Here is a 66,534-nt window from a genome sequence, read left to right as displayed (position 1 = left end):
ACTCCCCCCCACCCCCTGAAAATCGACTGACCCAAAAGTCGATTTAGTCGACTAAAGTGTAGCTAAATCGGAGCAGCATCGCAAGAAAGAGCAAGAGCGAGAGCAGCAGCGCGAGCAACAAAAATAGCAAGAGCAGACCAGGCAGGGGACCAAGAGCAAGAGCAGAGCAGCAGCGCGAGCGAGAGCTAAAACAGCAGCAGCTCCTACTGATGTGGACGTCGCCGCCGAGTGAGAGACGCCCTGGAGGAAGTGGCCGGCGACGCCGCCGTGGATGGAGCCGCGCCGTGTCGGCTCGTGACCGTGCGCCGGCAGCACCGTAAGATCGAATCAAGAAGAAAATGTGGTGATTAGTGTACAACCTCTTTGGTGGCGCCGATTAGGCCGCAGCTTCATCCGAGGAAATGGTGATGATGATGCTCTTCCAGTGGTGCAGGTGAAGACGGCGGTGTGGGAATGGAGGTGGCGTGAAAGACGAGGGAACATTGGGGCAGCTCCTTGGAGGTGGAGGACGGGGTGGCTAAACCGGCGGGACGATGAGATCGATGACGGATCCTCATCCGGTACGGTGGATGAGGGACGTCGAGGTGTTGCTGTGGACGACGTCGTCGGGGAAGAGGCTCCGGCTGGGTGGCGGACAGAGCAGGGTGTGGGGTTTCATCGCATGTTTTCGCGGCCTCGGTGTACGAATGGGTGGGCGGATGGGATGGCAGTGGGGAACCATGGCTTAGAGACGCGCTTGTCCGAAATGTGGGGTAAGTTATGAAAGTAGCCCCCACCGATTTGAGGTGGTTCTTTCGGTTAAGGGGTACCACGGGCATTTCGCGTGTCGGGATTTCACAGGAGGTGGGAGTTTCACGCGCATTGTAATTTCAGAATAGCAAGGCGCGAGTTGAGATGGAGGGAGTTGTCGGAGCACAACGAGACAACGATATATCTTAAATATTTCGTTCTAACAAGGCGCGGGTTGAAATTTTCGGACAAGCCTAATGTGTACTGTACCAAATCAATGCGCACTACAAATGTCATTCAAAACTTTGAATTCATGTTATGTTCAATCAAAATATTTTGCTATGTGTATAATGCATGCAACCTACTACTCAAATGAATGTTTTAGTGCATTCCAAACATATATACTACCGCTTCAATATGAACTAAATTTGAATTCGTTTCTCTAGTTCAATAAGATCTGCAGTAATGATTGTTGTGAAGTCAAAGCATTTGAATTCGTTTCTCTGTTTTAATAAGATCTACAATCATCATTATTGTCAACTTAAACCATCGTTTGTGTATTATCTTCACAGCACACCACATGATTAGTCTCGAGTTACATATGAACCATGTGTACTATGTGAACTCGAACTAGATTTTTTGAATCCACTTTATTTTGATTTCAAATCACATTACATTTCTAGCTCTAGCTAGATCTTCATAATCTAAACTGAAGGAAATATGCCCTAGAGGCAATAATAAAGTTATTATTTATTTCCTTATAATCATGATAAATGTTTATTATTCATGCTAGAATTGTATTTACCGGAAACATAATACATGTGTGAATACATAGACAAACAGAGTGTCACTAGTATGCCTCTACTTGACTAGCTCGTTAATCAAAGATGGTTAAGTTTCCTAACCATGAACAATGAGTTGTTATTTGATTAACGAGGTCACATCATTAGTAGAATGATCTGATTGACATGACCCATTCCATTAGCTTAGCACCCGATCGTTTAGTATGTTGCTATTGCTTTCTTCATGACTTATACATGTTCCTATGACTATGAGATTATGCAACTCCCGTTTACCGGAGGAACACTTTGGGTACTACCAAACGTCACAAGTAACTGGGTGATTATAAAGGAGTACTACAGGTGTCTCCAATGGTCGATGTTGGGTTGGCGTATTTCGAGATTAGGATTTGTCACTCCGATTGTCGGAGAGGTATCTCTGGGCCCTCTCGGTAATACACATCACATAAGCCTTGCAAGCATTACAACTAATATGTTAGTTGTGAGATGATGTATTACGGAACGAGTAAAGAGACTTGCCGGTAACGAGATTGAACTAGGTATTGGATACCGACGATCGAATCTCGGGCAAGTAACATACCGATGACAAAGGGAACAACGTATGTTGTTATGCGGTCTGACCGATAAAGATCTTCGTAGAATATGTAGGAGCCAATATGGGCATCCAGGTCCCGCTATTGGTTATTGACCGGAGACGTGTCTCGGTCATGTCTACATTGTTCTCGAACCCGTAGGGTCCGCACGCTTAAGGTTACTATGACAGTTATATTATGAGTTTATGCATTTTGATGTACCGAAGGTTGTTCGGAGTCCCGGATGTGATCACGGACATGACGAGGAGTCTCTAAATGGTCGAGACGTAAAGATTGATATATTGGAAGCCTATATTTGGATATCGGAAGTGTTCCGGGTGAAATCGGGATTTTACCGGAATACCGGGAGGGTTACCGGAACCCCCCGGGAGCTATTTGGGCCATAGTGGGCCTTAGTGGAAAGGAGAAAGGGGCAGCCCAAGGGGGCTGCGCGCCTCCCCCCTTCCCCTAGTCCTATTAGGACTAGGAGAGGTGGCCGGCCACCCCTCTCCCTCTTTCCCCCTTGGGAATCCTAGTTGGAATAGGATTGGAGGGGAGTCCTACTCCCGGTAGGAGTAGGACTCCTCCTGCGCCACCTCCTCCTGGCCGGCGCCTCCTCCCCCCCTTGGCTCCTTTATATACAGAGGCAGGGGCACCTCTAAACACACAAGTTGACACAAGTTGATCCACGTGATCGATTCCTTAGCCGTGTGCGGTGCCCCCTGCCACCATATTCCTCGATAATACTGTAGCGGAGTTTAGGCGAAGCCCTGCTGCTGTAGTTCATCAAGATCGTCACCACGCCGTTGTGCTGATGAAACTCTTCCCCGACACTTTGCTGGATCGGAGTCCGGGGATCGTCATCGAGCTGAACATGTGCTCGAACTCGGAGGTGCCGTAGTTTCGGTGCTTGATCGGTTGGATCGTGAAGACGTACGACTACTTCCTCTACGTCGTGTCATCGCTTCCGCAGTCGGTCTGCGTTGGGTACGTAGACAATACTCTCCCCTCGTTGCTATGCATCACATGATCTTGCGTGTGCGTAGGAAATTTTTTGAAATTACTACGAAACCCAACAGTGGCATCCGAGCCTAGGTTATTGATGTTGATGTTATATGCACGAGTAGAACACAAGTGAGTTGTGGACGATACAAGTCATACTGCCTACCAACATGTCATACTTTGGTTCGGCGGTATTGTTGGACGAGACGACCCAGACCAACCTTACGCGTACGCTTACGCGAGACCGGTTCCCTCGACGTGCTTTGCACAGAGATGGCTTGCGGGCGACTGTCTCTCCAACTTTAGTTGAACCAAGTATGGCTACGCCCGGTCCTTGCGAAGGTTAAAACGGAGTCTATTTGACAAACTATCGTTGTGGTTTTGATGCGTAGGTGAGATTGGTTCTTACTTAAGCCCGTAGCAGCCACGTAAAACATGCAACAACAAAGTAGAGGACGTCTAACTTGTCTTTGCAGGGCATGTTGTGATGTGATATGGTCAAGGCATGATGCTGAATTTTATTGTATGAGATGATCATGTTTTGTAACCGAGTTATCGGCAACTGGCAGGAGCCATATGGTTGTCGCTTTATTGTATGCAATGCAATCGCGATGTAATGCTTTACTTTATTACTAAACGGTAGTGATAGTCGTGGAAGCATAAGATTGGCGAGACGACAACGATGCTATGATGGAGATCAAGGTGTCGCGCCGGTGACGATGGTGATCATGACGGTGCTTCGGAGATGGAGATCACAGGCACAAGATGATGATGGCCATATCATATCACTTATATTGATTGCATGTGATGTTTATCTTTTATGCATCTTATCTTGCTTTGATTGACGGTAGCATTATAAGATGATCTCTCACTAAATTATCAAGAAGTGTTCTCCCTGAGTATGCACCGTTGCCAAAGTTCGTCGTGCCCAGACACCACGTGATGATCGGGTGTGATAAGCTCTACGTCCATCTACAACGGGTGCAAGCCAGTTTTTGCACACGCAGAATACTCAGGTTAAACTTGACGAGCCTAGCATATGCAGATATGGCCTCGGAACACGGAGACCGAAAGGTCGAGCGTGAATCATATAGTAGATATGATCAACATAACGATGTTCACCATTGAAAACTACTCCATCTCACGTGATGATCGGTTATGGTTTAGTTGATTTGGATCACGTAATCACTTAGAGGATTAGAGGGATGTCTATCTAAGTGGGAGTTCTTAAATAATATGATTAATTGAACTTAAATTTATCATGAACTTAGTACCTGATAGTATCTTGCTTGTTTATGTTGATTGTAGATAGATGGCTCGTGCTGTTGTTCCGTTAAATTTTAATGCGTTCCTTGAGAAAGCAAAGTTGAAAGATGATGGTAGCAATTACACGGACTGGGTCCGTAACTTGAGGATTATCCTCATTGCTGCACAGAAGAATTACGTCCTGGAAGCACCGCTGGGTGCCAGGCCTGCTGCTGGAGCAACGCCAGATGTTATGAACGTCTGGCAGAGCAAAGCTGATGACTACTCGATAGTTCAGTGTGCCATGCTTTACGGCTTAGAATCGGGACTTCAACGACGTTTTGAACGTCATGGAGCATATGAGATGTTCCAGGAGTTGAAGTTAATATTTCAAGCAAATGCCCGGATTGAGAGATATGAAGTCTCCAATAAGTTCTATAGCTGCAAGATGGAGGAGAACAGTTCTGTCAGTGAGCATATACTCAAAATGTCTGGGTATAATAATCACTTGATTCAATTGGGAGTTAATCTTCCGGATGATTGCGTCATCGACAGAATTCTCCAATCACTGCCACCAAGCTACAAGAGCTTCGTAATGAACTATAATATGCAAGGGATGAACAAGACTATTCCCGAGCTCTTCGCAATGCTGAAAGCTGCGGAGGTAGAAATCAAGAAGGAGCATCAAGTGTTGATGGTTAACAAGACCACTAGTTTCAAGAAAAAGGGCAAAGGGAAGAAAAAGGGGAACTTCAAGAAGAACGGCAAACAAGTTGCTGCTCAAGAGAAGAAACCTAAGTCTGGACCTAAGCCTGAAACTGAGTGCTTCTACTGCAAGCAGACTGGTCACTGGAAGCGGAACTGCCCCAAGTATTTGGCGGATAAGAAGGATGGCAAGGTGAACAAAGGTATATGTGATATACATGTTATTGATGTGTACCTTACTAGAGCTCGCAGTAGCACCTGGGTATTTGATACTGGTTCTGTTGCTAATATTTGCAACTCGAAACAGGGACTACAGAATAAGCGGGCACTGGCAAAGGACGAGGTGACGATGCGCGTGGGAAACGGTTCCAAAGTCGATGTGATCGCAGTCGGCACGCTACCTCTACATCTACCTTCGGGATTAATATTAGACCTAAGTAATTGTTATTTGGTGCCAGCGTTGAGCATGAACATTATATCTGGATCTTGTTTAATGCGAGACGGTTATTCATTTAAATCAGAGAATAATGGTTGTTCTATTTATATGAGTAATATCTTTTATGGTCATGCACCCTTGAAGAGTGGTCTATTTTTATTGAATCTCGATAGTAGTAATACACATATTCATAATGTTGAAGCCAAAAGATGCAGAGTTGATAATGAAAGTGCAACTTATTTGTGGCACTGTCGTTTAGGTCATATCGGTATAAAGCGCATGAAGAAACTCCATACCGATGGACTTTTGGAACCACTTGATTATGAATCACTTGGTACTTGCGGACCGTGCCTCTTGGGCAAGATGACTAAAACACCGTTCTCCGGTACTATGGAGAGAGCAACAGATTTGTTGGAAATCATACATACCGATGTATGTGGCCCGATGAATATTGAGGCTCGTGGCGGATATCGTTATTTTCTCACCTTCACAGATGATTTAAGCAGATATGGGTATATTTACTTAATGAAACATAAGTCTGAAACATTTGAAAAGTTCAAAGAATTTCAGAGTGAAGTTGAAAATCATCGTAACAAGAAAATAAAGTTTCTACGATCTGATCGTGGAGGAGAATATTTGAGTTACGAGTTTGGCGTACATTTGAAAAACTGTGGAATAGTTTCGCAACTCACGCCACCCAGAACACCACAGCGTAATGGTGTGTCCGAACGTCGTAATCGTACTTTACTAGATATGGTGCGATCTATGATGTCTCTTACTGATTTACCGCTATCATTTTGGGGATATGCTTTAGAGACGGCCGCATTCACGTTAAATAGGGCACCATCAAAATCCGTTGAGACGACGCCTTATGAACTGTGGTTTGGCAAGAAACCAAAGTTGTCGTTTCTTAAAGTTTGGGGCTGCGATGCTTATGTGAAAAAGCTTCAACCTGATAAGCTCGAACCCAAATCGGAGAAATGTGTCTTCATAGGATACCCAAAGGAAACTGTTGGGTACACCTTCTATCACAGATCCGAAGGCAAAACATTCGTTGCTAAGAATGGATCATTTCTAGAGAAGGAGTTTCTCTCGAAAGAAGTGAGTGGGAGGAAAGTAGAACTTGACGAGGTAACTGTACCTGCTCCTTACTGGAAAGTAGTTCATCACAGAAAACTGTTTCAGTGACACCTACACCAGTTAGTGAGGAAGCCAATGATAATGATCATGAAACTTCAGATCAAGATACTACTGAACCGCGTAGATCAACCAGAGTAAGATCCGCACCAGAGTGGTACGGTAATCCTGTTCTGGAGGTCATGCTACTAGATCATGATGAACCTACGAACTATGAAGAAGCGATGGTGAGCCCAGATTCCGTAAAGTGGCTTGAAGCCATGAAATCTGAGATGGGATCCATGTATGAGAACAAAGTATGGACTTTGGTTGACTTGCCCGATGATCGGCAAGCAATTGAGAATAAATGGATTTTTAAGAAGAAGACTGACGCTGATGGTAATGTTACTGTCTACAAAGCTCGACTTGTCGCAAAAGGTTTTCGGCAAGTTCAAGGAATTGACTACGATGAGACCTTCTCACCCGTAGCGATGCTTAAGTCCGTCCGAATCATGTTAGCAATTGCCGCATTTTATGATTATGAAATTTGGCAAATGGATGTCAAAACTGCATTCCTAAATGGATTTCTGGAAGAAGAGTTGTATATGATGCAACCAGAAGGTTTTGTCGATCCAAAGGGAGCTAACAAAGTGTGCAAGCTCCAGCGATCCATTTATGGACTGGTGCAAGCCTCTCGGAGTTGGAATAAACGTTTTGATAGTGTGATCAAAGCATTTGGTTTTATACAGACTTTCGGAGAAGCCTGTATTTACAAGAAAGTGAGTGGAGCTCTGTAGCATTTCTGATATTATATGTGGATGACATATTACTGATTGGAAATGATATAGAATTTCTGGATAGCATAAAGGGATACTTGAATAAAAGTTTTTCAATGAAAGACCTCGGTGAGGCTGCTTACATATTAGGCATTAAGATCTATAGAGATAGATAAAGACGCTTAATTGGACTTTCACAAAGCACATACCTTGACAAAATTTTGAAGAAATTCAAAATGGATCAAGCAAAGAAAGGGTTCTTGCCTGTGTTACAAGGTGTGAAATTGAGTAAGACTCAATGCCCGACCACTGCAGAAGATAGAGAGAATATGAAAGATGTTCCCTATGCATCAGCCATAGGCTCTATCATGTATGCAATGCTGTGTACCAGACCTGATGTGTGCCTTGCTATAAGTTTAGCAGGGAGGTACCAAAGTAATCCAGGAATGGATCACTGGACAGCGGTCAAGAACATCCTGAAATACCTGAAAAGGACTAAGGATATGTTTCTCGTATATGGAAGTGACAAAGAGCTCATCGTAAAAGGTTACGTTGATGCAAGCTTTGACACTGATCCGGACGATTCTAAATCGCAAACCGGATACGTGTTTACATTAAACGGTGGAGCTGTCAGTTGGTGCAGTTCTAAACAAAGCGTTGTAGCGGGATCTACATGTGAAGCGGAATACATAGCTGCTTCGGAAGCAGCAAATGAAGGAGTCTGGATGAAGGAGTTCATATCCGATCTAGGTGTCATACCTAGTGCATCGGGTCCAATGAAAATCTTTTGTGACAATACTGGTGCAATTGCCTTGGCAAAGGAATCCAGATTTCACAAAAGGACCAAACACATCAAGAGAGGCTTCAACTCCATCCGGGATCTAGTCCAGGTGGGAGACATAGAGATTTGCAAGATACATACGGATCTGAATGTTGCAGATCCGTTGACTAAGCCTCTTCCACGAGCAAAACATGATCAGCACCAAAGCTCCATGGGTGTAAGATTCATTACAGTGTAATCTAGATTATTGACTCTAGTGCAAGTGGGAGACTGAAGGAAATATGCCCTAGAGGCAATAATAAAGTTATTATTTATTTCCTTATAATCATGATAAATGTTTATTATTCATGCTAGAATTGTATTTACCGGAAACATAATACATGTGTGAATACATAGACAAACAGAGTGTCACTAGTATGCCTCTACTTGACTAGCTCGTTAATCAAAGATGGTTAAGTTTCCTAACCATGAACAATGAGTTGTTATTTGATTAACGAGGTCACATCATTAGTAGAATGATCTGATTGACATGACCCATTCCATTAGCTTAGCACCCGATCGTTTAGTATGTTGCTATTGCTTTCTTCATGACTTATACATGTTCCTATGACTATGAGATTATGCAACTCCCGTTTACCGGAGGAACACTTTGGGTACTACCAAACGTCACAACGTAACTGGGTGATTATAAAGGAGTACTACAGGTGTCTCCAATGGTCGATGTTGGGTTGGCGTATTTCGAGATTAGGATTTGTCACTCCGATTGTCAGAGAGGTATCTCTGGGCCCTCTCGGTAATACACATCACATAAGCCTTGCAAGCATTACAACTAATATGTTAGTTGTGAGATGATGTATTACGGAACGAGTAAAGAGACTTGCCGGTAACGAGATTGAACTAGGTATTGGATACCGACGATCGAATCTCGGGCAAGTAACATACCGATGACAAAGGGAACAACGTATGTTGTTATGCGGTCTGACCGATAAAGATCTTCATAGAATATGTAGGAGCCAATATGGGCATCCAGGTCCCGCTATTGGTTATTGACCGGAGACGTGTCTCGGTCATGTCTACATTGTTCTCGAACCCGTAGGGTCCGCACGCTTAAGGTTACGATGACAGTTATATTATGAGTTTATGCATTTTGATGTACCGAAGGTTGTTCGGAGTCCCGGATGTGATCACGGACATGACGAGGAGTCTCGAAATGGTCGAGACATAAAGATTGATATATTGGAAGCCTATATTTGGATATCGGAAGTGTTCCGGGTGAAATCGGGATTTTACCGGAATACCGGGAGGGTTACCGGAACCCCCCGGGAGCTATTTGGGCCATAGTGGGCCTTAGTGGAAAGGAGAAAGGGGCAGCCCAAGGGGGCTGCGCGCCTCCCCCCTTCCCCTAGTCCTATTAGGACTAGGAGAGGTGGCCGGCCACCCCTCTCCCTCTTTCCCCCTTGGGAATCCTAGTTGGAATAGGATTGGAGGGGAGTCCTACTCCCGGTAGGAGTAGGACTCCTCCTGCGCCACCTCCTCCTGGCCGGCGCCTCCTCCCCCCCTTGGCTCCTTTATATACAGAGGCAGGGGCACCTCTAAACACACAAGTTGACACAAGTTGATCCACGTGATCGATTCCTTAGCCGTGTGCGGTGCCCCCTGCCACCATATTCCTCGATAATACTGTAGCAGAGTTTAGGCGAAGCCCTACTGCTGTAGTTCATCAAGATCGTCACCACGCCGTTGTGCTGACGAAACTCTTCCCCGACACTTTGCTGGATCGGAGTCCGGGGATCGTCATCGAGCTGAACGTGTGCTCGAACTCGGAGGTGCCGTAGTTTCGGTGCTTGATCGGTTGGATCGTGAAGACGTACGACTACTTCCTCTACGTCGTGTCATCGCTTCCGCAGTCGGTCTGCGTTGGGTACGTAGACAATACTCTCCCCTCGTTGCTATGCATCACATGATCTTGCGTGTGCGTAGGAAAATTTTTGAAATTACTACGAAACCCAACATAAACCATGTCTCATATGTATAATATGTTTATCACATTATGTATGGTGCCCGCCCCCTATGCCTATAAGTATTTAGATGTGAGTTGCAAACACCACACATTACCACAAATTCAAATAAAATGTGAAAATGTTCGATATATAGTATTGTTTAGATTGCTCGATATTTAGTTGTAAGCTGCAAACGCCACACATTATCACAAATTCAAATAAAATGTGAGATTGTTTGATGTATAGTATGGTTTAGATTGTTCGGCATTTAGCTATAGTTGCAAACGCCATGCGTCATCACATTATGGTATAACATGTGCACATCACGTGTATCACCGCTATATTCATGCATGCAATGTAGAAAACACTATGATCTCCTATTCAAATATATGAATCCGCTTTCATATCAAATTATGATCTTTGTTGGTCTCTTACACCCACACAATCCTCTAACCTTTGTAGATACCACTAACTTTCTCTCGTGCATGCACACGCCCTCCTCGCCCTCCCCCTCCCTCGGCATTCTATCCACCGGGCACATTCATTTTTTTTCTTTAGGTCGTTCTCCCAGAGTCTCCACAACTCCTTTCCGACACACACCGATCGATAAACCTCTCCAGCGATGCCTGCCTACAACATAGACACACACCTTAAATCTCCTCCTTTATGTGTCCTTGCCTCGTGTCTCTCATATGATCAGACACACGTGTAAACTCTCGCCCCTCTTTTCATCGATCTCACAACCGCACACTCCTCCCCCTATCTAGCTTGTGGTTGGGCCTCTCGCACCACCTCCTAGCTCCATTCTCTCTGTCTATCCGTCTCATTGGTCCTTATTTGCCTCTAACAAATGGACGTACACCGACCGATCTCTTACTATACATATAGCTAGCTAGGTCCTTATAACTCGTTTTTACCCACACGTCGACCGATCTACCTCATTAGTTGTGTCTCTCCCTTCCTCCAACAAACAACAATTGATCTACCGATCTAGTTAGGTTTGCTTACCAAACAAATGGTTCCCCTTCATCATCAATGGATGCGTCCCGACAGATCTACCATGCACAGGCACACACAGAAACACATCCCCACTCTTATTGATAACATTGCAGCTCCACCCTCAGTTTGTCTAGTAGGCCTCTCCCAACATCTCCGAGAAGCAACTCCATCACCCATCCAGCACTCTACCCCTCTTCCTCCCTCTCCCTCCCTCTCTCTCTCCTCTCTCTCTCTCTCTCTCTGTCCCATCGTATTTCCCGTCCTTCAGTTATGTATGGATGTCGACCGATCTCCCTCAAAACATAGCTGGGTCTCTCCTTCTCAACACATATACGAGTCGTTCTACCTCTATAGTTAGGCCTCTTCCTACCCCTCCCCCCACCCCCTCCCCCCACACACATCGATACATCGAGCGCTCTAGTCATGTCTCCCTGCCACACACAAACTTGACATGTGCCCTCTAACGTTCCGGTAGGCCAGTCACCCTATATCTTTGACTTGCACACACACACAATTTTGATGGCTCTCTTCATCGATCTCGCACCCACCCACTTGATCCTCTCTTCGACTCTATCGATAGCTATGACCCCTCCCTCTCTTCTCGTGGATTGCCCGACCCTCTATGTATGATATGGATAGGCCTCCATTTCACACACATTGCATGCAAAATTTTGTTTGAGATGTCATTGACACATATTCCCACAAATAATTCACGAAATCAACCCCCCACCCCACCCCCACCCCCACCCCAAAACAAAAAACACTCACGAACGCGGTTTGTATCTCTCACACACACCCACGTAGGTGGGGGACGTGCACGAAGAGAAGAGGTGCATGCACGGTGCACATACTCCCGTCTCTTTCTGTAACGCACCAGATACAACTTTCCATATTCGTAACTCCAAGTCTTGCCTTTTCCGGAGATGCGATGTGTTATTTTCATCCGTGTTTGGGTTTTTTTTTGTTTTGCATTTTGTTCATGTCTTGCATTTCATCATCGCATCATTCGCATGGCATCGGCACTCCGTTGCCGTCATGTTTTAAACTCGTAGTCGTTCGTAGTTGCCGCATTTCCCCCTTGCCTTTGTTGACCAATCGAGTCTAACCGGGTTTTCGATTCCCTCTTGTCAGGCCATTTGATCCCTCCACTCTTTACTCAAACCCCTCGCGTGCGTCCGAAACTTCTCCCGGACCCGACCCGGGTTGTCATGACCAATGGGTCCGGATCATCTCCAAATATCTATAAAATATCTTCGTTTTCTTATTTGGACTCCCTACCTATTTATTCTTGACCGTCCGATTTAATCGGAGGGTCCAAATCTATACTAAACCCCCCTTTCCCTATATATAGACCAACTTCATACCTAATTTAAACTAACCCTAAAATCTAGGACGTTTGTCCCTCGCGCCGCCGCCGCCGCATCTTCCTCGGGATCACCAGCGATCCAGCCGCTGCTCTCCACCTCGCAACCGCCCACACACACCCAGCCTCATCCTCCCTGATCCAAAATCCTTCCTCGTTCAACACCAGCCAACCCAAATCCATCCCCTCCTCGATCTACCTCCCTGCCCGAGCTCCTCACCGCGCCCGCCGCTGCAAGTTCCTCGCCGCGCTGGTCCTCTATTTCGTTGGAGCAGAGACGAGGTGACCGCTTCAGCCCCTGGCCCCACTTGATGTGGATCGATCCGAGGTAGCAGCCTCTCGCCCGAGCCTCTCCTCTGTTCCTGTCGCTGCCGGCGAAGAGCCGCAGCTCGCCGGGGCACCCAAACACCATCAACAACGAAGCCAGCAGGCTGCCGTCCCTCTCCGCCTTCTCCTGGAGCCCCTCCCGTGCTCTCCTCCTGCAGCTCGCCTCACCGGAGTTCGGCGCCACCGGAGCACCACCACCAGGCTGACCTCTTCCTTCCTTCTCCCCGTGACCCACTTCTTCTATCAAGTCTTCTCCTCTCTGAAACTGCCGCGCCACCATTTTCTTCAGGTACTAGCTCCGCCTGACGCCCTGGCCGACGGCCTCCTCAAATCCGGTTGCTCCGCCTTGGATCCGGCCGGAAAGGGCCCTCGTCCGCGCCCCTGCCAAGCTCGCATCCTGTCGCCGCGCTACCGTTCCTCGCCCCGCGCCGTCGACCTACGGCAAGCGCCCCGCGTCCCTCTGCTTCCTCCACAAACATGAGCAGAGCACTTCCGCTCGATCCAGTCCCCGTTGACCGCGAGCGTCGGCTGGCTCACAGTCGCGCGGTCCCAGCTCCCTTCGCCCGCGAGGCCTAGCTCCGCGCACCCCCTTCCAGCCTCCTGCTTCCCCTCTCCACTGACTGGGCTTGGCCCATGGGTGAGCAGCCCCCCTCCAGCCCTCTCCTGTACACTTGGCCTAGTCAGATTCGGCCCGTGCACATTTTTTTTCTCGCCTGCGAATTTATCTATTTATCCAGCGAATTAACAGATTTGCAGAAACCCCCTGGCACTTCATGCATTTAATAACTCAACAACCGTGCATCAGATTAAAATGATTTAAACATGTAAAATGCTTAGAATTTTGTGTAGATTAATAATATTCCACTTTCATCCATGTTAAAAAAATGTTTAAAATGTTGTTTGTTTAAATTTGCTCAAATGCCATCTAAAATGATTTATTTCATAACTAAATAACCGTAACTCTGTTTAAAATAAACTTTATATGTATTTGGGGTGGAAAAATGCATAGATTAACATGTTGCACTTCATTTTCCTATTTATCAACTACAAAATATGGTTTAGCGCAGAACAGTACCAAATCTAAAATATGCATATGGGGATTTTCCGGAATTGTTGCTTGTTGTTCCGGCCTCATTTAAACTTGCCTAAATAGTTAGATTACTTTTGTTCCACCTCTTGCCATGTTTAACAACATTTAATATTGTTGTGTACCTAAACGAGAGAGAACTAAATAATTGATGTGGTGTTTCGTCAATATGCAACTCGTTGCATATTGAGCTCCACTTAACTTGTAGTATTGTTTGTTGCACTTTGCCATGCTTTTAAATCGGACATGCATCATACTTGTTTGTGCATCATGCCATGTTTATGCTTGTGCATTTACCATGTTGTTTCTTTCTTTACAGTGTTGCTTCTTAGTTCCGGTAATGTTGCGATTGTGAGGATTCGTTCGACTACTCCCGTTCGTCTTCTTCATGGACTCGTTCTTCTTCCTAGCGGGATTTCAGGCAAGATGACCGCTACCCGAGATCTCACTACTATCATTGCTATGCTAGTTGCTTCGTTCTATCGCTATGTTGCGCTACCTATCATTTACTCTTCAAGCCTCCCAAATTGCCATGAACCTCTAACCTTTGACACCCTTCCTAGCAAACCGTTGCTTGGCTATGTTACCGCTTTGCTTAGCCCTCTTATAGCGTTGCTAGTTGCAGGTGAAGTTGAAGATTGCTCCAAGGTGGACAGGATTATGTTGGGATATCACAATATCTCCTATATTATTAATGCATCTATATACTTGGTAAAGGGTGGAAGACTCGGCCTTATGCCTGGTGTTTTGTTCCACTCTTGCCGCCTTAGTTTCTGTCATACCGGTGTTATGTTCCCGGATTCTGCGTTCCTTACGCAGTTGGGTGATTTATGGGACCCCCTTGATAGTTCGCTTTGAATAAAACTCCTCCAGTAAGGCCCAACAATGGTTTTGCCATTTGCCTCACCTAGCCCTTTTTTCCCTTGGGTTTCTGGAGCCCGAGGGTCATCTTTGTTTACCCCCCCCCCCCCGGGCCAGTGCTCCTCCGAGTGTTGGTCCAAACTAGAGCACCGTGCGGGACCATTCCTTGGCAACTTGGATTACGTCGGTACCTGTACGCTTAGCTTATCCGGTGTGCCCTGAGAACGAGATATGTGCAGCTGCTATCGGGATTTGTCGGCACGGCGGGTGGTCTTGCTGGTCTTGTTTTACCATTGTCGAAATGTCTTGTAAACCGGGATTCCGATTCTGATCGGGTCTTCTTGGGAGAAGGTATATCCTTTGTTGATCGCGAGAGCTTATCTTGGGCTAAGTTGGGACACCCCTGCAGGATATAATCTTTCGAAAGCCGTGCCTGCGGTTATAGGCAGATGGGAATTTGTTAATGTCCGGTTGTAGATAACTTGACACAAGATCCAAATTAAAACGCATCAACCGTGTGTGTAGCCGTGATGGTCTCTTTTCGGCGGAGTCCGGGAAGTGAACATGGTTTTGGGTTATGTTTGACGTAAGTAGGAGTTCAGGATCACTTCTTTATCATTGCTAGCTTCACGACCATTCCATTTGCTCTCTTCTCGCTCTCATTTGCGTATGTTAGCCACCTCATCATGCTTAGTCACTGCTGCAACCTTACCACTTTACCCCTTCCTTTCCCATTAAGCTTTGCTAGTCTTGATACCCATGGTAATGGGATTGATGAGTCCTCGTGGCTCACATATTACTACAACAACAGTTGCAGGTACAGGTTATGCGATGATCATGATGCGAGAGCGATGTTTGCTTGTTTTGGAGTTCTTCTTCTGCTTCTTCTTCGATCAGGGGATAGGTTCCAGGTCGGCAGCCTGGGCTAGCAGGGTGGTTGTCATTTGAGTTTCTGTTTGTGTTTCATCTGTTGTCGGATGATGCTCTTATGTATTGTGATGTTGTATTCGTGTGGCATTGTATGCCTTTTGTATGTATCCCCATCTATTATGTAATGTTGATGTAATGATATCCGCCTTGCAAAAGCGTCTTCAAGATGCGGTTCTATCCTTGGTGGGACCTTCGAGTTCCTTTAGGATAGGGTCGCATCTTGGGCGTGACAAGTTGGTAATCAGAGCCTTGACCGACCATAGGAGCCCCCTTGATTGTTGGCCGTTGTTGAGTCTAGAACAAAAAATGTTTTGAGTCTTAGGATTATATATATCGGAGACTAGGATTCTTTTTACTCCTCAGTCCCTTCGTCGCACTGGTGAGGTCTCCTGACGTAGATGTTTTGACTTTCCTCTCCTCAAATTTCACTAAAAAAATTTAGGATCACGCGGGTATCTTGGAATCGTTCTGATGGTTTTGTGATGAGAACATTGTTCTTGGTGCGTCCTGTCTTTTATTGGGCAGTGACCCGGGGAGTTGAGCTCCGAGGTGTTGTCGTCACAATTTTATCGTTGCAGTTCTGGAATACCTGAGTTTTGCCGACATCAAAAATCTCTTTTATGTAGTTGTTGGTGAGATAACCTCGACGCCACCCAGTACTGGGGCGGGAGTTCGGGAGTATTGCCATAACTCGTATAACGGATGCTTTTCGAAGGTTGGGGTACACGATTTCCGGAGTTTTCTTGGTTATGTGTTGACGGATGGATATAGCTGGATGTAGGGATTGTTATGTTGGGTGAGATATATTGCTTCCCCTGTATCCCCAACACCAGATTGCATAACCAGAAAGTTTCGGGAGTTTATAGGTGGGAATTCAAGTAGCTCCTAGAATATCTTTCCGACAGATGCATGATATGGGATTGGGTAAATCTCTATCATATGTATTTGTTCCGGCTTATTCTGCAAGCCAAATCCTTTGTTTTATTCTTATTTATGGTATTCGAGTTGCTTCGAATTCAAATGTTGATTCCATAGCTTTCAAGCGGTGTTCTCATATTTCTATGGGAGTACTAATCCTTCTTGATCATCGAGAATGTCATGTCAATTCTTTCCTACCGGTGTGCTTCTCTTCAAGTGGTTCCGATCATTTTCAACATCCGCAAGATCAACACTAAGTTTTCTCACCGGTGTTTGTTTCATCCATTCCAAGTTGTATTTGTTTTCCCCGCCCTCCCACCCTTTTCTTCAAGGACTCAGATATCTTAATCAAGTATCCATCTTATGGATGTGAAGTTTCTCCATTCTTTTCGCGTCAATGTTCTTATCCGGTGATTCTCAGGAAGATACTAACGGAGCGTTGAGTTCATCATTCTTCGTTATTTTTCGTCTCCGGTGGATCTGGGAGGCGTGATAAACAGGTGATAGGTAGCGTAGCAAAGCGATAGAATGAAGCAACTAGCATAGCAATGATAGTAGTGAGATCCAGGGTAGCGGTCATCTTGCCTGAAATCTTGCTAGGAAGAAGAACGAATCCATGAAGAAGACAAGCGGACGTGGTCGAACGAATCCTCACAACTCCGGAACAAAACCGAAGATAACGAGAGAAGCAAACCGGAAAGAAGCATACAACATGGTAAATGCACAAGCATAAACTTGGCATGATGCACAAACAAGTATGATGCATGTCCGGTTTAATGAGGCATGGCATGGCAAAGTGCAACAGACAATACTACAAATTAAGTGGAGCTCAATATGCAACGAGTTGCATATTGATGAAACTCCACATTCAAGTTATTTAGTTCGCTCTCGTTTCGGTACACAACAATATTAAATGTTGTTAAACATGGCAAGAGGTGAAACATAATGAAACTAACTATCTAAGCAAGTTTAAATGAGGCCGGAACAACAAAACAACAATTCCGGAAAATCCCCATGTGCATATTCTAGTTTTGGTACTGTTCTACCTATTACATAATTTTAGAGTTGTTAAACAGGAAAATAAAGTGTACCATGTTAAACTAGGCATTTTTCTACCCCATTTACATATAAATTTTATTTAAAACAAAGTTACGGTTATTTAGTTATGAAATAAATCATTTTAACATGGCATTTGAGCAAATTTAAACAAACAACATTTTAAACATTTTAAACATGGATAAAAGTGGCATAATGTGAAACTAGATGAAATTCTAACCATTTTACATGTTGGAATCATTTTAATCTGATGCACGGTTGTTGAGTTATTAAATACATGAAGTGCAAGGGGGTTTCTGCAAATTTGTTAATTCGCTGGATAAATAGATAAATTCGCAGGCGAGAAAAAAAAATTCACGGGCCGAATCTGACTAGGCCAAGTGTACAGGAGAGGGCTGGAGGGGGGCTGCTCACCCATGGGCCAAGCCCAGTCGGTGGAGAGGGGAAGCAGGAGGCTGGAAGGGGGTGCGCGGAGCTGGGCCTCGCGGGCGAAGGGAGCTGGGCCCGCGCGGCTGTGACCCAGCCGACGCTCGCGGTCAACGGGGACTGGATCGAGCGGAAGTGTTCTGCTCGTGTTTGTGGAGGAAGCAGACGGACGCGGGGCGCTTGCCGTAGGTCGACGGGGCGGGGCGAGGAACGGCAGCGCGGTGGCGGGATGTGAGCTTGGCAGGGGCGCGGACGAGGGCCCTTTCCGGCTGGATCCAAGGCGGAGCAACCGGATTTGAGGAGGCCGTCGGCCAGGGCATCAGGTGGAGCTGCAAGGCCAGGCGGAAGCAGGTGATGGTGGAGAGGATCCTGGCGAGGTCGAGGTCGTCAGATCTGGGGGCGCCAGCGTGGATCCGAGAGCGGGGGTTCCATTCTCGGCGCCGAAATGGAGGTGGGATGCACCGGCAGGGGAGCTTCGAGTTGTTCGGGCACCCATGGGTCTCCTGTTGACGAACAGAGACAAAGGGAGCGATATGAGACAGTGAGAGAGAGAGGCAAGCACGGGGAAGGAGGAAGGGGCGCGGGTGAGGGTGACGGACTAGTCATGGGTCGCCGGTAGCGGCCGGTCCGACGAGGCGCGCGGGAGGAGAGGCAGGGGAGAAGGAGCAAGGCAGCGCTGCTGCTTCGGTTGGGGATTGAAGAGGGGCCGCAGGATTGGTCCGGCGGGGAATTCCTGGGAGAGGAGGTGGGTGGATCGGGATGGATCCCGAGGAAGATGCTGAGAGAGAGTGGCGGCGGCGGGACGAATGGAATGGATGGGATGGCCCGGACTAGGGTTTGCATGCTTATATATAGCTGGTGTATTAGGGGAGGGGTTAATCCGGTCCGTCCGGTCGAAATCGGGGGGTTGAGAGTAAATAGGTAGGGAGTCCAAAAACGAAAATGGAGATGTTTTATAGATATTTGGAGATGATCCGGACCCATTGGTCATGACAACCCGGGTCGGGTCCGGGAGAAGTTTCGGACGCGCGCGAGGGGTTTGAGTAAAGAGTAGAGGGGTCAAATGGCCAGACAAGAGGGAATCGAAAACACGGTTAGACTCGGATCGGTCAACGAAGGCAAGGGGGAAATGCGGCAACTACGAACGACTACGAGTTTAAAACATGACGGCAACGGAGTGCCGATGCAATGCGAATGATGCAATGATTGAATGCAAGACATGAACAAAATGCAAAACAAACAAAAAACAAAAAAAACAAAAACCCAACCACGGATGAAAATAACATATCGCATCTCCGGAAAAGGCAAGAGTTGGAGTTACGAATATGGAAAGTTGTATCCGGGGCGTTACAACACTCCACCACTACGAGAGGATCTCGTCCCGAGATCTAGGATGGCACCGGAGAGAAACGGAAGAGGAAGAGAAGAGGTAAAACTAAGTTGCTTCTTCGACAAACGAGTGAAACCATGAACCTTGAGAGGTGAGCAAAATGAAAGAAAGAAAACAACGTAGATGAACAAAGTTGAAAACACTCCATTAGAAACGAGGAACAAGGGATACATTGAGAACCAAGAGGTTTAGTGATAAGATAGATATTGAAACCACTCCGGTTAAAAATAGATAGAGAAGGAATAAGATTGATATAATTTGGGCAGCACTCCGACTGAAAGAAGAAGGAAAACTTGATAAGATGAAAAGCACTTGAAGAGCTGACACAACACTCCAGTTAAATGGATAATAAAGAGAATAACATGATCTTGACAAAACAAGACGAAGAGTGAAAATCGCAACATCACAATGCCTCCGGAAGAAAGAATAGAAGATAGATCATTGGAATAACAGAATGGAGAAGAAAATGCCAACTTCTGCCACAAAAGAACTTGTAGAGCACCCTTCCAAAAAGGTTATAACGGAGTTGTTGGAAAACCAACAACGAAAAGAATAAGCTTGTAGTGGGCTTATGGAAAACATCTCGAGACTGTGAGGTGACAACCGGCCACTAACAAAAACAATTGATTGGTTGAGATCAATGAAGATAAGAGAAACTTCTTTCACCAAGAGGATAACTGGAGAACTTGGGTCATTGATAAGCACCACAATTAGCAACATTCCTTAGGGAAGGCTTTAGGTGTAACCTAAACCAAGATAACTCCAAGGAAGAAAGTGATGGGTTTAAAAGATGTCATTCTTGAAAACTTGTGAATCATGAAACACGAAGGGAATTGTCAAGAATGGCATAACACCACCTCAAGAGATAAGGTAGAAAGAATTGCACTTTGGAATGCAAGATGAAGAATACTTGAGCTCCTCAAAACAAAACATGTGTTGAGCACCATGTTTATTTTAGAGTGTAGCTTGGCAGATCATAGCTTCGAGAGAAATCTTGAAGAACAATTGAAGAATGAAAAGAATCCTTGAGGAACCACCATGTAGAGCCTCCATGAAGAACTCCGGTAATAAAAGGATGATAAAAAGAAAGAGAAGTTGAAAACACAAGGTGAAGCCTTGCAATGATTTAGATGGAGCTTCGTGATGATATAACCGAGAGAACTTGGAACTCCAGAAAGAAAAGATGAACACTAGGACCGAGAATTACTTCATCATGAACAATCTCTGGAAGAAAAGAATTGAATCACCTTGAGGAAATAAGAATAAGATTTATTGTATGATTATCCTTCATCAAATTAAATTGATGACAAGCAATGGATTTGGCATACTACTTATCCCCGTAGAAAGGATTAAGAGAGATATAGCGTGAACTTGAGGAAGGTCTTCAACGACCACCGGTAGGATTGAAACAACGATAGAACGAGTGAATTGATAGGATAACGAAGGGAGAGAAATCTTGAAGGAACCACCGTAAGAATTGAAAATGAACATAGCAAAGGCACAATTCACCAGAAAAATGAAGATACTTGAGGGGATTTAGATACATGAGAACGAAGAGGTCATGAACTGATTAGAGGATATTTGAATGATTCACCGGTAAGATTTGGAGAACAAGAGCTGAAGGCTGAGAATGAATAAGCCCGAAATGACGGCCTTCCTAGGAATAAAATGGAAAGAACTCACAAAATGCTTTGTATGGGTGAAAAGAATTCTCACAATCGAAAACAATTATGAGGATGGCATGAAGCTAGAACCATGAATCTTCAAGAGAATGGACCAAGATTTAGAGGAAGCACTTCTTCGGTCTTCACATGTTGAGAATGATGACGAGAACCACCCTGAATTTTTGGAGATACTCCGGGAGAATGAAAAACAAAGAGGTTGAGCCAACAAGGAAAAATAATTTGAAATCGATCTTGGAAAACATCTGACTAATGAAATTCATTCTTATGTCACACTTGAAAAGAATTAGTGAATGGCTTCGGGAAAATTAGAAGAGTCAGATAAGATCCTGGGAAAAGACCTGTGGGTTAGGGCCCACTCAAAAGAAAACACCGTTGGAAAATGATTTTAAAGAGAAATTGCACCGGTTGAATTAAATGGCTTGAATGAGATTACAATGTCCAAATAGCTTGAACGGATTAAGAATGGAAACACCAATCTTCTGAGATATCTTCAACACTCCGGAACAAATGAATAGCAAGAGGTGAGTGATTAAGAGGTGCATCGACATGAGAAAGCATTAGGAACGAGGAAAGGAATATGATCAACATGGAAAGCTTGAAATGGATCCACCGGAGAAGAAACAACAATGAAGGATGATGAACTTGAAACTGTTGAGCATCTTCATGGGAAATCACCAGATAAGAACATTGAAAGAAAAGAATGAAGAGACTTCTCACAAATAAAAGGATACATGATTAAGAAATCTGAGTCCTTGAAGAAAAAGGATGGGAGGGCGGGGAAAACAAAGACAACTTGGGATGGATGAAACAAACACTGTTGAGAAAACTTAGAATTGATCTTGCGGATGGGGAGAATGATGGGATCATCTCAAAGAGAAGCGCACCGGTTGGAAAATAATTAACATGACAACCTCAATGATCAAGAAGGATTAGCACTCCCATAGAAATATGAGAACACCATTTAGGGAAGGTATGGATTCAACATTTGACTTCGAAGCAACTCGAATACCACAAATAAAACAAAACAAAGGATTTGGCTTGCAGAATAAGCCGGAACAAATACATATGATAGAGATTTAACCAATCCCATATCATGCATCTGTCGGAAAGATATTCTAGGAGCTACTTGAATTCCCACCTATAAAACTCCCGAAAGTTTTTGGTTATGCAATCTGGTGTTGGGGATACAGGGGAAGCAATATATCTCACCCAAACTAACAATACCTACATCCAGCTATATCCATCCGTCAACACATAACCAAGAAAACTCCGGAAATCCTGTACCTCAACCTTCAAAAAGCATCTGTTATACGAGTTATGGCAATACTCCCGAACTCCCCAGTACTGGGTGACGTCGAGGTTATCTCACCAACAACTGCATAAAAGAGATTTTCGATGTCGGCAAAACTCAGGTATTGCAGAACTGCAATGATAAAATTGTGACGACAAAACCTCGGAGCTCAACTCCCCGGGTCACTGCCACATAAAAGATAGGAGGCACCAAGAACAATGTTCTCGTCACAAAACCATCGGAACGATTCCAAGATACCCGCGTGATCCTAAAAAAATTTAGTGAAATTTGAGGGGAGGAAAGTCAAAACATCTACGTCAAGAGACCTCATCAGAGAGACGAAGGGGCTGAGGAGTAAAAAGAATCCTACTCTCTGATATATATAATCCTAAGACTCAAAATAGTTTTTTCTAGACTCAACAACGGCTAACAATCAAGGGGGCTCCTATGGTCGGTCGAGGCTCTGATTACCAACTTGTCACGCCCAATATGCGATACTATCCTAAAGAGACTTGAAGGTCCCACCAAGGATAGAACCGCATATCGAAACGCTTTTGCAAGGTGGATATCATTACATCAACATTACATAATAGATGGGGATACATACAAAAGGCATACAATGCCACACGAATAAAACATCATCTTACATAAGATCAACATCCGACTACGGATGAAACACAAACAGAAACTCAAACGACATCCAACCTGCTAGCCCAGGCTGCCGACCTGGAACCTGTCCCCTGATCGAAGAAGAAGCAGAAGAAGAACTCCAAGACAAGCAAACATCGCTCTCGCATCATGATCATCGCATAACCTGTACCTGCAACTGTTGTTGTAGTAATATGTGAGCCACGAGGACTCAGCAATCCCATTACCATGGGTATCAAGACTAGCAAAGCTTAAAGGGAAAGGAAGGGGTAAAGTGGTGAGGTTGCAGCAGCGACTAAGCATATATGGTGGCTAACATACGCAAATAAGAGCGAGAAGAGAAGCAAATGGAACGGTCGTGAAGCTAGCAATGATCAAGAAGTGATCCTGAACTCCTACTTACGTCAAACATAACCCAGAAACCGTGTTCACTTCCCGGACTCCGCCGAAAAGAGACCATCACGGCTACGCACACGGTTGATGCATTTTAATTTAGATCTTGTGTCAAGTTATCTACAATCGGACATTAACAAATTCCCATCTGCCGCATAACCGCGGGCACGGCTTTCAAAAGTTTATACCCTGCAGGGGTGTCCCAACTTAGACCATGATAAGCTCTCGCAATCAACGAAGGATATACCTTCTCCCAGGAAGACCCGATCAGACTCGGAATCCCGGTTTACAAGACATTTCGACAATTGTAAAACAAGACCAGCAAAGCCGCCCGGATGTGCCAAAAAATCCCGATAGGAGCTGCACATATCTCGTTCTCAGGGCACACCGAATGAGCAAGACGACGGGTTGGCATAGACCCTAGTTGCCCAGGGGGCGCCGGACATCGCTCGGTTTAGACCAACACTTAGACAAGCATTGGCCCAGGGGGGCTAAAATAAAGATGACCCTCGGGCTCCGGAAACCCAAGGGAAAAAAGGGCTAGGTGAAGCAAATGGTAAAACTAATGTTGGGCCTTGCTGGAGGAGTTTTATTCAAAGCGAACTGTCAAGGGGGTCCCATAAATCACCCAACCGCGTAAGGAACACAAAATCCGGGAACATAACACCGGTGTGACAAAAACTAGGGCGGCAAGAGTGGAACAAAACACCAGGCATAAGGCCGAGCCTTCCACCCTTTACCAAGTATATAGATGCATTAATAATATAAGAGATATTGTGATATCCCAATCATAATCCTGTCCATCATGGGGCAATCTTCAACTTCACTTGCAACTAGCAACGCTATAAGAGGGGCTGACCAAAGCGGTAACATAGCCAAGCAATGATTATGCTAGGAAGGGTGAAAAAGGTTAGAGGCTGACATGGCAAATTGGGAGGCTTGAGGAACAAGTGATAGGTAGCGCAGCATAGTGATAGAACGAAGCAACTAGCATAGCAATGATAGTAGTGAGATCCAGGGAAACGGTTATCTTGTCTGAAATCCCGCTAGGAAGAAGAACGAGTCCATGAAGAAGATGAAGCCACGAAGATGAATCAAGCATAGACGAACAAATCCCCACAATCGCAACATTACCGGAACAAAGAAGCAACACCGGAAAGAAACAAACAACATGGTAAATGCACAAGCATAAACATGACATGATGCACAAACAAGTATGATGCATGTCCGGTTTAATGAGGCATGGCATGGCAAACTGCAACACACAATACTACAAATTAAGTGGAGCTCAATATGCAACGAGTTGCATATTGACGATACACCACACTCGAGTTATTTAGTTCGCTCTCGTTTAGGTACGCAACAATATTAAATTTTGTAAACATGGCAAGAGGTGGAACATAAGTAAACTAACTATTTAGGCAAGTTTAAATGAGGCCGGAAACAACAAACAACAATTCCGAAAAATCCTCATGTGCATATTTTAGATTTGGTATTGTTCTGCCCTAAACCATATTTTAATATTGTTAAACAATAAAACAAAGTGTACGACATTAAACTAGGCATTTTCCACCCCATTTACATATAAAGTTTATTAAAATCGGAGCTACGGTTAATTAGATATGAAATAAACCATTTTAACAATGCCATCTAAGAAATTAACGGTTAATTGGATGAAAGTTGCACATAATGAAAGTACATGAAAAACTGAGCAAGCTGCATATATGACATATTTTATTTGGGTTCATGGATCTTTAGTTATCAACAATGCAAAACAGTGGCATTTCAGTAAATGAGAATGCATTGGAAAATGCTAAAATACACAGACTAGAAAAATATATGTACGGGCCGGATTGCAGCAACCTACAGCGGCCCAGGAGGACTTGGCCCGAGTGAGCGCTGAGTGTGTATGCAAACAGTAAAGGGAAAACAGAGCAAAAATTGAGGTGCCTGGGACTCGAACCCAAACCACTTGGTTATGTGCACAAGCGAGTAACCAATAGGCTAGCTGATCTGATTGTGCTAGAACGTAGTGGCAAGTTAAAATAACCACAACATGCCATAATGGATCTAGAAAGGAACAAAGCTTCTGATACGAAGGAATTTTCCCACAGCGGGGAAACAAAGAGGCCGGCGGCCATGGCGATGATGAAACTTGGCTGGCTGCGGAAGCGGAAGAAGCTGGGCGCCACTGGCCTTGCGGCCCTTGCGCACACCCGGGCATGGTCGAGGCAGGGGATTGAGCAGGCGACTGGAGGCAAAGCTCAAACTCGAGCTACAGGGCGACGGCGGCAACGCTCCATGACGTCCCTGACGGTGCTGTGAGGAAAAGAGATAGAGAGAGCAGCGTGAGGAAGAGCCAGGGAGGAAGAGGGAAAAAGAAAAGGGAGAAGCAGGCGGCACGCGGTGACCTGCGGGGCTTCGGTCGGCGACCGAGCTGGCTGATCAGCCGGGGTGTTCTTTGTCCCGTGAAGAAGAAGACGAACGTCGGGGTCGCCGTGTAGAGGATCCCGTCCATCTATGGGCGGGGATCGGTAGAGGAAGTCTACAGGGCGACGGAGAACATGCCGGAGAGGAGACTTGAGGTATGCCGGCCGCGGGGGCAACGACGGACATTGATGATTTCTTTCTCTCCTCTCTGTGCTCTGTTCTGACGAAGAAGAAGGAGCAGGGGAAGGGAGAGGCTAGCGGCAGCAAGGGTGGAAGAGGTAAACCGTAGGTGAGGGAGCGGGGTGGTCTTATAGGAGGGCTGGAAGGTGTGGATGGTGCGGGCGCGCGGCCATGGTGGCCATGTTCGCCTCGGTTGCAAAGTTACTGTGAGAGAGGGGAGGCGTGAGGTGGAAGAAAAAGGAGGGTGACGGGAGACTGGCAGGCGGGCCCGGCGTGGGTGTCCAGCGTGGATTACCACGGGAGGGTGAGTGAAGGAGGCTGGGAGCTGGCGCTGGGCTGCTGCTGCGCTGCTAATATCGGGCCGCGGCTGGGTTCCAGGTAAACCACTTCCTTCTCTTAAATCTTCTGTTTATCCAAATAAACAAAACAAACCGATTTTAAGAGAAAAAGGCCAGGGGTTTTGGGAAGGAATACGAGAGATATGAACATGTATCCGAACTCCTGGTTTTATGCAGGATTTGAATAAATTGACTTGGCAATTTTTTAGAGGTAGAAAAATAATCCAAGTTTGAATTTAATTCAAACTTGAGCCATTTTTGAACCCAACCAAAACAACTCCAAAGGGTCTGAAATTTGGCAGAGAGGGTGTAGGCATGGTGCATGATTTATTGGCAAAGATAACCCACGGGTCTTTTTCCAGGATCTTACCTGACTCTTCTAATTTTCCCGGAGCCATTCCCAAATTCGTTTCGAAGTTTGATGTAAGAATGAATTATCATCAGTCAAATGTCTTTCTGCAAGATCTTTCAAATTCTTTCGTCGTTGGGTCAACCTTTCTAATTTTCATTCCGGAGTGTCTCAACAATTCATGGTGGTGTTTCTCGTCGTCATTCTCGGATTTTGAAGACCGAAGAAGAGTTCCTCTTAAATCCTTACCCGTTCTTCCATAGATTCATGGTTCAAGCTTGATGCCATCCTCTCATAATTGTTTTAGATTGTGAGAATTCTTTTCACCCATCCGAAGCATTTCATGAGTTCTTTCCATTTTATTCCTACGAAGGCCATCATTTCGGGTTTATTCATTCTCAGCTTTTATCTATCGTTCTCCAAATCTTACCGGTGAATCCTTCAAATACCCTCTAATCAGTTCATGATTCCTTTGTTCTCATGTATTTAAATCCCCTCAAGTATATTCATTCATTTTCCAATTCTTCCCGGTGAATTGTGCCTTGCTACGTTCATTTTCAATTCTTACGGTGGTTCATTCAAGATTTCTCTTCCTTCGTTATCGTATCAATTCATTCTTTCTTTCGTTGTTTCAATTCCACTGGTGGTTCCATCAATACCTTCTCAAGTTTGCGCTATATCTCTTTTAATCCTTTCTACGAGAATAAGTAGTGTGCCAAATCCATTACTTGTCGTCAATTGAATTTGATGAAGGATAAGCATACAATAAATCTTATTCTTATTTCCTCGAGGTGATTCAATTCTTTTATTTCCGGAGTTCCAAGTTTTCTTGGTTATATCATCGCAAAGCTCCATCTAAATCATTGCAAGGCTTCACCTTGTTCTTTCAACTTCTCTTCCTTTCTATCATCCTTTTATTACCGGAGTTCTTCATGGAGGCTCTACATGATGGTTCGTCAAGGATTCTTTTCATTCTTCAATTGTTCTTCAAGACTTCTCTCGAAGTTATGACTCGCCAAGCTATACTCTAAAATAAACATGGTGCTCAACACATGTTTTGTTTTGAGGCGTTCAAGTATTCTTCTTCTTGCATTCCAAAGTGCAATTATTTCTACCTTATCTTTTGAGGTGGTGTTATATCATTCTTGACAATTTCCGTTCATGCTTCGTGATTCACTTGTTGTTAAGAATGAGGTATTTTAAATCCATCAATCTCTTTGTTGGAGTTATCTTGGTATAGATTTCACCTAAAGCCTTCCCTAAGGAATGTTGCTATTTGTGGTGCTTATCATTGATGCAAGCTTTCTCCATATCCTTCTCGGTGAAAGAGGTTTTTCATCTCTTCGTTGATCTTAAACAAGCAATTGTTTTTCGTTAGTGGCAGAATTTCACCTCAACTGTTGAGATGTTTCCATAAGCCCACTACAAGTTTATTCTTTTTGTTGTTGGTTTTCCAACAACTACGTTTTAACCTTCTTGCAAGGATGCTTTCCAAGTTCATTTGTGGCAGAAGATTTCATTTTCTTCTTCGTCCCTTTATCCCAACAATCTAGCTTCTATTCTTTCGTTCCGGAGGCATTGTGATGTTGCTCTCTTCACTCATCATCTCGAATTGAGGATCGTGTTCTTTCCATGCTTATCCATTTAACCGGAGTGTTGTGTCATCTCTTCAAGTTCTTTTCATCGTATCAAGTCTTGCATCTCTTTTAAACCAGAGTGTTGTCCGAATTTGATATTCATTGTTCCTTATTTATCTCGTTTCAACTAGAGTGATTTCAATTCCCTCTTGTCCATTGTGATCGTCATTCATAGCTTTGCAACTCCAAGGTTCACATGATGTTCCTGGTTTCTCTTTTCTATCGGAGTGCTACCAATTTTGTTCAACTCTGTCGTGTTCTTCTTTCAACTTTTCAACCTCTCAAGGTTCATTGGTTTCACTCGTTTGTCAAAGAAGCAACTTAGTTTACCTCTTATCTTCCTCTTCCTTTTCCCTCCGGTGCCATCCTAGATCTCGGGACGAGATCCTCTCGTAGTGGTGGAGTGTTGTAATGCCCCGGATACAACTTTCCATATTCGTAACTCCAACTCTTGCCTTTACCGGAGATGCGATATGTTATTTTCATCCGTGGTTGGGTTTTTGTTTTTTTTTTGTTTTGCATTTTGTTCATGTCTTGCATTTCATCATCGCATCATTCGCATTGCATCGGCACTCCGTTGCCGTCATGTTTTAAACTCGTAGTCGTTCGTAGTTGCCGCGTTTCCCCCTTGCCTTCGTTGACCGATCCGAGTCTAAACGGGTTTTCGATTCCCTCTTGTCTGGCCATTTGACCCCTCTACTCTTTACTCAAACCCCTCGCGCGCGTCCGACACTTCTCCCGGACCCGACCCGGGTTGTCATGACCAATGCGTCCGGATCATCTCCAAATATCTATAAAATATCTTCGTTTTCTTATTTGGACTCCCTACCTATTTATTCTTGACCGTCCGATTTAATTGGAGGGTACAAATCTATCCTAAACCCCCCTTTCCCTATATATAGACCAACTTCATACCGAATCTAAACTAACCCTAAAATCTAGGACGTTTGTCCCTCGCGCCTCCGCCGCCGCATCTTCCTCGGGATCACCAGCGATCTAGCCGCTGCTCTCCACCTCGCAACCACCCACACACACCCAGCCTCATCCTCCCTGATCCAAAATCCTCCCTCGTTCAACACCAGCCAACCCAAATCCATCCCCTCCTCGATCTACCTCCCTGCCCGAGCTCCTCACCGTGCCCGCCGCTGCAAGTTCCTCCCCGAGCCGGTCCTCTGTTTCGTTGGAGCAGAGACGAGGCGACCGCTTCAGCCCCTGGCCCCGCTTGATGTGGATCGATCCGAGGCAGCAGCCTCTTGCCCGAGCCTCTCCTCCGTTCCCGTCGCTGCCGGCAACGAGTCGCAGCTCGCCGGGGCGCCCAAACGCCATCAACAACGAAGCCAGCAGGCTGCCGCCCCTCTCCGCCTTCTCCAGGAGCCCCTCCCGTGCTCTCCTCCTGCAGCTCGCCTCGCCGGAGTTCGGCGCCACCGGAGCACCACCACCAGGCTGACCTCTCCCTTCCTTCTCCCCGTGCCCCTCTTCTTCTATCAAGTCTTCTCCTCTCTGAAACTGCCGCGCCACCATTTTCTTCAGGTACTAGCTCCGCCTGACGCCCTGGCCACGTCCTCCTCAAATCCGGTTGCTCCGCCTTGGATCCGGCCAGAAAGGGCCCTCGTCCGCGCCCCTGCCAAGCTCGCATCCCGTCGCCACACTGTCGTTCCTCGCCCCGCACCGTCGACCTGTGGCAAGCGCCCCGTGTCCCTCTGCTTCCTCCACAAACACGAGCAGAGCACTTCCGCTCGATCCAGTCCCCGTTGACCGCGAGCGTCAGCTGGCTCACAGCCGCACGGGCCCAGCTCCCTTCTCCCGCGAGGCCTAGCTCCGCGCACCCCCTTCCAGCCTCCTGCTTCCCCTCTCCACCGACTGGGCTTGGCCCATGGGTGAGCAGCCCCCCTCCAGCCCTCTCCTGTACACTTGGCCACGTCAGATTCGGCCCGTGCACATTTTTTTTCTCGCTTGCGAATTTATCTATTTATACAGCGAATTAACAGATTTGCAGAAACCCCCTTGCGCTTCATGCATTTAATAACTCAACAACCGTGCATCAGATTAAAATGATTTAAACATGTAAAATGCTTAGAATTTTGTGTAGATTAATAATACGCCACATTCATCCATGTTAAAAAATGTTTAAAATGCTGTTTGTTTAAATTTGCTCAAATGCCATGCTAAAATGATTTATTTCATAACTAAATAACCGTAACTCTGTTTTAAATAAACTTTATATGTATTTGGGGTGGAAAAATGCATAGATTAACATGTTGCACTTCATTTTCCTGTTTATCAACTATAAAATATGGTTTAGGGCAGAACAGTACTGAATCTAAAATATGCATATGGGGATTTTCCGGAATTGTTGTTTGTTGTTCCGGCCTTATTTAAACTTGCCTAAATAGTTAGATTACTTTTGTTCCACCTCTTGCCATGTTTAACACCATTTAATATTGTTGTGTACCTAAACGAGAGAGAACTAAATAACTGATGTGGTGTTTCATCAATATGCAACTCGTTGCATATTGAGCTCCACTTAACTTGTAGTATTGTTTGTTGCACTTTGCCATGCTTTTAAACCGGACATGCACCATACTTGTTTGTGCATCATGCCATGTTTATGCTTGTGCATTTACCATGTTGTTTCTTTCTTTCCGGTGTTGCTTCTTAGTTCCGGTAATGTTGCGATTGTGAGGATTCGTTCGACTACTCCCGTTCGTCTTCTTCATGGACTCGTTCTTCTTCCTAGCGGGATTTCAGGCAAGATGACCGCTACCCTGGATCTCACTACTATCATTGCTATGCTAGTTGCTTTGTTCTATCGCTATGCTACGCTACCTATCATTTACTCTTCAAGCCTCCGAAATTGCCATGAACCTCTAACCTTTGACACCCTTCCTAGCAAACCGTTGCTTGGCTATGTTACCACTTTGCTTAGCCCTCTTATAGCGTTGCTAGTTGCAGGTGAAGTTGAAGATTGCTCCATGGTGGACAGGATTATGTTGGGATATCACAATATCTCTTATATTATTAATGCATCTATATACTTGGTAAAGGGTGGAAGACTCGGCCTTATGCCTGGTGTTTTGTTCCACTCTTGCTGCCTTAGTTTCCGTCATACCGGTGTTATGTTCCCGGATTCTGCGTTCCTTACGCGGTTGGGTGATTTATGGGACCCCCTTGATAGTTCGCTTTGAATAAAACTCCTCCAGCAAGGCCCAACATTGGTTTTACCATTTGGCTCACCTAGCCCTTTTTTCCCTTGGGTTTCCGGAGCCCAAGGGTCATCTTTGTTTACCCCCCCCCCCCCCCCCCGAGTGCCTGTACGCTTAGCTTATTCGGTGTGCCCTGAGAACGAGATATGTGCAGCTCCTATCGGGATTTGTCGGCACGGCGGGTGGTTTTGTTGGTCTTGTTTTACCATTGTCGAAATGTCTTGTAAACCGGGATTCCGAGTCTAATCGGGTCTTCTTGGGAGAAGGTATATCTTTCGTTGATCGCGAGAGCTTATCTTGGGCTAAGTTGGGACACCCCTACAGGGTATAATCTTTTGAAAGCCGTGCCTGCGGTTATAGGAAGATGGGAATTTGTTAATGTCTGGTTGTAGATAACTTGACACCATATCCGAATTAAAAGGCATCAACCGTGTGTGTAGCCGTGATGGTCTCTTTTCGGCGCAGTCTGGGAAGTGAACATGGTTTTGGGTTATGTTTGACGTAAGTAGGAGTTCAGGATCACTTCTTGATCATTGCTATCTTCACAACCGTTCCATTTGCTCTCTTCTCGCTCTCATTTGCGTATGTTAGCCACCTCATCATGCTTAGTCGCTGCTACAACCTCACCACTTTACCCCTTCCTTTCCTATTAAGCTTTGCTAGTCTTGATACCCATGGTAATGGGATTGTTGAGTCCTCGTGGCTCACAGATTACTACAACAACAGTTGCAGGTACAGGTTATGTGATGATCATGACGCGAGAGCGATGTTTGCTTGTTTCGGAGTTCTTCTTCTGCTTCTTCTTCGATCAGGGGATAGGTTCCAGGTCGGCAGCCTGGGCTAGCAGGGTGGTTGTCATTTGAGTTTCTGTTTGTGTTTCATCCGTAGTCGGATGATGCTCTTATGTATTGTGATGTTGTATTCGTGTGGCATTGTATGCCTTTTGTATGTATCCCCATCTATTATGTAATGTTGATGTAATGATATCCACCTTGCAAAAGTGTCTTCAAGATGCGCTTCTATCCATGGTGGGACCTTCGAGTTCCTTTAGGATAGGGTCGCATCTTGGGCGTGACACTTTCCCAACCACACCTGTGTGGGTACACGGTGGAGCTCATTTCTGTATGAAAAAGGCAGCCCACGTGGTAATTTGGCACGTGTACTGGTTCTCCACTTGGTGGAGGGAGGATCGTCTACCACGGATGAACAAACAAATTGCGACTTGACGCGTTATGCTAAATTAAAAAAAGAGGCAAACCATGTGGGGCCTACCTTAGAGGCAAGGCTCTATACACTAGAGTACTTTTGATGTGTCCCGTGAACTCGCAGAACGAGGAGAAGCTTGCTTAGTATGCTGTGTCCCCCGCCCACGGGTGCGGTGGCTCGCAGGATGAGGTGAAGCTTGCTCCGCCTTACGACCGCTCCCTCGCCCATGCGCGCGATGGCTCGCAGGACGAGGAGAAAAAATTACTACTCCCTCCGTTTACTCCTCGTCCCTACTACCTTGGTTATAGAGATTATATCATATTGTTTGGAATATATGTCCTTTAGTAGATTTCAATATGAACTACTAGTACATACTCCAAACACTGATGTATATAGACGTATTTTAGAGTGTAGATTCACTCATTTTGCTCTGTATGTAGCACTCTCCCTCGCCCCTCGACCCTCTCCAACGTGGTGGACGTGCAGCAATTCATTCGGTCTCATATAGCCAGAATGATATATACTGCACTACCGTTATTTCTCGACTTCCCGAAGAGGCGAAGAGCCAATCGCAAGGTTAATATTTTGGAGATGCCAAGTGCAAGGTTATAGGAGAACGAGTAGTAGGTGCCGCGTCATTTATAAATAAAGTTTTTTTCTTCAGTGGCACGTACGCAATATGATAGGTTCATATGGAGAGAAGAGGAAACCGCTCCACTATATACATAGTCAGGACGGACCAGCCTACACGGTTGCTTGCTGGGGTTGCTCTCTTCACACTCTCTCGCACAAAACGACTGTGGCCACATCTTGGCGGATCACGTCCGCTTGGGGAAGGGGTGGATGCTTAATGTAGATGCGGTGGCCGTCGCCGACGGCGAAAACCCACTGTCGGCATGTCCTGATCAGGGGTCCCTGCCGTTCTCTCTCACAAAGCCGGTGAGGTTGCCTTCGTCCCTTGCTCACTGCCGCGATGTGGGCAGTTGCCGCCTCCCACCGCCCTCCTCAAGGCTTAGCTATGTCCCTCAGGTACAACTCCCTTTATAGCCGGCTTGCACCACTGCTCCAGCTGCCCACATCACTCCCTGTGGATATTTCTCTACTTCTTTGCCCCGCACATACCTGATACCTCTACTGGCTTCTACGTATTGATGAGTTTATGTCTCATCAACTAGTCCCAGTAATCTTATTCTAATCACGCTTCATCAATTTCTTTCCCATAGGGATGCTCATCTCGATTTTGGTGAAACTGCACAAAATGATCCGATGGCCAAAAGGTTGCAAACTTCATTTATTAGGAAGCTTGAACATTGCCAGCAAATTGAATCCTGGTCAAGGTTCACGGTTCAAGGGCTAGGGACTGCATGGATCATTTTTTTTCTTTAGCTGCCTCTGTTCCAAAATAAGTGTCAACTTTAGTAGTAGTACAACTTTGTACTAAAGTTTGCACAAAGTTGAGACACTTATTTTGGAACGGAGGGAGGACATATTTGTTATGATCTGTCAGTCATTGAGATGCAATAGCATGCATGTTAGTCTCCTTTGTATTTGATGAAATGTTGCAACGGGCAACCTTGGACGCAAGATACATGTAACAGAAGCTGGAAGCTTCATAGCATTGTACAAATTTATCTCGCTGATAAATTACAGTATGTACTATACTAGTACTTCCTCCATTCCTAAATATAAGTCTTTGTAGGGATTTCACCATGAACCACATGCGGATGTATATAGATGCATTTAAGTGTAGATTCATTCATTTTGTTCCATATGTAGTTCACCTAGTGGAATAAGTAAATCAGTCCATAATAGCCGTCTGATCTAGACGTTGAGAGGCTCCGCACTAAGCCACATGCAAGTATGCAGAAATACCGTGGCACATGCATGTGAGTGAGTTTTAAATCACATCAACATGTCTGCATGCAAGCATGCACCGGTAGCATGCATGTAAGTGAGTTTTTAAGTCCCATTAACATGTTAAAAAGAAAAATATAATCCCATTATGCAGTAGGAGTTGGCTGATATTTTTTCCTTACGTGGGATGATCTAAATGATGATGGGAGTTTATTTAGTTTGGCTACCACATTTTTCATGCGGTTATAGAGTTTTTTTTAGTTCTATAAAATCGATAATTTTGCGCAGAGAGATATACCACTGTTCCGCGGCAACGCGCGGGGACTCATCTAGCTATGTAAAGAGTTAGGTGTCGCAAGGTGATAGTGTGAGGTGGGTCATGTAATCACTGAGCTTGCGTGTTTTCACTGCTCTTGCACTCCTCCGCTGTAAGAATGGAGAAAATTGTAATCTATTAGTAGTAGTACCTCCTTTCGCCGAAAGCGTGGGACATCCAGCAGTCCTACCACCTCAGCAATAAAGATCAATGAGCTGTCAAATCACATAGACCCAGCAGTAAGTTGGACGGACGAAGCAACCATCACTCTTGCGCCAGTGAGAGGTCGCGTCCGCTCTACCCGGGCATGAATGCGGCACCGATTCTTTGGAGCGGCGCTGACCGTTTCGGGCGGGAAGCGCGCGCGGGCAATGGAGGGGCTTTGGGTGGGCCAGGCTAGTCAGGAGCGTGCGTGGCAGCTGTCCGCATGTCCCTACCGGACACGCCAGGAAATGACATGATGCACCGACTCTCGCGGCTAAAATCATACACTACACACCATCTCTCTGTAGGAGTAGGTCGATCTGTCGCACTCTCTAACACAGACGTGCTGTGAAACACACACACGCACATGCACGCACCTTGGTCCCATTGCACCTTCTAACGTGACTTATTACACCTAGACGGAGGGAGTAGTAAGTATACGAGATACGGTGGCACACTGACTTAAGTCGAATACAAGTGCCCAAAATTTATGTGCATGTTATAATAAGGATTCACTTAAAATAGTACGTGAGCGAACAGAGGGATCAATTGGACAGTGTTCCCGAGCAGTAGCGAGATGTGTGAGGTAAGATACACCGTTGGCGCTTTTAATTTTTTTTATTAATTTGTTTGTTTCACCCTCTGACTGGTGGGACCCAGCGTACTACGTGGAGAGAGGTAAGGTGACTAAGGCTGCATTATTTCTGCACCACTGTGGATAGTCTTACCACCAAAGCCATATGACACGATTATGATTGAAATCCCAATGACTCCCACACACACAAAAAAAAACACGGCATGCTTGTCATACGAATGCACGGATGTATAAAAGGTTATTTTCCTCTCGTTGAACATAACGGGAGGGTTGTGTAGCTGGTTAGCCTGTTCGCTCATCAAACTTGAGGTCTCGGGTTCGATAACTACACTTGACCATAATTTGTGCGAGGAGGATTCTTTGACTGGTCAAAATGTTTTCTAGGGTTTGCACGCTTCACACTCTCTCTCCAGTATATATATACACGCTGGAGCCTCAGCGCTTGTAGTTGCTCTCTTCACACTCTCTCGCCCTCTCCCGCTGGAGCCTCAGCACTTGTAGTTTCTCTCTTCACACTCTCTCTCACCCTCTCCAGATCTAAACAAGACTTTGTTGGCCTCTCTCTCCCCTCACTGCTGCTCAAAGAGTCGGCAGGATCCGTCCGCCGGGAAGGGAAGGAGGCTTAATGCTGTCGCCGTCGGCGAGGGAAGGAATCCACTACCGACGCAGCTGTTCACTTTCCACCCAGTGGCGGCGCGGGAGGGCCTCCGACCCCTTCTTCTTCGCCGCCGTCCCATCGCCCATCGAACCACGCCCCAAGAACCTTAAGGTATAATTTACTTACTCCACATGCATTGCTCTAGCTGCATGTATACCATGAATCTAGGACGTGGTTCAAAGAGGAAAGGAGTGGGGGAAAGTAGTGGGAAAAGTTGTATATAGCATGAATCTAGGACGTGGTTCAAAGAGGAAATGAACGGGGGAAGTTGTATAGCATGAATCTAGGACGTGGTTCAAAGAGGAAAGGAATGGGGGAAAGTAGTGGGGAAAGTTGTATGGCATAAGTCTAGGACGTGGTTCAAATAGGAAAGGAAGGGGCGAAAGTACTAGTTCAAAAAGGAAAGGAAGGGACAAGGCTGTAGAGTTTGAGCGGGACTAGATTTGCTGCGCTCACATAGGGAAAGGAGTCTAAAGATAACAAAATTGGGACCAACACAAATATGCTCCTTGATTGTTTGTTCTTTGTTGCAATAGACTGTGCATGACCACAGTACATCAGTAGATGCACATGGTGCTGGTGCGTCCACTGTCCCGTGCAACTCATTAGCTGTTGTTAATCTAAGGCCCTATTTGGTTAAAAACTCCCTAGTCCCTACCTGCTTGGTTCGAGGGACTTAACATGGACTAGAGGTTATTAAATGGCATGCTAAAAGACCATGTTACCCCTAGTAATGAAGTAATAGAAACAAGGTGCAATGCGTGGCAGGGGCAACTGTTGGAAAAAGTCCCAAAAAGACTCCCTCGGGGTCTTCTTTCTTTAGTCCCAAATGCCCACTTTTAGTCCCTAAAAGTCCCTCCTATTTTGTTTAGATGGGACTGACACGGAGTTTGTTTAGTCCCTACACCAAAATGTCCCTGTAAACGAACACCCTCTAATAATGCCGCTAGAAAATTGATGCAATGCCACTGTTAAAAGCAAATTACATGTTTAACGAATTTTATTGTTAATATAATCTCTATGTTAATATTAATCAATGCCACCGTTTGAGAAATGCTACTGTCTTGCTTTCTTTCCCATTTAGATAAGGTAGATGTTTCTTTTTCTTGGCTTCTGTGTCATCCACCGTTATTGACCGCTAATTGTTTCCTTTGCACCTCTGTGTAAACAGGGTTATCTACTTCACCTCGTTGCCATTCTGACCTTTTGTTGCACTGCACAATACACTTTTGTTTTAAGAGTGTTTTGTGCAGTTCAACCAAAATGTCACACCGACAACGTTGCTTGATTGCTTGATCTTAGTGGAACTGCACAAGAGGAGATCTTACTTCCTATCCGTTAAGGCGAATTTGGTCCAGATATTCTTCTTGTGAGTTGTTCGAATTCCGCATCATGAGAGGTCAGTACTAGCCTTCTTTCACATGATTCTGCAGTGTGCTTTTATAAGTTGTGCTACTTGTACGATAATGTTGCTTGATTTTAGTGAACTGCACAAATGGAGACAAGACTTCCAATCTGTATGTGCACCGTAATATCCCATTGAGGTAAGATAAGGATATTTCACAACTGCTGGCCTGTATTTTTCCACTTTCATCAGAAAAAGTTTAGTACTATACTTGTGCTCCCTAATTGACATGCCAAATCTTACATTGAAGGCGAAGCTTGTCTGTTATTGAACCAAGTGATGAAGGGGAAGAACAAGCGGAACAAAAACAAAAATCAACTCCCGGTGCTGTAATGAAGCACTAGAACTGTGATGACACAAGTAATGATATAGTTTTGCATCTTAATTTATTGCTATGGCTGGAACGAGCAATTGTTGGATGCCACTCTTAATGTAATACATAATTATCTCTAATTCTGCAAACAGGGATCTTCTTTGAAGATACCATATATTTTAGTGGAACTGCACAAGAAGATGTTGGAAACAATAAACTAATCGAGGAGTATATAGTAAGCATGGCCACCATCGTAGATAACAACAGATGGTTCCAGAGAAGTGCTTCATCTGTATACTCTACACAATAAGCCTCCTGACAAAGGTTGGTACTCGCCCACTGATTTCATCCATATGATTGAGCTTTGTCATCTCTATTGGTGTTGTGCTACTGTTTAGATACTGTCATGAAAAGGTGGTATTGTCCTTGAGAAGTGCTTCATCTGTGCTGTTTTAAATATTTCCTTTCCTTTTTTCAAGCAAACAGGGATGCTAGCATTTAGTAGTCCTCTTGTCTTTGCACAACAGGATCATCTTCCTCTGAATAAGAATATGGAGTACGTGAAGTGACTAGTTTCGATTATGCCAGGATGAAGAAGCCCTGTCTATCTTCTCATCAGAAGGAGCAGTTGAAGGATGGTTACATTACTCCCCACAAGACCAAACTAACTTCATCTCAGAAGGACTGACAAATCTCCATTTTTTTGTTGTGATGTGCGAGTATAATGTTGTTCTAGGATTCTTTCCGGTGAGTTCCATTTTTCTAAAAGTGTGCTCTACATGGACCATGTATGTGCCTGTTGAAACTGTCAATTCATAGTACAGTTTGCTTTATACTAATCACTTTTTTGTATTTGTGCAAATAGGGGTGATCAGCTTGATTTCAATGGGAACTACACAAAATTTTCATGAATACATCGAATCATTCATTTCCACCACAAGAAAGGAGGTGCCGATAAGTTCAAGGCGTTGCAACATATAAGGGCGAAATCATACAAGCTACGCGCAAATTTGGTAGATTTTGGTGGAACTGCACAAAAAGAACAGCTGGTTTATTTAGCACGAGGTGCCATGTCAATGTCCAAACTGATGGCAAACCCTACCCATTCCACAATTGTAGGCATTTGATATTTTGGAATGGGACAACCTTGTCAAATTTTGCTCATTGATTTTAGCATGACATGTGTTTGATATTTTCGAATGGGACACCCTTTGCTGTCAGCAGCGTCGATCAATTTTTTCTTTATTCTTTAGTTGTGAAGTAAATATTGCCTCTGACATGTGAGTCCCTGAGATGCATAATCATCGATTGTTTTGAATGTTCTTTATGAATTGCCAGGCCTGTGTGTTTGATTGCAATGTACAGAAACGCTAAAAAGCTCCTCAAACTCTTTGTACTCCTTCTGTTCCTTTTTACTTTGCACATTGTGAAAGTGCATACTTTTTTTGTATAATATTGGTCAAAGTAGAGATACTTTGACTGCAGAAAAAACTTGTATGCAGACTACAAAGGACCGGAGGGAGTACATGTGAAACTGCTGCAAACGAGGTGATCACCCTGGGAATAATGCTAGTACGTATTGTTTTGCATGTTCATCCATTGCCAGTGATACAGGAATTCGAATTAATCGAAATAAATTCATTCATACATGGTCGGATTTCATATAAACATGCGGATTTCATTACATTTCATACATTCTTCAAATAAAAAGGGGTGCGCTGGAGGTATAATTAATTAACAGAAGCTACCCACCTGTGTCCCGCTGAGCCAAACAGAAGCTTCAGTGACTTAACTGCAGGTGCAGTTGCGTAACTGACATGTGGCCTGTTGGGCCCACATATGAGTCAGCCAACTGCACCAGCAGTTAAGTCGAAGCAGCGTTCTTCTCCAGCGCAGCTCTCCGACTCCACGTCGCCGCCAAGAAGCTAACTGGCCGTCAATGGTCACCCCGCCTAGCTTGGATTGAACCGGAGGGTAGCGGCGGTGGCCTTACTTGGACCCGAGCGGCAGCGACCTACCGTGTTCTACTCTTCCTCATTTTCTGTGTGACGTGGCCTCGTTGGCAGCGGGGCGGGGCCTCGGCAGAGCCGGCGATGTCCTCTGTCTCGTTGTCGGCGGGCGGCGCCTCAGCGGAGCGGTGGAAATCCTCCCCCACGTTGCCGGCAGGGTGGGGCCTCGGCTGAGCCGACGATGTCCTCTGCCTCGTTGTTGGCGGGGCGGGGCCTCGGCGGAGCCGGCGGTGTCCTCTGCCTCGTTGGCGCCGCGGGGCCTCGGCGGAGCCGGCGGTGTCCTCTGCCTTGTTGTTGGCGCCGCGGGGCCTCGGCGGAGCAGGGCCTCGTCGACGCCAGCGGAGCAGGGACTCGTCAGAGACGGCATTGTCCTTTGCCTCCTCCTCGGTCTCGTCAAACAGTGCCTTGCCCACTTCATCGCCCTCTTTGCTAGCCTCTTTGTAGGCGGCCGCAGCCCCCGCCACCCGCATGCGGTACCGCCAGCGCTCGAGGCGGCCCTTGCGGGCGGAGTGGTACGAGTCGAGCAGCGCCTCCTGCTCCACCCGCTCTGAAGCGATCTGCTCCTCCGCCTGCAGGTGCTCATGGAGGAGATGCTGGTTGTAGGCGGCGTCGGCCTGCGCCTCCCGGAACTGCTCCTCACGCATCTGCCTCACCCTGTCCATATATTGGGCACGGGCCTCACCGATGGTCATGGTGCAATGCACCGGCGAGGATGGCACGGAGGAGGGGGTTGGCGCCGGATCGTCGACTACAATGTTCTCCATTGGGACGTCATTGCCCTCCGGCTGCCTACTGGCTGCCATCTCCTTGTGATCCGTCTTCCGCCCGTCCCTAAGAGCGCTGGAGCGCGAGGAAGCCATGGTGGACAGTAGTGGTGTGGACAGGAGAAAGGGAACGGATGCGGATGACTGCGGCTATGGCCGGCACAACAGTTTATATAGCAATGGTGGGCGGGCGGAGGGACGGACGTGTGGCGCCGGAGTAGCCGCCTCGGCAACCGCGTATCATTAATGTGTGCGGCAAATGGATGGACGGACGACACTTGTGTCGTTTGAAGGTGGAGCAATTGCCTGCACCGGGAAGCGGGGCTGGCGGCGCTGACAGTTTCGGGCGGAAAGCGCGCGCGGGCGAGGAGATGACTTTACTTGGAGAGGATGACAATGTGGACCCACCAGGTCCATAGCCTCAAGTACGCAAGTGCCTCCTTATTATATATATATATATATATATATATATATATATATATATATAACTATAATTTATTTTGCTTCCTCCTGGTTTTCTGACATCATGGTCCCACACCATTGCCAATCTATGTACTCCCTCATTTCCGGTTTATAGGGCTTATCTCAAAATTTTAGTTTTTCCATTTTATAAGGCTCAATTTGGTTGTTTTCCATCATATGTTCAGATTCCGAGGTGCATTAAATCATTTCATGCAAGTATTAAGAGAAAATTGACCAATGCATGTACTTTATGCATGCATCCATTGCAATTAATGCATTGATAATCATAATTTTTTGAGGATAACAAGAGCATTAATTAGGTGCTTTTGCAAAACTACAAAAAGTATTCCACCACTCACCATCTACCTTGATTGGTGATATTTTTTAATTGAGCATTATAAACCGGAAAGGAGGGAGTAGTCAATAAACGAGAGAATTGCACCAGAAGCGGCCGACAGCTGGGACCAAGCAGCTCGAGCAGTATTTGTGTTTTTGAGGTGTGAGCACTGTAGAGTTTTTCGATGTTTAGCCCTCCTCTGAACAACAACGAAAACATCGCTGCAGGTATTAATTGGGCGGGCTGTGACCCGTCTAGCCCAGGCCAGATATCCAGCCCAGATATTAATTTTTTTCAAGCTGAAAATGGATAGCCTAGCTATACTTTTTTTAGGAATACCCAGGCAAGGTAAAGTTGTTATTCTCCGCCCCGTTGGGCTGCAAATCTTTCCTAGGAGGGATGCACTAGGCTTAATAAGAAAATGGGCTTTAAGAAAAATAATAAATGGGATGTAATTATGAAAACCAGGTAGTAACTATAAAAAAATGCACCAAACACGTGATTACTTTATAAAATATTATTTTTGGATATTGAAATTTTTAATTTCATTAATTGTTGTGAGCGCAATGTTTTATTGGATTTTTACGTAATATGAATTTATACTGAAATTGTATTTAATCTGACTAGAAATTTTAGAATAAAAATATTCGGATCCCATCAAAATATGGGAAATTTTATTGAATTCTGTTTTGAACGGCTGTACTTTTAACAAACTGTAAATGGGTTGTAGTAAATTCCATTAGAATTCAAAAATGGGCTACACATTCTTACAAATCTCAAATGGGCTATAAGTTCTCTGCCACACACTTCTGGCCTTACTTAGTTGACGCGTCCCATAAAAAAACAGAGTTGACGCGTATGCAAGGCTTTGTCAACTTATAGTCAACACACGGTTCTAGCAGTAGTGGCCGTTGGATGTCCATCCAACGGATGTCGTGCTTCTTCTTCAATCTCGGATATTCTAGCTTCACCCGCCCAAAAAATGATTCCTCCCCCTGACATCTAGGGCGCACCGTTTCGGAACCTGACTTGTGGGCCTACTAAGTTGATGTACCAAGGGCTTTGTCAACTTAGTCAATATAAACGAATCTAGCTGCAGTGACCGTACGATGTCCATCCAACGGCCGTCTTGCTTCTTCAACCTTTGGTCTTCTTGCTCCAGCCGCCCAAAGCAGCGCCGGTCATGCCGCCTGCTCCTGCCTCCCGTGGCCGGCTGTGCTGCCGCGGAGGCCTCACCGCCCGGTACTACTCCCACCGCTGGCCAGGCCATCCCTCCACTCACCCACACCCCCTGTTATTCTGCGGCGATGGCAGCGCAGCCGAACCAGTGAACCCTCGTACTCCTCTCCGCGTGTGCATCCAATGCCGCGTCTTCCCGGCTCTGCATCGTCCCCTTCCTAGGCCTCGCCGTTATCCACCGCCGTGGTGCTCTCGGCGCGGCGTGGTCAACGTGCTCAAGGAACGACTTCCATCGGATGTGGACTCTATGTGGAGAGGCTGACAACTGGATCCACGGCAGCCGCAAGGAAGTGCCTCCTTATTACGTGCAAAATAATTATTCCTCCACCTGACAGCGGGGACCCACCGGACGGGCCTCCGTATTTTGCGAAAAAAACGCTTCGCCCCCTGACTGCTGGGACCCACGAGCTCATCTTCGCACGCAAGGAAGTGCGTCCAGAAAAAAACGATTCGCCCCCCTAACTGTGGGACCCACGAGCTACATCTTCGCACGCACGGAAGTGTGTCCGAAAAAAACGATTCACCCCCCGACTGCTGGGACCCACCAGCTACACCTTCGCACGCAAGGAAGTGCGTCCGGGCAAAAAGAAACGATTCGCCCCCTGACTGCTGGGACCCAGCAGCTACACCTTCGAACGCAAGGAAGTGCGTCCGGGCAAAAAAACCAAAACGATTCACCCCCCTGACTGCTGGGACCCACCAGATATATCTTCGCAGGCAAGGAAGTGCCTGACAGTCGGGACCCACCTGGTCGAAGCGTACGTAGCATTGTCAATCTCGTCGCGAACGTGTATGTATATATATACTGGTTGATGTAGAGGCGTGCACGTGTCGTAGTAGACGCGCGTACGTGTTGTAGTAGAGGCGCGCACGTAGCATGTACACGTACGTACAGCGGCCTGGGTGCAAGAAAGAAAATACGGCCACGTATGTGTACATATGGGCGGGGTCTCGAACGCCTACTCGCGCATATGTACGGCAAGGGCTCGTGTACATGGCTGGTCGGAACGGAGAAACAGCGTCGTCGTTGTGTTCATGGGGAGGCAACCGAATGCGTCGTGTTCAAGGGGAGGCAACGGAATGCGTCGTGTTCATCGGGAGGCAACAAAACGCGTGGGAGCCAACCGACTAGGTCGGAACGGAATGCGTCGTCGTGTTCATCGGGAGGGCTTGGACGGAACAGGCGATGGAAACGAGGCCTGGCGTACCGCAAAACGGAGGAAACGGACCTCCTACGTTCGGAACGGGGTCCTGTTGATCAGAAGGGGTGTGGCGTACCGCAAAATGGAGGAAACGGACGTCCTACGGTCGAAACGGGGGTCCTGTTGATCGGGAGGGGTGTGGCGTACCGCAAAATGGAGGAAACGGACCTCCTACGGTAGAAAGAGGGGTCCTATTGATTGGGAGGGGTGTGGCATGCTGCAAAATGAACGAAACGGACTTGTGCTGGAGCGCTACGGTCGAAACGAGGGTCCTGTTCATCGGGAGGGGTGAGGCGTACTGCAAAACGGGACTCCACGGGATACTGTTCATCTCCACCGTCGACCTCCTCCAGCCTCCACGGGCTACCGTCGACCTCCTCCAGCCTCCATGGGCTTCTGTTCATCTAGCCTCCACCGCGCGCTACTCCACCGGCTACTGTTCAACCACCCCTCCACCGTCTACTGTTCATCCAGCCCTCCACACCACGGGGTCCTGTTCAACCACCCCTCCACGGGCACCCCTCCACCGTCTACTATTCATCCAGCCCTCCACCACACCACGGGGTCCTGTTCATCCAGAGGCAATGCCACCGCTCACTGTTCATCCACCCCCCCCCCCCCCCCGCAACGCTCACTGTTCATTCAATCGATCAGCTTCAGTTAGCAGCAGTAGCGAAGGAATCGCTCGATCGGGTTCAGTTAACAACCATCGATCGATCGCTCGGGTTCAGTAACGCGTAGCCTGCAGTGCAATCGCTCGGGTTAAGTTAGAGCCCAACGCCTCGCTCGGGTTCAGTTAGAGCCAACGCCTAGCACACAGGCGCGTACCTGTACGAGAGAAACGTGCATCGCTCGGCCCCCGACCTCCCACCGTAACCGGGAACTCCCCGAAATTTTCCTCCCCTTGCTTCTACCACGGTTTTTCCGTCATGGACGGCCCAAAGAATGTCATACAGCTGCGTCTCCGGCCCGCCCAGGACGAAACGCCAATTTTTTGTCATGATTTTTGTCATAGAAGTAGGAGCCCACCACATCTATGATAATACCGGGTTTTGTCACAATTATCGTCATAGAAGTGTCATATGTATAACAGAAATTTTTTCGTTCGGCCCAAAATGTCACGGATGTGTCTTTTTTTTGTACTGAGCCACTGCAGTCCCAGCAGCATCATCTCTAGTCCGCCACGACGAAACCCTACGCGAGACGCCCTCTGACCTTAGCGACGATGATCCCCATAGAGAGGAGACGATCTGCCTCGTCCGTGCCCTCCATGACGATCAGCCAAGGTGTTTATGTCCTTCACGATAGATCGGCCCAGGTGTGCCAGCCATTGCGGCTGCTAGGTTTTGCTGGGAAAAACAAAAGTGTTATGGGGCTCGAATTTATATTTTATACCCACGAGAGGGAGGAGGGGCTACGTCCTGATGCGAAACATGAACATGAATCAGGAGTTACCACGGAAAATTTTCTAACCAACAGATTGATATATAGGTGATTTTTAAAATGATATCGCTCCCCAACCTTCTGCTCGGGCTCCAGCTCTCTCAGCTCATCATTTTCACTCCTCGTGCAGCTCCTGTAGAACATGAAACTATGATGATCTCAAGGATGACTCAGGGAGCGTGGATGTAGGCGATCGAGAAGGCCTCGCCAGCCTCCCGGACTTTTGGTGCTGTGACACCACGCCCGGAGCTGGAATAGCGCCTCTGCTGCATGCCCAGGTTGGTGGGCAGCGCCAGTGCCAGCACGGTGGGCACGCAACCCCTGATGAGGATGCCGTTCTCAACACCTCAACCTGTCCCGTGCAGTGCTCCTCCATGGCTGCCACCATGATAGCAAGGTTGCAGACGATAGTGGCGACGCCGAGGCCCGAGGGGCATCGAATAAGCTATGGCGTCTGTGGCAGAGAACGTAGGCATGGATGCACGAGAGGTGAAGCCGAGGTCAGCGGCGCCGAAGGCCAGTAAGAGCAGCCAGAAGGCGGTGGTGTTGGCGAAGAGCATGACGTAGGAGCCATGAGTACCGAGTAGGCTTGCTACGTCGACACTGGGCGGGAGCGGAGAGGGATTCTCTAACATAAGGTGCCCTACCATTGGGCCACTGGCGTGTGGGCCGGGGTTCACATGTCAGTGGGCCAACGTAGCGTCAGAGGGGCTGCGTCCGGCGGGAGCAACATGCGGGCCCACTGCTGCTCGTGTGGGTCGGCGCTGAGCATGCCGGCGATGCAGGCCTTGGCGAGCAACAGGAAGGTGAGCGTAGGGGCAGCATGGCCGGGTATGTGAACACGGTCTGCGGCAGCTTGCCGTTGAGCAGCGCGAAGAAGAACGACGACGGGAACCCGCCACGTGGAACATCGCACAAAGCTGCAACGACGCTATGTAGCAGCGCCCTCAACACCACCGCCCCAACCCCGCCACGTGGAACATCCCCGCAGTCGCGACGACACGCCGCATAGCAGCACCCGACAACAACGCCGCCGCCGCCGTCACCATGTGGCATGGGCATGAACACGGCTGCCGAAAACGATGGTTCAGTCATGCCTCGCGTATAAGGACAACTCGCAACCAAATCATGTACGTGCAGCCCCACATCATACGGCAATTGCAATAGAGTCCAAACCATGTACGTGTATATGGCGATTGGAGCAGAGTCCAGGCTCAGACACTATGATTTTTTCTGTGTGCGTGTCTGTGTTATGTAAATCTACTTTCAAATCCGAGCCGTCAATCTATCTGATTAATACAAATCTAACGGATATAAAGAGGGATTTAGAATAAGATAAAGATGGGATTTAGAATAAGAAAAGGTTTCTCCTGTGTTGCATTGTGGTTGGGTCACATACTATGATCTCCCTGTGATTTCAAAAACATCATGAGATTTTTTTTGTATAAAAAAGGTGTGCAAGAAGATGGCATTGCAGCAACATCGGCACATGAACCCGTAACAGGTAATAAGCTGAAAACATGTTTTGAAAGGGACATGGAGTATCTACTCCCGGGTGCATATGCACCCTGATGAACAGTAAAAATGCGAAAAAATAGAAAAACTAAACTAAAAAATCTGATTTTTTTTTACAACACACATGTAGGAATGTTCTACTCCGAAGCAAAATTTCATGAGGAAATAACATTCGATGTGCTCAGAACAAAAAAAGAAACAAAATTTGTACTCTGACAAAAGGTTATTTTTGAAGTATTTTTGGCTGCTTGTTTTACGAATGTGATCTCTTTATAAAAAAGGTCATTCGATGTGCTCAGAACAAAAAAATCCGTAATCTTTACTGTAAGTTGTACGAATGTGATCTCTTCATGAAAATTTATACGTGGGAAGAACACTCAAGAATGTTTGTCTACAAAAAGAATTTGATTCTTATTGCCATTTCCAGAAACTTTTCACCCAGGTGCATTTGCACCTGGGAGCAGAAGGGCACTTCCATTTTGAAAGAAATTTCTGCTATAAAGTACAGGGGACAGTAACAATTAGCATTCTTGTGGTATATTCATAATCTTATATGAACTTCAGACTCGAGGACTTCTCTCAATAGTTTGAAAATCCGTCTTCATCATTAAGGTAACATAACATGACCGGCAACAAATTGTTTTTGTCAAAAACAGAAATACACTGCCTCCTTGCTTCAATCCTTGTTGGTGTCCTTACCGTGCATAACCTACAAACTGTACTTTTGTCACAACAGTTAAATGTAAAATTCCACATGAACTTTATTCTTATTTGAATAAGAGCATTTGCCTTGTTGAAAATATATATTAGGGTTTTATAAATTCATCTGTTCTCATGATTGCAAACTGCCGAGCACCATATAGTGAGAATAAATCACCAACAGTTGATGCCAACTTATAACTGCAAGAGAAAACACGGACAGTCATCAGACCATCCCAAGATTGGTTGTGCTTTTCTGTTGCTAACTTGGCTTTGCTGTTGGTGAAGCCCAAGACGAGATTACGCATGTCAGCTACTGATAATAGCCTGTTGCTGGAGGTTTGGTCAACCATTTTGTTCTGTAGGCTTGCATTATCATTTTCTTCAAGCATGCTCAGCCGCAACAGTATTGCAATCGCAAAGTTCAGTGGGGTAAATTTCCGACCCGTTTAGAAAACCGACCAGTCAAATTTCAGTTTTGCTCACATCACCTTGATGGAGGCTCATCATTGGAGCTCAGATTCGCATTAGTAAAATATGTAAGTTGTAGATCTAGCATGCAAGGCTGTTAGGTGCATGAGTGTCAGAGGGTGCACTGTCAAGTTCTTTTTAGATCTGAAAGGGACCGCTGAGAAAACGCTAGTACCATCTCTTACACATTACTATTGCACAGTAACTTGCACTACTAGATGTGAAACCCCCCATGCAGTCACTCACATAAAGCCAATGTTTATGCTTGCCCTCTCCGCCTATCCTCTGACCCTCAGTTGGCGAAGCCTCGACTTGCCGCGATCAGCCGACGAGTTCTTTCTGACGGTACGCACACGTACGAAGCTAAACCAAAGTTACTGGATCGATTCCTGCAGACACTCCCGTACGCCAAGCTAGCTAATTAGCTTTAAGCTAGTGGCGGCTCGCTGGAACGGCCGCGTACAGAATACTTCAGGAACTCACGTAGACGAACGAGACAAGGACGCGAGAGTTGGCCAAAAGGCTCGTGACGTGCCTTTGCTTTGTATTGATTGATCTGGTGTTACAACGCAGGGGTACATAGGTATTTAAAGAAGCTAAACTAGCCTATCTAAATCCTACTCGGATGATTGCACCAAGTCTGTACCGGACTGGTCTACCTAGCCGTGGTTGACTCCAACAATCATCCCCCCAACCACGATGTCCTCACTTCACAGCTTGGACGTCGATCCTTCCCCGCATCTCTGTGAACTTCTGCCGCCCCAAAGACTTGGTCAGGATGTCTGCAAGCTGGTCGTCGGTGCAAATGTAGTTGACTTCAATCTTTCCTTCTTTCACGCAATCTCGTATGTAACGATACCTTATATCAATGTGCTTACTTCTATCATGATGCACTGGATTCTTACACAGAGCAATCGTGGACTTGTTATCAACATAGAGCACCATTCCTTCCGGTTCCTTGTCAGTGAGGTCACCGAGTAGCCTTTCTAGCCACACACCTTGACCCGCCGCGGTTGCAGCTGCAATATACTCCGCTTCATAGGATGATAATGCGACCACCTTCTGCTTTTGTGATAGCCAACTCACAATGCTTCTTCCCAAGAAATATGCCACGCCCGGGGTACTTTTACGGTCGTCAATATCTCCTGCCAAGTCGCTATCACTGTAGCCAAGTAGTTCCACCATCTCCTTCCGCTTCTCTCTCAAATAGACACAACCGAAGTTAGTTGTCCCTTTGATGTACCTAAGTATTTATTTCACAGCTGTCCAATGTTCTGTCGTGGGTGCTTCCATGAAGCGAGTCACTACGCCAACGGAATAGGCCAACTCTGGTTGTGTATTCACAAGATACCTTAGGCTTCCGACCACACTTCCATATTTCGTTGCATCAACCGCGGGTGCTTGGCTCCTCTTGCTAAGTTTAAGTCGAGGCTCCATTGGAACATGACTTGGATTGCAGTCCTCCATGCTACAGCTTTCAAGAATCTTCTTTGCATATGCCTCCTGGCATAGTGTGATTCCCTCTGGCTTTTGATGTACCTCGATCCCGAGATAGTAAGTCAAGAGCCCTCGATCACTCATCTTGAAAAGCTCCTTCATTTGTAGCTTGAATCTAGCAATCTCCTCCTCATCTGCTCCAGTTATCAAGAGATCATCAACATAGATGCCCACTAGGAGACGATCTTTGCCTTTACCTTGCTTGTACATAGCATGCTCTAGTGGACTTTTCTCAAAACCAAGAGAAACTAGTGTACGATCAAGGTTGATGTTCCACGCCCGAGGAGCTTGGCATAGTCCGTACAATGCCTTGTGTAGTTTCAACACCTTGTGCTCCTCTCCCTTTTGATGTAACCCGGTGGTTGCTTCACATACACTTCTTCTTTTAACTCCCCATTCAAAAAAGAGGATTTTACATCCATGTGATGTAGCCTCCAAGATTCTTGAGCCGCGAGAGCTATAACTAGCCTCACGACATGAGGGTAAATATCCTATCCATCCCCCCCCCCTGAAACCCTTCCCCCCGCGCCGCCACCCGCGAGGCGGCCGGGGCGGACGCCTAGATCCACCCGCCGTCGGCCCTCCCTCCTCCTCCCTCCTCCCTCGCCGCCGCCAGGGGGAGCGGCCGGGCAAAGCCCGACCGGCGCCGGCGCCGGCGGGGCGTCTCCTTCCTCCTCCTCCGCGTGAGATGGGGCGGCGCGGGCTCCTCCTCCATGTGCGGACGCGGTGCGGGCGCGGGGCACCGTGGCGCGGCGGCGCGCTGCCCCTGGCGGCGCGTGGCGTTGCATGGCCGGCTGCGCGGTGGGGCGCGTCTCGCCGCGGTGGCCGATCCGCCCGGCAGACGGCGCGGGCTGCGGGCGGCGTGGGCGGCAGCGGGGGCTCAGCTTCGGGCTGCCGGCGGCTGTGCTGGTTTACTCTCCGTCGCGGGCGTGCGGCGGTGGTGCGGTTCGGCGGATGGCGGTCCGGCGACCTAGTGGTGGTGGCCGGCGGTGCGCGTGGTGGTGGTGCTTTCGCTTGACGGCTCTCTGTGCGAGGAGGCAAGGGAGTGGCTTGGACAGGGGCGGCGGCGTCGACGGCGTGCCGGCTGCAGCGCGAAGGCGGGAACTTTACGGGCCTCGGAGATCCCGGCCGGGCCTGTGCGTCCACGGGCCTGGTATGTTCCTGCTATTGCGTCCGGTTAGCTACCGGCTTCGACGGTGGAGGTGGGGCCCTCCCGCATGCCGACGGTGCTGCTGCCCTAGTCCCGGCTCCTCTTCTTCCTTGTGCGGACCATGATTCACGGTGCCGTGGTGAGACGGCGTGGGAAGCTTCGTTACCGGGTTGGCGCTGGGTAAGGGTCTGTGTGGTGGCGAGCTCTGGAGTGCCTAAGGTGGAGGTTGGGATCGGGAGAAATCCCTGTTGGCTTGGCCGACACCGATGCGGTGGCGCTTGTGGGTACCGCCTGACCTTCCTGGAGGGCGTCGGGGCTACCCTTCCTCTCTCCTCACAGCATACCGGGGGAAACCCTTGGCAGCAGCGTCGACATCGTCGCGTCCCTCCTTGGTGGTGCTGATTGGTACCGGTGCTTCGGAGGCTCGGAGCTTGGTGGGCGTTCTTCGGTGGGTGCAGCGGCCACGAGGCTTCTTCGTTTTGTCGATCTGCCGTTGTTGGCATTTGTTTCTCTTGTATTTTCTCTTCTTTTCTTTTGGGCGTGACTGTGCTGCTTCCGCCCCAGCACCTATCGTGAGATGTATCGGTTGGTTGCTTTGTATACAAAGTGGGGGGAAACCCTTTTTCGGCATAACTAGCCTCACCGATTCCATCCTTGTGACAGAAGCGAACACTTCCTCGAAGTCTACACCTTGCTCTTGCACGTATCCTATGGCTACGAGCCTTGCCTTATGCTTCACCAAGTTTCCTTCGGCATCTTTCTTGACTTTGTACACCCACTTGAGCCCTATGATTTTATGGTCGTTGGGTGGATCCACGAGCTCCCATGTATTGTTGTCCCGGATTGATCCCAACTCCTCATGCATAGCACGACGCCAACACTCCTCCATATTTGCGTCTTCAAATTTCGTCGGTTCCTCAACACTAAGCAGAAACTGTCGTCCTCTTCTTTTTATTTTCACTGGATTTTTCTTTGAATATAAATCCACCACTGGCTAAAGACGGACTGGTGTCGGCGGACGTTCCCTTGTCTCCTGTTCAATCGAAGACGAGGAATTTTCATCCGGAGTTGCCAAACTCCCAATTTCTGGCCAATCCTGTTCCTCCGAACTGGCTGCATCTCCATCAGATGAACAATCCAAAACATGTGTATCATCTTCACGTACATGGCCTTCACGTACGTGGCCTTGATGTCCTTGTGGTGCAGCACGTGGGCTGCTGGAAACGCCTCCAGTGGACAGGCTTTTTGCTCCCGGGCTGGTTGATGAGCCACCTGGGCTTTGAGGTGGACAGCCTCCTGATGGGTTTCGTCCAGTGCCTCCACGCATATGTGAGCCACCAGATCGAGCGCCGCTGGCGCTGCCTGGCGTGTCTTCAGGCGCACCAGCCGGTCCTTCTTGCTCTTGCGCGTGTGACGCAGCGGGAGTAGCTGGCGTGTTTCCATTTTCTGCCGTGCCGTCCGCGCCGTTTGTCGCGGCTGACGTCTTCGGTTGATCACCAATGTCTGCATGCTCGTAATAATCGTAAACAACGTTGAAAATATCATCGGAAGACGGGTATACCGACTCGGTGGAGTTCCAATTCCATGACCATGCTTCTTCAAAAACCACGTCGCGCGTCACAACCACCTTGTTGGTAGAGGGGTTGCACGCACGGTATGGCTTCATACCTTTTTCATAGCCAACCAACATCATTGAAGTACTGCGATCCTCCAATTTGCTAGTATGCCCGGTCACTGTCTTTAAATGCGCCACGCACCTGAAAGTGCGAAGATGATCAACCGTGGGCTTGTGTCCGTACCATGCTTCGTACGGCGTCATCCCAACCACACTCTTGGTTGAAGCCCGGTTCAGCAAATAAACGGCCGTATTAACCACCTCACCCCAAAACTTGCCCGGCATGCCTTTACTTTTCAACATGCTTCGTGCCATCGCCACCACGGTTTGATTCCTCCGTTCCACAACACCGTTTTACTGCGGTGAATATGGTGCCGTAAGATGCCGCTTGATCCCTTGAGCTTCGCAAAAGTCCGTGAATGCACGGGACTTGAACTCACCCCCCCGATCGGTACGGAGGGCCTTCAGCTTGGCTTCAGATTCTACTTCGGCCGCCATTTTTATTATCCTGAAGGCTTGCAAAGCTTGATCCTTGGTCTTCAACAACACAATCCACATGAATCTGCTGAAGTCGTCGACGACGAGCAAGAAGTATCTGTTTCCGGCAGGGGTGGCCGGTGTAATCGGTCCGCACAAGTCTCCGTGGACCAACTCAAGAGTTTTACTTGCTCTAAAGTTTCCCTCTCTTGGGAATGGGGCTCGCCTTTGTTTCCCAAAGAGACAACCGCCGCACACTTGGTCGACATGATTGATGCATGGTAGACCAGGTACCATCTCCTTTTGTCCAAGTTGCCGAAGAGCCTGGAAATTTAGATGACCGTAGCGCGCGTCCCACTTCCATGCCGAGTCATCCATGCTCGACAGGAGACATACCGGATCCACACGATCCTAGTTGAGGACGTAGAGCCTGTTCGGTGACCTCTGCACCTTCATAATCAACATCCTCTGACGATCATACCCCCATAGAAAGCCATCTTCGAGCACAATCTTGCAACCACGCCCCTCGAGCTGGCCAAGACTTATGATGCTACTCTTTAGCTTGGGAATATAGTACACATCTGTGAGTACCTTGTGGCCGCCATTCTTCAACTCAAACAGGACAGTATCTCACCCTACGATGTCAACGGTCCGTCCATCACCGAACCGAACCGTGTCTCCCACCGAAACACTGAGCTCAGAAAACTGGTCCTTGTCGCCGGTCATGTGGTTGCTAGCGCTCGTGTGGAGGTACCACACGTGCCTCGACGTGTTCATCCTCTTCTTATCGTGAAGTTAAATTGCCTCCTCTATGAGCGTGACAACCTCTGTAGCCGGCGCCTTTGGAGCTGGAGTGTCCTCATCCATTAGCTCACATACTTCGACCATGAGCATCATGTATCCATCATCGCCTCCTTTGGCCATGAGAGCTTTCTCCTTCGGTGGTTTCTTGCACTCCAACTTGAAGTGCCCCATGATGCCACAATTGTGACACTTGATCTTGCGCTTGTCGAACTTCTCCTTCTTCGGAGCGCCGTCGCCGGCGTTCTTCTTACTTTGTTCTTTTGGCGCACGATCTTGGCGAGTGTTGCTGCTAGAGCCCTCGCCTCCTCTCCTTGAGTCCAGCGCCAGCCATTGAGCCCATGTGAGCATGACATTCTCATCATTCCTCCCATCCCCGAGACTGTACCGCATAAGCTCGTCGTGAGCCTTGTAGCGTTCGACGAGATCGACGCACTGCTCGATCGCCGTGACAACTTGCAGGTACCGGGGAGGGGCTGCGCGCAAGAACCGCCGGACAACCGAGGTTTCCGTAAGGTTTTCACCAAGCGCGCGGATCCGATTGACGAGAGTAGCCACCCGTGAAGCGAACGCATCCACGGACTCATTGTCGCCCATGACCAAAGTCTCATAGTTTCTTAGGAGTGTTTGAAGATTGGCTTGCTTGACGCGGGTGTGTCCCTCGAACATGAGCTTCAAGGTATCCCACGCTTCCTTTGCCGTTTCTTTGGCGATAGGTGTTGGAGGACATCCATCGGCATCACCGAGTAAATCGCCGACGCCGCCTGCCGATCCTTCCGGTGCTCGGCTCCCTCCTTCTTGAACGCGTCACCTCCTGGGTCGACAGCGTCCCATAGCTCGTTGGCGCGGAGACCACACTCCATGAGGGCCTTCCAGACCCCGAAGTTCTCACGATCAAATCGTGGGTACAACAAACTCGCCGGAGCAGCAAATACTTTAGCCACACCGGAGTACTCCGCCAGCTGCTTGGTCTTCTCATCGTTCGACATGATCTCCCGTTACTAGAAGATCAACCTTGCTCTAGATACCAATTGTTGGCTTCGATCCGTGAACGTACGAACAACCGACGAGTTCTTTCGTCGGTACGCGCACGTACAGAAGGCTAGCCAAAGCACTGGATCGATTTTGGCCGGAGACTCACGTACGGGATAGCTAGCTAATTAGCTTTAAGCTAGCAATCAGTCTCGCCGGAAGCCTCACGTTTTATCTGACGAGAACACGGGACACGCTGGGTTGGCCAAAAGGCTCGTATCGAGCCTTGCACTTTATTGATTCAATTGATCTGATGTTTACAACGCAGGGGGACATAGGTATTTAAAGAAGCTAAACTAGCCTATCTAAATCCTACTCGGATGATTGCACCAAGTCCGTACCGGACTGGTCTACCTAGCCGTGGTTGACTCCAACACCCTCCACCATTGTTAGCTGATGACGGAGAAGATGAATCCTAGGGATCTTGATGAATGAAATTCTACATGAACTTTATTCTAATTTGAATCGGTGTCACTTGCATTTTCCTTGTAGAAAGTATATATATATTATGGTTCGATAAATATATTGTTATCATGGCTGCAAACTACCAGAGCACCATATGGGGAGGATTAATCACGACCAGTTGATGTTTTAGACCTGTAACTGCAAAAGCAAATACAAGCAGTCTTCAGGCCATCCTAAGATTGGGTGTGTGCTTTTCTGTTGCTAACCTGGTTCTGTTGTTGATGAAGTCCAAGATGACGTTCGGCATGTCTGCTACTTATAATAGCCTGTTGCTGCAAGTGTTTGATTGTTTAGTATTTTGTTGGCATTGGATCTCTTTACTTTCTCAATTTCCTTACATGAAACCAGGGTCATCTACCTTCTGAACTGAAAGACTAAGGCCCTGCTTGGATTAGCATTTCAGCTCGTTTCTGGCCGGTTTAGGATACGGACCTCCTCCCGTCGTTTTATTTCCAGGCAGGAATCAAGAGGCGACTAGTAATTTACACCTGTAAAATAAATACAGGTGTAAGAACCTACACCCATTCCAAGCAGGGTCTAAAAAAGTTGTACTTAGCTTAGTACATTTGATGATGGCACTGTCTTTTTACTTATTTTCTTCACTGCAATTAACCACAATGCGCTAACTGAATCTTATTTCACGCAGATTTCATGACTGACGTGCGAGATTCGGTCGAACATTGTGTTCCAGGCTTGCATTGTGGTTTTCTGGAGTAAAAGATCAAGCTGCAACAACATTGTGACTTCAGAATTCAGCAGGGTAAATCTCCATTCAGTTCTGAAAATCGACCGATCAAATTTCAGTTTTTCTCCCGTCACATTGATGCAAGCTTGTTGGTACACCTACTAATCATCATTGGGATTTAGGTTTGCATTGTTACAATTAGTAAGTTGTAACTCTAGTATGCAAGGCTGTTAGGTGCATGAGGGTCAACTTTCTTTTATATCTGAAAGGGACCTATGAGCCAATGGTGGTGGAAGTACTTGTGTAGGGCTATTATAACCCACAGAGCACCATCTTTACACATTACCACTGCACAGTAATTTGCACCACTAAATGCCAAACCGCACACAGTAACTAACATAAAAGCCAATGCCTCTGCTTCCCCTCTCTGCCTCCCCTACACCCCTCCACTAGACCACTACTGTTTCTGCTTGCTGATGTTGGAGAAGGTGATTATTAGGGTTGTTGGTGGCGGCTGGTGGCATTCTGCTGCCATTTTTTTGTTCAGCCACTTGGCATTGTGATCTCGACAGCTGCTCTACAGACTTCAGAGCCTGGCTGCACCATTGTCTTCATTATGGGTGACATCCATTTCTGAAAGCAAAGCTCTCTCTAACTATTGCTCCAGTAAGCAGGGTGTCTCGGGAGAAGATAAATGCGCTACCCAGAAATCAAGACACGAAGCATGGTGATCAGGGATCATATTAGATGAAATACATGAGGCAGCTTAGCTCAGATTCCACTGTGAGCCAAGGTTCCATTCGGTCATTCCCATGGGAGTACTTTGTTTACTTCAGTCCAACTTCGGACAAACCCCAGGCAAGACAAACCCTCGGATCACCAGCAGGTGACAAATCTATTTATATTTTGCTCATAATAGCCCGTTGCTGCAAGTGTTTGATTGTTTTCTAGTCTTTTGCTGGCATTGGGCCTCCGTACTTTCTCGGTTTCTCTACACAAAACTGGGGTTTATCTACCTTCTGAACCAAAAGACAAACAGTTGTTCTGCTTAGCTTAGCACATTTGATGATTCGATGCTCTGCTGTGTGTTTACTTATTTCCTCATTAAATGATTTTGGTTTACGCAGGCTACATGACTGACGCGGGCGACCATTGTACTCCAGGCTTGCATTGTGAGTACTTTGACTGCAGAATTTAGTGGGGTAAACTTGAGTTGGGCGTTTTGGAGGCCGAGCTGCCTGGTGGCCGGTATCAGGTCCATACGTCATAGGCTACATGTTGTCTATCGGATGGAAATACACTGGTGCGGTGGCCAGGGGTGCTATTTGTATACATGGGCCTACGCCTGGCATTATAGTCAAGGGACATGATGTGCCTCGTGGGCTGATTTTAATTTTCTACATGTGGCGTCAGCGAGGGGCTCGTGGATCATTAAAATTGGTACGGACTGATTTACATTTCTCTGGTTGGGATTGACAAGTGAACTAGCGATTTTGTTCGTCTTGTAGTGTTGGGGATCGTTTGAGCATGTGGAGGATGTTTATTTTGGTAGTTGTTTTAGTATGATTCGTCTCCTAAAATGGATCTAACGCGGTCTTCATTTGCTCCTACTCCTAGATTGGATGCAGGGGCTATCTTAGGGGGGAGGCAGCTAGAGTGGAGATGGTCGTTGCTTCTATTCAGGAGGCTTGTACATGCCATGAAAATTGGATTTCTTCCGATTCCAACAATGGAGAAAGGGAAGCTGGATTGGAGGAAAGAGAACGGCACCTGGATGAGACGGATGTGATTGAGGAAATTAATGGTTCGTACAAGGGTGCTAGGAGGCGGTGGCCGATTCAGAGGAGGCGTCTCCTGAAAATATGATGGGTGCAGGGGCCAAAGAATATGGAGATGCAGAGGGGGTGGTCGTCTCAAAATTACAAGGCTCCTGATGGACGTGAACGTAACTAACTTGAGATCTAGACTGTAATTTGTGACTCTGTATGAATATGATGGTAGCTCGTAATGCAGTAGCAAATGTTCGTATGAGATTAGCTCGTAATATAGAGCACCGGTTGTCTCTGCTTTTCCGATGCAGAGTCCAATGTGTGATTCCACAATTAACTGGCGCCTATGTTAAATTTTGCAGAAGGGTCGGTAAGGCGGCTCATGAGAATTGAGAAGGCTCATTGATGCAAAATACTGCTTTCAACTGGCTATGCTTTTTCTGGTAGCTCATTGATGAGTACGTGTACATGATGAGCGGAAGGTGCTGGTGCCTCTCCCTGGATCGGACTGTGGAAGAAGGAAGCTATGACAGCGGTTGTGTTTGCGATTTGTATGGCAGGGAGCATGGGATGCAAGAAAATGTGCTGCAAATAGACAGATTGCCAGCGGCAGCGACAGGGGATGCCAACGAACGACCAAACGTCTAGCTGGTTCGGATAGGAACATGAGGATGCAACTATGGAACAAAACGGGAAATGGTGATGGCACTTGTGCCTGCCGTGCTGGACCTACCCGTCTACGTAGAATACGATGGTGTTTAAATGGCTCGTTGCTGAAATACGAAAGACCAATACGTGCATGGGGCTGATCCCGATAAAAACAAACGCACGTGATACCGGCCACCAGGTAGCTCGGCCTCCAAACAGCATTTTTGGGTAAACTTCCGTTCCGTTTAGAAAACCAACCAGTCAAATATCAGTCCTGCTCACATCAGCTCGATGCAAGCTCATAATTGGAGCTCAGGTTTGCATTGGTAAAACTTTGTAGGTTGTTTGTAGCCCTAGTGTGCAAGGCTGTTACGTGCATGAGTGTCAAAGGGTGCACTGTCAAGTTCTCTTATATCTGAAAGGGACCGCTGAGCAAACGGTACTACCATCTTTACACATTAGTGTTGCGCAGTAACTTGCACCACTAGATGTGAAACCCACCACAGTATAACTCACATGAAGCCAATGGTAATGCTTCCCCTCTCTGCCTCCCCCCCCCCCCCCCCCCACCCCACCCCCAACACTATTTTTATGCTTGCCTTTTCTATTTTTTGGACAGGGCTAAAACCCCTTCCTGTACTCATCATAACGAAAATATAAGAGTTAAACAGACATAAGAGTTTAGTGGATGGGAAGGGAGTTCCTGCTTGTTGATGATAGGGGTGCCGGTGTCGATGGTGGTGTGTGACGTCCATTTGTGGAAACAAGGCTCTGTCTAACCGTTTCTCCCGTGCTCCAGTGCCCAGGGTGTTTCGGAGAAGATGAATGCGCGATGCAGGAATCACGACACGAAGCACGGTGATCGGGGAACACGATGTGATGATACAGGATGGTAGGTTTTAGCTCAGATTCCATCGTGAGCCAGGGTTCATTCGGTCATTCCCATGTACTTTGTTTACTTTAGTCCAACTTTAAACAAACCCCAAGCTTGCTGTCAACAACAATGTTATTTTCTTAAAACCCTGGGACTAACGGCAGGCGACGCATCCTCATTTGGTTGCCCTGATCCCTCCGGGAACCTGACCTTTTCCCTGAGTAGCCGCCACCCATGGAATCCCTTCCTAGGGCTACGTAGCTGCTCATTTGGTCAACGCGAAAGAGAGGGATATCTGGCCCCATCCCCGTTAAATTCCCGGGCTAAATAAAAACTACCCCTGACCCATGGAAGATTCCCCCGTGGTGCTTTCTTCCTTGCTTGCTCAAACTACCACCGTCGCCGTTCTTAGACCAGCACATCCCCCCCCACCATGCAATGCCTTGGCTGCCACAGCGCCACCCAGGTGACCGCACCGTTGTTCTGCCGCGACACCGACGAGCCCATGGCTTCCACTCACACACTGCCCCACCCCCACCCCCACCCCCACAGTGCCCGCCCTGTACTCCTGTGGTTTTGGATCTTACGGCGGCGAATTTCCTCCCTTCCCTGCAGCTGGCGGCAGGTGGTGCTGATTTGACCGAGCTTGAAGATGAATCTCGCTAGTTCTGTGCATGCGTCTGGTAGAAGAGGTGTCTTGCTTTTTTTTCTTCTATTCCCTATTTTCTTCGCAGAGGCTAGAGAACCTCGTCCCCTGATGTTAGGTACAGAGTAGGAAGATCGATCTATTGTTGCTCCCTGAAGTAGTAGCTAGTACAAGATCGATGACAGGAGTGTGGCTCTCGAATGGGAAGAAGAACAAAGGAAGAACTAGGGTTCATGGAAGGGGAAAGTAGGTAGCCGCCGGTTAGTCCTTGATCCACTAGATGCTTGTGGTCTTGTGCGCCCCTCCTAGAAGTAGCCGTCCGGACAGGTTCAGTTGACCCACTCTGGCCCATGGGTGCGTTGGCTGGGCCGCTTGACTTGTGTGGGCCGCTGGGTAGCTATTGTGTTGGTGTGGTGGCTGCCCAGTGGGTCCTGCTCGTCAGGGGCGCTAACATCCCCCTCTCCTTGAGATGAGGCTTGCCCCCAAGCCTCTGCATGCGGAAAACGTGCCATGAGGCTGGCTTTTGTCCTCCAAGGTGGTGCCCAAGGTTGCCAAGTTGGACCATTGCACCTTCACTTGTTCCTGCATGCCCCCGTTCTTTTTGCACCGGCGCATTGCAAAATTGCCAATGGCACAACAAGGTCGTCAGAGCAATGAGGCAATTGTGGTTCTGTTGACATACCAGGGAGTAGGGCACGGCGAAGCAGCGAGACATGGAAGACCGGGTGCAAAGTTGCTTCAGGGGGTAGTTGCAGTTTATAAGCCACCTCGTTGATCTTGTCGATGATGAGAAAAGGCCCATAGAACTTGTAGGCGAGTTTGTGGTTCACCCGCGGTGCCACTGATGATTGAATGTATGGGCAGTTTGAGAAACACTTGCTCGCACACTTGGAATGCTCGGAAGGATCTCTTCTTGTTCGCTTGGTCTTTCATGACCTGGCGCGCTCTGTTCAAGTGTTGTTGTAGCAGGTTTTGAACAATTTCTTGCTCGTCTAGCCATGATTGCAGCGCTGGCACAGAGCAAACACTGTTCGCAGAGATCCCCGGCTGAGAATGTTCATAACCGAACAGCGCCTTGAATGGGGTCATGCCTATAGCTGAGTGGTGCGCGTTGTTGTACCATAATTGGGCGAGCGGAATCCAAAAGCTCCATCCCCTTGGGCAGGCTTGAGTGAAACAGCAGAGGAAAGTCTCAACACACTAATTGACAGTTCAGTTTGCCCGTCGGTCTGGGGATGATTTGCTGTGCTCAGATGGTGCTCGGTGCCTGCCCCACGAAATAGCTCCTGCCAGAAGTGGCTGGTGAAGACTGGATCCCTGTCAGAGATGATCACCTTGGGTAGACCATGTGTCCTGTAAATCTGGCTCATATAAAGTTGTGCTATCAAAGCCACCGTGTATGGATGAGCCAATGGAAGGAAGTAAGAAAACTTGGTGTGTTTGTCGACGAGTACCAACAGACAGTTGAACTTGCTGGACTAGGGAAGGCCATCGACGAAATCCATGCACTACAAAAAAATACACTTCCATGATGATATGTGTTTGTCACAGTAGGTCGCGTTTTTTGTCATGCATGTACATCCATGACAAATTTATGACAAAATCAAGATAGTCATACATGTGCTGTCGTAGAAGTGTTCCATGACATTACCAAAATTATCATCAGGGAAGTGTTCACTTCCATGACGATAAATCGCGCGTCACAGAAGTGCTTTCGTCAAGGGTGACCGACACGTGGCATCCACCGTAACAGAACGCCGTTAAGCTATCGGGTCGGGTTTTGAATCCGATAACCCGTTAACAGCCCCGACCAATGGGAAATTTCCACGTGTAAAATTCTTATTGGCCGGACAAAACACGTGTCAGCTCGTCAGTGGGTCAGATAGGCGCCTATGATATGTCGACACGTGCCATGGCCCACCACTGGCCCATTTAGCTTACAAAACTAGCCCGTTTGACTTGGTCAAAAGTTAACGGGCTGGCCCATGAAAAGCTTGTTAACGGTCTCTTTGCAAATAGCCCACTTTACGGTCCGTTAACTCACGGCCCGTTAGGCCCTAAAGGAAATCGGCCCAACAACGTCATGTGGGCCGTCCAATATAACACCAGCCCATTTCACTTTTGGCCCATGTATGGCCCACGACGTCTTTCGGCCCATATGAGGCCTTCGTATCTTTCAGCCCTTTACATGCCCACGGTGACTCTAGCCCATAATGAACAGTAATTTTCTTTGTACCCATTAACGGCCCGTGATTTACATGGGCCGTTTCCAGCCCGTGTTAGCTTTCGGCCTATTGACGACCCATACGTTCTTGGGCTCCTTTTCGGCCCTCGATTACTTCCGGCTTACTGGCCTGTTCCCCTAATGGGCCAAATTCGGCCCATGGCAAGAGTCGGCCCGTTACTGGCATGTTCCCTAAATGGGCCAAATTTGGCCCATGGCAAGAGTCGGCCCGTTACTGGCCTGTTACCCTAATGGGCCAAATTCGGCCCATGGAAAGAGTCGGCACGTTTCTGGCCTGTTAACCCGTTGCGTCGTTTCCAGCCCGTCCTATATTCTGGCCCATTAACGACCAGTTATGCCTGTGACAGAATTAAGCTTTTGCAGTCCTACGACCTGTTAACGGCCCGTTACCATGCTCGGACGATACCAATTACGCCCGATTACGGCCCATATAGACCCATTTATCCGACGGCCCGAGGCCCACCGATTACAGGCCCATTTAGCGACGGCCCGAGGCCCACCGATTACAGCCCCATTTATCGATGGCCCGAGGCCCACCGATTATAGGCCCATTTATCGATGGCCCGTAGGAGACCCATGGATCCTATGGCCCGTATATGGCCCATGGTAGTTGCGGCCACTAGCAAACCAGGGAAAAAGAAGACTAGGAAATAAATAAGGCCGAAACTAACGCTAGGCTATTAAGGCGATTGCATAGATTTCATCCACTCGGCATCAAAGATCGCCACCAGTGCAAATATAGGGAACACCCTACACTATACAAAAATGGCTTGCTATTTTCTTCAGCCGGTGGCTGCACGTTAAGAATAAATTTTGTATCGCACCAAAACAAATTACAACTATATAACAAAAGGAAGTTTGGCATACAACTTAACAGTCTAGTAGATAAATGCACCACCAGAAGTTCAGAAACTCGATTCATTTGACCTGACTATTACGTTCTCATGTTGTATTGTACGATGGAGCACCATAACCCTCGCCTTCATTTCTCCCATGCTCCTGAACAACATAGCAAATGTCTGATAGTCTGGTTTCAAAACCATGCATATCTTGACGACATTGAGCAATGTTTCTCCTTGTTTCACAAAGGGCCTCTGTTAGGGAATGGACTTGTGTCTGGAGCGCAGATACAACATTGCTTTGAGCTTGCATATCTTGATCATGAGGCAGTTTGGACGATATTGCCTTAACAACCAACCCAGTATTACACACGAACGTGCTTTTGGCACTGTTAGTGGACAGGTACTGACCCACTGCAACAAGAGCTGACATTGCGGTTATAGTTGCCTCGCCACCTTCAGAAGGTGGCGGTTCCACCATTTTCTCCATAGCTCGCTGAAAAGTTGAGGTTTTACATTAGTAGTACTAGAACATAAGATATTAAGGAGGCAACAAAACCAAACAAAATAGCTTTGGTCTATATACAGAACTTATTCTGGTGAACCCATGTAAAATATTAGTTGTATTTTATTGCAAAGTACATAATAAAACTAGGTTCCAAACATATGACCATGTACCATCGCTAATGTATTGTCTATTTCTTCACATTGTATTGAGGGCTAAGGATAAAGAGACGAAGTTTATAATACGGTAAGCATAGTATGACATCATTCATATCACAAAACAACTGAGAACAGACAAACATGCAATTGTAACGTTGTGTGGGCAAGTTCAGCATAGAACTAGATTATGGGTCAAGATCAAAGGAACATCACTCCTCTCTTTTAAACCTTGTAAGGTGCAATCATACGCTAACACAATTGAGTATAAAATTGAAAAGAGTAATAGACATTGGCTGCAAACCCTGCAGTTCAAGGCACAAGTCAGAATAAGTAGTAGTTAAAAGGCATGAGGATTAAGGACTTATAACAACGGCTTTGATTGGTGTAGTCATGCCCTTCTTCTTGCTGGTGTGACAGTCCTTGAAGATTTCCACAACATTTGGTTCAGGTACTTTTTGGTCCTTGCGGGCTTTCCTCTGCATTTTGAACAAGTCAATATAGATCTGATAATATGGTACAGCAAAAAGAGTCAAACAGCAGTTAATTACAAGAGCCTCGCAGTGTGCAATATAGCTACGAGATCCTGTTGTCTGTTGGAATTTCACTTTCGTACGGTTGGCCTTGTTCTTTGAACAATTCACCTACAAGACGATAGATTTGTGTGACACATGCGTAAATAGGACTCCAACATGTGATCTGATCACATATATATAATGTACCTGATACTTCGGATCAGACCAGTGTTTAACAAGGCCCCTCCAATATTCATCTGATATATTTTCCACTGGAGGTGTTTGGGAAAGTTCACTGTTAGCCTTGCCTTCAAAGTGAGATTTCCTCAAGTTATACCGATACTGTCGCAGAGCAGACTTGAAAACATGGGTGCAAGCTTGTCTGGTTGCATCATCTTGGCTATCCAACTTGAACCTCATCTGTTGAAAATTATGGGAGCCTCATTATCAGCAACCTAGAAAGTATGGGACAGAGCAAGACGATATTACTAGTTTCCATACATAACCATACTTACAGATAAATGGTCGAGGAAGGTGTTGAACTGGGTTTTGTGTTCGTCATTCCTGTACTGAATCCATGATGGGAGGATATGTACATGACACCTAACGGCAACCGCTGCCTCTGATACTAAGTTGGCTGACTCTGTAGCATCACGTGGCCTTTTTAAACCTTCCTCAAAAGGAATCTCCATTCTTCCTTCTCTAGATTTAGTTAACCTATCGAGCATTATCCCTGATGTTTGTTTCCTCTTGCGCCTATGTTCTAGTCCAATAACGAACATAGGAAGTGTTAGTGTACATCAAACTGTGAGACTATATATAAAGAAGCAGGCAACTGTAACTTGACTCTAGCAACTACCTTCTTGCTGTTGAAGCTCACAAGGTTCATCTGATATTGCCAACTCGTCTTGTGTCAAGAGTGCTTGGGAAGTAGTGTCAGGTGGCGAGGGAGCTTGGGAACGTGCCGCTAGCTCAGTTGACGCACGAGTAAGTCGTGCAGCTGGTAGTACTGTGGTAGGTGTTGCAAGAACTAGGGCTGTCTCTGCTTGTTTGGTGGCAGCTATTTGTTTCTGTTTGGCTTTTTTGCAGCTTGTGTAGCATGGGATGCCATGTTTGTAGAATTTTCCGCTGGACTTTCACCTTCTATTGCACCATCAGTACCAGCAGAATCTGCAGGATTCATCCGCTTCTCATTCCCTGCCATTCTGTATTTCTTCCTCTTTCTCTGTGCCATGTTAAGTCAAGCCGACAAGAAAAACGAATAACAATTTAGTTCTTCAGAACAAATTGATGCGTGGTGCAGACGAACTGAACTTTGATGTTAGACAACCACATGATAGGAGGATGTAATATGTATAAAAAACAGGACGGAAGAGATAACCAGAACTATGATGTGTAAACTAAGAAGAAGACATTTCACCAAATTAGAAGCAATGCAATGGAAGGTAGACACCATATGAAAGATGCTACAAATATCGCTCTGCCAAGTTAACAGTGGAAGGTAGAAGCAATGCAATGGAAGGTAGACACCAATGGCGTTTAAACAAATCTGAAGCAGTACAAGAAATAAATCATATGCAAGATGCAAACAACATCACACTACCATGTTAGAGGTCTCTCGTCATTAGTGCCATTGCATATTCACAGCATTGCATATTCACAGCTTATGATGTGTAAACTAAGGAGAAGGCATTTCAACAAATTAGAAGCAATGAAAGCTAGACACCATATGAAAGATGCAACGAATATCACTCTACCAAGTTAAAATTGTCTCGTCATAAGTGCCATTTCAACAAATTAGTAGTACAAGCTAGAAAAGAATGTGAAATGTAACCTATATCACACTCCGAAATCATACATGTCATATGATAAGTGATTGTTGCAGGTTATACAACAGTAGTAATTTGATGTAAGAACATGGTGTGATAGACAGATATTGTATGTTTTAGAAACAGGAACACGTGTCTTATTCAAGTATAATGTGTAAAGTAAGCAGATGGAATTCAACAAAATTAGAAGCAATACAAGCTAGACATCACACATAACATGCAACCACATATAACAGTGCCAAGTTAGAGGGAGCACCAGTGATGTTGCACTAGGGGAGACGTGCTCATCATAAACACAGCTTTGTTGAGTGTCTATGCATGTGTTGTCTTGGAAATCATCTTGGGGGTGTGGAGGAGTAGAAACTGTAGAGGCCCTCCGTTCGGAAGGAGCACCTTTATCCGCTGCCTTGCTAACTTCCTTC

The 66,534-nt window shown here is 46.9% G+C and overlaps 1 pseudogene; it reads right to left on the bottom strand.

Moving 5' to 3' along the window:
- Positions 1–18,239: 18,239 nt before the first annotated feature.
- On the bottom strand, positions 18,240–46,775 carry LOC123077350 (uncharacterized; annotated as a pseudogene).
- Between the last annotated feature and the right edge of the window lie 19,759 nt (positions 46,776–66,534).

This window comes from Triticum aestivum, chromosome 1B (assembly GCF_018294505.1).
Source record: "Triticum aestivum cultivar Chinese Spring chromosome 1B, IWGSC CS RefSeq v2.1, whole genome shotgun sequence".
Taxonomy (NCBI): Eukaryota; Viridiplantae; Streptophyta; class Magnoliopsida; order Poales; family Poaceae; genus Triticum; species Triticum aestivum.
The sequence above is the reverse complement of the archived record's forward strand: the minus strand, read 5'-3'. Positions and strand labels throughout refer to the sequence as shown.